At 30.8% G+C, this 55,283-nt stretch overlaps 4 protein-coding genes and 1 pseudogene across 5 annotated transcripts in view; 1 reads left to right on the top strand and 4 right to left on the bottom strand.

Moving 5' to 3' along the window:
* LOC116850446 (protein yellow-like) overlaps window positions 1–2,573 on the bottom strand; it is a 24,050-nt gene extending 21,477 nt beyond the window's left edge. Inside the window, exon 1 of the mRNA XM_032828751.1 lies at window positions 2,528–2,573. The gene's annotated coding sequence lies outside the window, so the exon portion shown is untranslated. The remainder of the gene's footprint in view (window positions 1–2,527) is intronic.
* A 2,956-nt stretch (window positions 2,574–5,529) lies between these two features.
* Window positions 5,530–14,418, bottom strand: LOC116850447 (protein yellow-like). Its single transcript, XM_032828752.1, has 6 exons — window positions 13,755–14,418; window positions 11,121–11,338; window positions 10,177–10,352; window positions 8,062–8,534; window positions 7,362–7,605; window positions 5,530–6,924 (listed from the first exon to the last, which is right to left on the bottom strand). Exons 2-6 carry the CDS (start codon window positions 11,329–11,331, stop codon window positions 6,718–6,720), a joined length of 1,311 nt encoding a protein of 436 aa, XP_032684643.1. The 5' UTR covers window positions 11,332–11,338; window positions 13,755–14,418; the 3' UTR covers window positions 5,530–6,717.
* Window positions 14,419–20,145: 5,727 nt separating this feature from the next.
* On the bottom strand, window positions 20,146–37,209 carry LOC116850450. Its single transcript, XM_032828760.1, has 9 exons — window positions 36,884–37,209; window positions 34,645–34,900; window positions 33,245–33,864; window positions 30,838–30,842; window positions 24,004–24,497; window positions 22,456–22,558; window positions 22,090–22,178; window positions 21,075–21,367; window positions 20,146–20,437 (listed from the first exon to the last, which is right to left on the bottom strand). Exons 1-9 carry the CDS (start codon window positions 37,105–37,107, stop codon window positions 20,185–20,187), a joined length of 2,337 nt encoding a protein of 778 aa, XP_032684651.1. The 5' UTR covers window positions 37,108–37,209; the 3' UTR covers window positions 20,146–20,184.
* A 1,204-nt stretch (window positions 37,210–38,413) lies between these two features.
* LOC116850448 (major royal jelly protein 1) lies at window positions 38,414–43,004 on the top strand. 2 transcript variants are annotated; one of them, XM_032828753.1, is made up of 4 exons: window positions 38,414–38,659; window positions 40,070–40,578; window positions 40,890–41,304; window positions 41,498–43,004. In XM_032828753.1, exons 2-4 carry the CDS (start codon window positions 40,084–40,086, stop codon window positions 41,722–41,724), a joined length of 1,137 nt encoding a protein of 378 aa, XP_032684644.1. In that variant the 5' UTR covers window positions 38,414–38,659; window positions 40,070–40,083; the 3' UTR covers window positions 41,725–43,004. The 2 variants fall into 2 exon arrangements, with proteins under 2 accessions (XP_032684644.1, XP_032684645.1); XM_032828754.1 differs by lacking the exon at window positions 38,414–38,659 and adding an exon at window positions 38,772–38,790.
* Window positions 43,005–47,720: 4,716 nt separating this feature from the next.
* LOC116850467 overlaps window positions 47,721–55,283 on the bottom strand; it is a 13,335-nt pseudogene continuing 5,772 nt past the window's right edge.

Below are 55,283 nucleotides of genomic sequence, written 5' to 3'. Positions count from 1 at the left end.
TAAAAAAAAGAAAATTGTAATACAAAATAATCCGTATATAATAATTATATTAAAAAATTATTCTTACAACAAACTGTACTTTTCTACTATAAAATTAATGATATCAGGAAATTGGCGCCAAGTGACTATGATTAATTATAACATATCATTTTAACTAATCACTTTATTTATTATTAGACTTCGCTATGTACCTATTTTTTATATATATTACATTATTCTGTGTCAGGTATATATTTAAACGAGTTTGTTACCATTATTCGTGATCCATTAGTAAATGTATTATAACTTGTCCCTATTACTCATTATAACAGCGTTACTTCTTAAATCTGTATCGTATTCCAAATTCCAAACTTGTATTTGAAATGACCAAGTACACGGAAAAAGAAAAATAAAATTATTTAGATTCTTAAAAAAACTTGGTACGCCCGAATGATATCAAGATGCATTAAAGCATTCTAAAACATATTTCATTTCACAGTAAGATTATAGAATACTTGTAACATTGAAATAGTTATTGCAATCCGGGGGCGCCAAGTTTTTTTTTATGAATCTGAATAATTTTATTTTTCTTTTTCCGTGTACTTGGTCATTTCAAACACAAGTTTGGAATTTGGAATACGATACAGATTTAGGAAGTAACGCTGTTATAATGAGTAATAGGGACAAGTTACATTTACTAATAAATTACTAATGGAATAATGGTAACAAACTTTTAAACATATACCTAACACAGAATAATGTAATATATATAAAAAATAGGTACATAATAAAGTCTAATAATAAATAAAGTGATTAGAAAAATGATATGTTATAATTAATCATAGTCACTTGGCGCCAATTTCTTGATATCATTAATTTTAGTAGAAGAGTACAGTTTGTTGTAGGAATAATTTTTTAATATAATTGTTTGTACGGATTATATTGTATTACAATTTTCTTTTTTTTTACGGAGCGCAGAAACTAGGTGCTTTTTTTACCTTTTTTTAAAAGGTAAGTTTTTGGGGATATCACCTATTTTTGTACAAGAGCTACATTGAACATAATCTTGTAGTACATTGATAAAACAATTTTCTTTCTTTATTCCAATATGACTATATATTTTTTAATCTTTATTTATATTTAAAATATATATTTTTCTTATTCTTCTTTAGAATGTGTCCAATTTAATGCAAATTGAAATAAAATATGTATGTCAGTTATTGCAAAAAAGTATGAATATTAATAAAAAAAGCAATTTATTAATTACTGATTTGATGAAATAATTGTACAAATAGAATTATAAAACATCTACTCAACACGCACGAAACAGTTGCTATGTCGGTTTGGAGATATTTTTTGTGAGTGAAATGAATGGAGAAGACGATGAAGCTTTCGTAAATACAGAAAAAATTATTTAATATTTTAGTAATAGTAGTATACACTTCGATAAAACGAACACAGTATGTTAACTCTTACCTTGTAGAAAAATACTACTGGCAGTGATAAATTATTGTCAATCAATAATTTATCAATAGCCAATTTATTCATCACAGTCAATAATCATCATATTTTCCTATAAAAGTTAACATTAAAAGTTAACTGTAAAGGTTATAAAAATTTCTAATATTTTATTACAATGTATACTATCATTATTTTTAAAATATAAGTGCATGTTATAATTACATGAATTTATAAATATTAAAAATAATGGCAGTATATATTGACGGTATATACTTTAATGAAATATTTGAAATTCTTATAAAGTTTGCAGTAATGTTAATCTTTAATAAGAAAATATGATTTTTGACTACGATAAATAAATTGGCTATTGATAAATTACTAATTGATAATAATTTATCACTACTAATATTTTTCTACACAGTAAGAGTTAACATACTGTGTTTGTTTCATTAAAGTAGATATTTTACTATTACCATGAAGTCTGCTAAGTATGTGCAATCATGGACAATAAGGTCCAGTTATTAAAAATATCACTGAACGACTCAATAAGAGAATTAATTTGGGAAAGATAAGTGCTTTCATTGGGTCATTTGGCGACGTATTGAAACTTATTTATGAACACCAATAGGCAACCTTATTTTTTAGAGAAAGAAATAAGAACTCACAAACGAAGATATTAATCAAAAAATAGGAAAAAGGGCAATTCGAGTTCAAACACAGGACTAATAGTGCTATGTACCATATGGGTAAAAAACCTTCTTTGTGTTAGGAAATCGTGTAATATTTATTGAACATGAATAATCAGTATAAATAATCAGACGTTTCGGCTCAATTATGAACCCTCTTCAGTGATAATAAAAACTCAAGGATTATAATATGAACGCATTACAATTAATTAAAGACCTGATTAAAATGACATGAATGTTAATCGCAATATTAAAGCTGATAAGACCGTTACAGAAATAATATTAAGTAGTCAAATTAATATTAAGAAGTAGCCGTCATAACTATAAAAAAATCATAAAATAAAATAAAAGTAAGTAAAATTGAAATATAATAAATAATTAAAACAGGCAATATAAAATACCTTTGTTGAGCTCAGCTAAAAGTAAAACGATCCTGTCAACGATAACATCGCCACGTCTAAGAAATACAAATAATTACAGATTTATATAACCGAACATTAACATTGCGGCAACGACTCGTGGAAGAGAAGGAAACCAAAACAAAGTTTATTTTCATAACAAACCGCAGTAGCTGCTACCCAAATATTCAGTGTCCTTTTGTGAGTTAAGACCATGCTTCTGAAATTTGATGAAAATCATTTCTGAAATCAGGCGTTTCAAGTAAAAACGTTCCTCATGTAAAACTTTGGCATGATCCCAATCGAAATCATGGTTCTTCTTCAAACGGTGTTCCTGAATGGCCGTTAACTCCATCGTAGAACTCCTAGGAATTCTCCTATGTTCGGCAATACGTGTAGAGAGTCTTCTACTAGTTTGACCAACATATGACGCCTCACAACCACTACATTGCAACCTATATACAACGTTATTATGGAAACCAAGAGGGACGGCAACATGTCTTTATGTACACGAATTAATCCTGATAATTTATTAGTGCAAGAATAACCAATATTTGTCCAATTATTTCTAAAAAGCTTTGCCAGTCTTTTCGAAACCGAACCACAAAATGGCATGGTAAAATATTTTTTATCATACCCAGAAGCTGTCATATTTGTTTTAACTGTCTCTGAACGTTGTCCACCATTCACAATAAGAAATCTTAGTCTACGTTTTATAACTTTAAAAATTAGGTCAAAAGGATAATTATTATTAATTAGCATCAAAATGATAAAATCTAAATTTTTCTTATGGAAAGAAGGATGACTAAGATAAAACATCCTATCAACCAAGCCAATAATTGTGCCGATCTTGTGTTGAATAGGATGGAAAGACAAATAGTTAAGGTATCGACCAGAAAACGTTGGTTTATGATACCAGTCAAAAATAATTGTATTATTACGTATTAAAAGAGTGGTGTCTAAAAAGTTAATACAGTCATCTCCTATCTCCATTGTGAACTGTAGCCGCGGATGAAACGAATTAAAAATGCGTGAAGTTAAGTTATTATATTTGTGTGTGCATGTAATTATAATTCAATTGGAAAATTTGAACTAATTCTAAATTCAGATCAGAATGTCTTACGTAAGACGTTTCGAATAACAACTATCGATACAGGTTTAAGACTGGTTATTTTTCCGCTCTGCCGCTTGCACCCTGATACAGACTTGTCTGTTCACTGTATTCGTTTCTAATTTTTTAATCTACGAGTTGTTTGCAATGCATTACTTACAAAAGTTATTAGGATCTTATGTTTAGAAAGTATCGAAACTTTTGCCTGTTGCATCATAAATGTTACTTTTGGTAGGTATAAATTACTATGTTATACAAATAATAGTACTCTCTTAAAATAAATCAGTGAAACATCACTGAAAACAATGAATATACACTGATTTGCAGTTATAAGTATTTGCACTGAAAGTGCTCAGTGCTATACTTATAACTGACTATACTTATCAGTGACTATTCACTGATTCACTTTAAGAGAGTAAGGAACATATTACATGAATATATTACATAAATAGAAATGATCCAACACTGGTTGGCGCAAAACTTAAAAAGAGAACATTAAAAAGATATTATTTCTTATCCCACAATCGGTGGTGAAAATCATGTTTTTCCATAGTTTTTGTAATCTATAGCTTATTATACAATTTTGTATTAAAAAAATATACTTTGCATTAAAAAATATTTATGTTAAAAATATTGTACAAAAAATATAGCATAAACAATCTCTTCATATATTATGAACAATTCTTAATATATTGGGATGTTAATTAATAAGATTCAAGGGTGAAACATGTTCATAACTATATTTAAGAACATACAAAAATCTTTTTAATTACTAGAAATTGATATATTAATTCGTGGACAATTTATATATAACGTATTGTTCGTATTTTGTTTATCAAGCACTTTTATAGAAACTTTTCTATGGCATTATGTACTATGTATCATTGTATTTGAGAGAAATAATAATCCAGTTGGGATCTTCTCTCCCGGACTCTTCAAACGTCAGAATGCGTTTCAGTGTTATTATGGTTCAGTGATTTGTTACTGTCTTTAATTATGAGCATGCATAAATGCATGCATGCATGTATGCAGATGCAGATATGAAAAGATTTAAAAGTGAAGTCACCGTTTTGTATAAATAGCAATCATTTATGTCTAGTGGAGGATTTTTTAGCAGTCAATAAAGAACTTCCCAAAAATGTCGTTCAGTGATGGATGATTTATAACATGCAGTAACTCTTCTTTTTTTTAAGAACACATGCAACTCTCTCTTGGTGAAAACATAGGAATAAATAAGCTGACATATATGCGCGTAAATCAATATATTATCAGATTAATCGTACAATTTTTTATCTTAGAGTTAAATTGCGATTTACAATGCTCATATTTTTTTTATTTATACAGATCGACAAGATTAAAAACATAGTGGTTATGATTAACTTCTAATACTAATGCTTAAATTTTGAAAAATTTTTGCATAAAAATGAATTTTACAAGCATAAGTAGAAGATTTAAATTATACTTTTGTATACTTTATTCCTACCAATAGTTTATATTAAAAGTTTATATTAAACTTTTGTATACTTTATTTCTATCAAAGACAAATTAATATGACTTTATTGACACATAATAATGCATTATTCAAATTATTCAGTTTTAAATAAATATGCTAATTTTAGTTTCTGATATATTTCTTTAATTATCCAGTCAATTGTGCTACGAAAAGAATGTTTTTAAGCGATGTACTGAACCTATTTCTCCACTTTAAGTGGTATGTCAATAAAGTTTTGCGGTTTGATTCGTTCTAATAACAAAATGAATTTTGTAGACTTTCTCAATTATCTCATTCTGTTAAGAATTGTAATTCTTGTCTTCTAAAGAATTGTAATTGTTTAAAATTGCTTCTTACGTTATATCAAGAAGAATATGTCTAGAAGAATATTTCTAAGCAAAATTATATCTGGCTATATATTTATTCAAGGATTAGGCATCTTCTCTCATTGGAATTTCACAATTAAATATTAGCTGATTCACTCAGATTTTTTTCTTTTTAAACACTATTTGTTTGTAATTGTTTGAAAAAAGAAATTATGTCGCTATAAAATACAGTGGATAAGTTTCTGCCCCGTTATAAGTATTAATAGGGACCGCATATATTACTCTCTTACGATTATCGTAATCTACAGTTAAATACTTTCCGGCACATACGAGATTTCCGACTTTGTTTCGTCGTACACACAAGTGTACGTAGAGAACGGTCAAATAAATATATTAATATAAATATATTATTTTAGTAATAGTAACGCATGGATTATTATAAGGATCTACACGATATACATTGAGAAAAAATACTTGAAAATTTATTTGTGAGATATTAAGTTTATTTTTATAAAATAAAGTTTATCTCTGCGAATAGATTTTATACTTTACAAATAAATTTTCAACTAGTTTTTTCTCAGTGTATACACACAAAATGAGGCACAAGATAAAAAATGCACGCGCATTTTGACGCTCGTTATCCGATATTTATAACAAGAGTAACGAAATATTTATATTATATTAGAGAAAATAATGGTAAATAAACTGCTCTTTTACCTAACGCTAGTAGTTTTTCTCAGCACATTGAGGAAAAATAGTTGCAAATTTATTTGTGAAATATAAAGTTTATTTCTGCGAGATAAAGTTTATTTCTGTGAGGTAAAGTTTATTTCCCTGAATAAACTTTATATTCCACAAATAAATTTTCAAATATTCTTTTGTCTCAGTGCATGTACTACAGCAACAGGAGATTAAAAACTATGGGTTAGCAACACGAGCAACATTGGCTCTTCAAACCAATACATTGGGCAAGATCTTAGGAATATTAAGCGGATTCTATGTTTTTTGCGGCTGTCATCAATAGAGACAAGGTACATGTAGTATCGCGCGTTCCTCAATCATGATCGACGAAGACAGTGTAATTGGCTGGTCTGAGATTGTAGAACGATCTCGTAACCCAGGAAAAAGGAAAAGGTCTAGTGAAGAATCTTGAGAAATGCAACATGGGTTGGCGCTCCGCGAAGGAATTCGGATATTTTCGCCATTGGATGGACGACAGTATCTGGAAGCGCGGACTGTCGAACTCCTCGCGGTGCCACAATCTTCATTTGACGAACTGGAGCGATTCGTAAGCACTATTTTGCAAAAACCTGGGTTGGGCGCTGCATTTGGTGCCGCGGATCAATTCGTCTACGTAGCCGGCTTGTATTCGGAAATTGGTCTCGTTCTTATGCAAGGAGTCGGTCATGAACTTATTGAACGACGACGTGAGGATCCATAACTCTTCACGGTTATTATTTGGTATGATAATCTGTAATCAGACGAATCAGAACATTAATCCTTTATGCTGGAGAAGAGCAATTGAAAGTTTCTTAAAAAGCACAAAATGTTTCGGGTCAAAGTTATTCAGTTCCAAGGCAACACACGATTATAATATTGTTAGAACTTTGATGTATTTTTTCTCTCATATTCAATTTTCAAGGTCTTTCTCAAAATCAATACTTTAGTTGTTTTTGATCGATTGTATTCGTGAAGATGGCAATAAAAGAGTGGTTTTCAAAACAACAAGAATAACAGCGGTTTGTTAATCTGTCAATCTCAGATTTAGAGCTAATTAGATGTTTCGCGTAAACTTTTAAGAGATTGATAAATAAATTTAGGAGATTAGAAAAAATTGTAATAAACCAGAAGGACATTTATTTGAAATGTACGAAAAGTATCGTTATACTTTTATTAAGATTGTTATACCTTTATTCCAGACGGAAACTGTAAAGTTTCAGGATTGACGACGACTATTTCAGTATTGGTGCCACCGTATTCGGGATATTTTATACTGTTCCAACATCCAATTGCTAAATCTGACAAAAGACCGAAAAAGAGAATTCCATTTTGATCCATGGCTTGTGCGACCGACTGCGATGATCTCTCCATAGCGAAAGAACGGAACGACCTTGGCTCAGACTCAGAATCATCTCGAAAGAGGCTATAATTTCTGTGTAATAGTAATTGGATGTTTCATTATATGGTGCGATTTTTTTACATTGATTAGAACATTTGACGATACAATAAATCTTAATACGATTAATATAATACGGTCAAAGATGTGAGAAGAATGAATTGTATATATATAAATCAAGAAAAGAGAATTTATACACTAAAAATATCCACTATTTTACGTATTATTTTACTATTTTACTTTTGTTTTATTTAAAATTTGAACAAAAAGAATATTAGAAATAAGACATCTTATAAAAATCCGAAGCATGAAGTATAATAGAATTATTTTATATTGTTTTATAAATATATATATCTGACAAATAGAATTACGTAGAACACAGATCAAGCAGATTTTAAATATGTGAGGTATTTCGAATGCAGAAACCGGCCAACACGCATGTTCAATTAACTCTTTGCACGTGCGTGAGTAAACTTTAGTTCGTTTTCTTACCTGATGACGGAAGTGGGCACCCAACTTTCGACTCTGCTGGCCATGGAATGGAAATATAAGATCCTGTCACCGTTCTCCTTTACGGGGCTTAGGGCGAGACCTATAATCCCGTCCATGAGATCGTACGTATGCCCACTTATATGATATGTTCCGTGAGGTGGGTAAGGGAAGAACAGTTTGTTGTTAATCTTCCAGGAATGGGAGTTTTGATGATCGTAGACGATCAATGCAAATCCGGTTACATCGGCGATGTAGACGAACGTGTCGCGACATTTGTCTCCCACTCCACTGTCACGAATATCGACCGTGAGCGCGACAAACAATGAATCGTCCTTGAACTGTTCCTTGGGGAATTTGTATCGGGTCAAGAGTTTGTTTGTCTGCAGCGAGAACGACAGCAGTTGAGGACGACAGAGTTGTCGGTTACCGAGCTTGCCTGTATCGAGGACCCATAATCTTTCGCAAGAGTCCACCTATGATCATAATTTTACTTATATTCTTCACTATACTCCAGCGTTTATTTCTTAGTGAAAACGTATGTGCTATATTGAATGTATATCGTTATGATTCGAGAAAAATCTATTCACCGATTGTCGCGATTTGAGATATTACTTATAATTGTGTCCTACATACAATATTTCAAACATAATCTATAATAAATAAATTTCTCGTATTACACGCTATTTGCACTAAGAAACAAATGAAATTTTATCTCATGAATAGATATTATTATATATCATTAAATTATCATTATATCATTAAATTATATATAATTAAATTATCATTAAATTATCATTAAATTATCATTAGGTTCTAAAAAGAAATTCCAAAAAGAAGGAAAGGAAAGATGGAGAGATAGAGTTAGAATATCATTAAATATTCTAATAATTCTTTATGTGTCGTTGTCTTTCTCTCTCTCTCTCTCTCTCTCTCTTTCTTTCTATCGATTTAACACGTGTCGTTGCGCAGGTATTTAATATGATACTTAAATGTGCACAATAACACGTGCTGATTCGATATGTGTTGGAAGGTAAGCACGGAAATATATTCATGTCATAAAAATGATGATATGATAAGTACAACATATATTCCGTGTCTCATTATACGTGACTAGAGTTGTATTACAGTTCATGATAAATTCGAAATGTCCATCATTGGTTGAAAACAGGCAACGACACGTCGGATCGTTGCCTGTTCAATCACAGTCCGAAAATATCAAAGCTATCAACTTGTGTGGTTTTACAAAATTACATTTAAAGTATGTTGGTAAAACGTCTCTTCATTTTCAATTGTAAGTGCATAAACAACAGACTTTAAATGTCCCTACAGATAAAAACCTGAAGAATTGAGATCGGAAAAATCTTTGCTGTGACTTGATATATTAGTAGACTTTACTAATTAAAAATTTTATTTTATACATCGTTTTTGCCATAAATAAATAAATGAGAAAATAAATATTAATTAATTAATTTATTTATGGTAACATGAAACGGTAACTTATGCAACACGAAACGTGTTAAATAATAATTGTGTTTCGTAAAAAAAGAAAAAAATAAAAAAACACTACTGTATGCAAAATAGTTGTGTCAAATACTAATAATTACTGTAATTTATATCGCGTCATGTGTAAGAGGTTCCTTGTGTAAACTACATGATCGGATCATTATCTATGTTTCTGGAATAATAATGAAGGCGTTATTTCCATATTGTGTTGTATCATCACGTGATATGTGTTTGTTCCTTTCTTTAAGTGAGTAAATTACGTGGAAGTAATTTCCAATAATGAGACAATCAGCGAAATTTTTAGCTCTAAGGCTTATAGTAGATCCGGTTGTAATAAATAGAAAAGAAATAAAGTTTTAGATTCGATGTTAATTTTAAATTCGATGCAACTCACTTGGTTATACAATTCTTATTAATTTTTTCTATAATACACTAAAAAAAATACTTTAAAATTTATTTGTGGTATATAGAGTATTTATAGAAATAAACTTTATATCTTCTATAAGTAAATTTTCAAATATTTCTTATCAGTGTATTATCGAATACTAAATACAAAAATACAGTTTTAAATTTTGATTTACTTTACCAACTCGAAGGTAACTTGTTCATTACCTGTATTCTGAAAACGCTGGTGATCGCATCGCAATTCCCCAATTTGTTCCATTCCCAATTTGGATACGGTGCAATTAGATGTTGTCCATCTTCGGCATTATTCGTGACGTAGCCAAGGGTGACTGGTATTCCGTTTTGAAATCTTGGTATCGTGATGAAGACTGTCGATCCTTTAGCTATTCATTAAAATAGCTATTAAATGTTAGATAAGATGACTTCAAACTATCTAACTCTCCATTCTGCGCGAGACTATTTTTATTACTAAAAGATCTTGAATAACAAATCTTTGAACAAATGACTCGCTATGAATTTTATGCATTTTTATTAAAAAACTACAAGTTACAAATTTCGTATAAATTTGAATAATTTATGAGATAAAAAATTTGAATAATTATGAGATAAAAAAATAAAATTGAATTTGGCGGTTGAAAATACTATGGGAATATATGACTTTTCCACGTACTACACTTGTGAAGCAGAAATGATAACTTCTTAATATTCTTCTTTTTGAAAGAATATTTAGGAACGTTTATGCGTAAATCCTGATTGTTGGTTAGTAAATTATCTCGCGTCTCTATAATGGGTCATGTGATAACACGAATTACTGTATCGTGATTGATTATGCAATCGCGTAAATTTTTTCATTACAAGTTACAATTACACGAAAATCCTCGAATAAATTATTAAGTTCGCTTCGTCACATAAAAGGACAATGATTATCAAGCGGTAATAGTTATACTCAAATAAAACGATGATCAAATCAAGATTTGATTATAAAAATATAAAATGTTGGAGTAATCGACAAAATAAAACATAAATAGCAAAATAAGATAAAGATATTGAAATATTTTGGTCGGCAATTGTCCATAGTAATTGAGTATAAGATATTTGTTACAATGACTGGAAGATTCGAGTGTTCTTGTGATATTAAAACTGTTTAAAACCTTTAAAATAAAAATCCATGTCAATTGGTATCGAAGCTCCATCAATAAAACGACCGTCTCGTATGGCAGTTTCTTTTTCATGCTCGCTCAGAAAGGCGAACTTCATGGTCTTCCAGGAATACAGGACCCTTAATTTATCAATACTGGCGCACACCCCAAGAATGAGGAACGGTATGATAATCCGCAATAACCGGTCTGCTCCAAGTTCCATCGTGAATCTGTAAACGAGTTATACAATCCTCTGATATGCACGAAGGAATAATAAATGAATAATTTTGTGGTAATTCATAAATAACATTTACCGAGAGAATAAAAATCATTAAATGCATATATATTTTAATAAGTATTAATGCATTTTTCTTTTTCAAAATATTAAACATATCATTTACCATCTTAACTTAAGTGCAATTAAGTAATCTTTTACTGCAGTTAAAAACCTGTTTTGGTACGTTTTAATTCGTAGTTAATTAAATGTTTACATGTTTCGAAATACATAAATGGTACATCTTTGCACTTTTAACATTAGATGTAATCAAGAATTAAATGTCAAGTATCGAACGTATTTATATGGGTTCGTTGTACGAATGAGAGTAACGAATTAGTTAGAGCTTACTTTCTAATTTTATACTTTTATAACTAATTTTATAACTTTCACCAGCAAAAATTACATAAGGAAATTACTTGAAAATTGCTGTTGATATAGATGTAAAAGAATTTGGATTTTTGTGCTTATTGTATTTTAAGTTTTGTGCAAATATTCGTTAACAATGGCTTGCTTTCAAATTTACATTCAACTTCGTCTGATGTTGATATTTCTACATGTATATACCATTAATGAACTAATTATATGCTTAATACAACTTGATATTTTTTTTTATATTATTTTTTATATTATTATTTAATACAACTTAATCATTATTATCTGCATATTTCCGTAATATAATTGTCGTTACTCTCATCGAATTAAAACTGAAACTGCTTAAATCCATTATGATTCTTACAGCAATTATTTATAGATTCGACAAATTATATTCAGCAAATAGTAATTAGTACTCTTAGCAAATCTTTTTGCTATCCATATAATAACGAAAAGATTTTGCTAGCAGAAAATTTGCTGCAAAATTATGCCAGCAAATTATATTTCTCCGTGTAGTTGCCAAATTATTAGTGCTGTTACTTGAATCCGTGTCATACTGTTATTTGGATATCCGAATACAATATATGTCTACACATAGAATCTGTTTCACAGATATTATCTGGATATTTAGATACTTCATGCCATGAGTAGTGCAGATAATACTATTCGTATTATTTGAATATCCAGGTAATATAGATATTCGAATACATTCAATTGTGTATAACTAGCGTTAAACTCTTCGACGACTTTATCGATTTTAATGATTTATAACAATTAGTTACAAGTGATATTTTTTGTTGGATTTCCCTTTAGGTATCGGAAAGTTGTATTTTGAAGTTATTTTTGTTTTTTCTTTTTTTTATTTGTTTTTGTCGATCATGACATGATGTATCATATCAATAAAGATATATATATATATATATATATATATATATATATATATATATTTATATTTATATCGCTATATTATATATCAAAATATATTTATTTATATATATACATATATATATATATATATATATATATATATATATGAATATATATAACAAATATATCACAATATATTTATAAATAGTTAGTAAAACAAAATTCTCGTTATTATATGAGGTATTAAGTGTTGTGAAATTCCACGTAGTTCGTTGCCGCAACAAAAATAATTCGACAATAACATTTGAATTAATAATCGTCGAAACATAAAATAAACATTAATTCGATTCATGCTACCACTTTAATATTTCGTATACATATAGATCTTATATAAATATGTGCTTTGTTTTATCATGTTAGCAGGAAACATAACCATGCATATATAGAAATCTTTCTGCAAATTTTTTATATATTTTTGAGCTTCTAAATTCAGTTGTAAAGGTACAGAAATGTTTCTTGAAATTTTGAGAGAGAAATCTTTCAAACAACTAGTTTTATATTTGCAACGCGATCTTTATCTTTCAAATAGTTCTATCCGTATTATTATATAAATATCCGAATATTCATTTTTAAACCATTCAGGAGAATACCCGGATATTCCAAAATATCCAGAGTACGAATAGACGATGACGTCACTATTTGAACATATCCAAATAATGATTTATCCGGATATCTGCAACTTGACTTTGTATATAACTTCATCACAATAGTAAGTGTCATCTCTGATATTGTAACATCACATATATGTAATTGCGCATAACGCATTTTCAAATGAAAAAATCTCTTTGTTTCCCGTAAAGAAGTTCATAATTCATAATATGAAAACGATGAAAATATCGTTATAATGCATATTTCGTTTATATTACTTAATACTTATTTAAAGAATGTATCAACTTTCTTTGACAGTTTTTTTATTATAGAAATTTATGCAAGGAGGATAATCTCCCTTAGAAAATATGACAATGTACAATATTTTCTTTACGTCGAATCTTCAAACATGTTTACGAACTATTTAACTATATCGATCGACTTCAATGTTGATTATTTTTTTGATAACGAAATGACCTTACCTGTAGTTGCGAATTTGATGATGATACCTCTGTACTTATCAATCGTCAATCACGACACAGCGCGATGACATGAACGATGATGTTACGGTTTTTCACGTTATTATGTTTCTCTGCAAATTCGTTGAAAGTGTACTGACTTGCGACGATGCCCTTCTTACTCGTTCTTTCGTAAATAGGAGTATCGTTAAAGAGATAGCCGGCTTTTTTCTTTCCTTTCCTGGTACTTTCACTGTCGCGAAAAGAAAAGACAGGATGCAGTTATGCTCGCTAGCGTTAACGATTAATATACAAAGCTGGCCTCTTTTCTCTATTCTTGTTTAATCAGCTGTCAGACGTCACAATGCCAATCGTTTAATATTCAGGGGAACAAATGTTTTTCTTCGTGTTTTTCTCTTTCACTAGTCACCTGACGTCACGTGTTTGCTTCTCTCGTTATTGTATTTTCCTCTTTCAAGAACACCAGCGATATTTTCAATATGTATCGGTGACAAATTAGACGGGTTGAGAATGCATTTCTTGATAATAGTAAACGGCAAGTCGATATGAATTAATTTAGGAAGATGGAAAGTGGCTCTTATGATCAAGCTCCTAGCTGGAAGGCGACTGAGGAACGACTGCGGGATCTCTGAAAGGTGACGCGTAACTTTACACAACATGCCCGAACATCTCCGCTCCACTAGAATGAAACTGTCGAAGAGAGGTGGATACTTTGCCGGAGCACCATGTGTCTGATAAGATTATTGTTCTGGGTCACGATATCCGAATGATATTTGTTTCTGCAATATATCATTGACGAGAAAATTGCGGGATTGGTGACGTCTCGAGAAAAGTGTTACAGCAGCCGAAGTAATCATGCTGCACGCATGATTACATACCGCTCTATATTATCTAGCTCTTTCTCTTTCTCCCTCTTGTTGTCCTTCTTGTATAACATGTAAATTTTTATTATAGTAGTAAACTTATTTTTTTATTTATAATGTTTAATATAAGTAGAAGCGAAATAAAATTAATTGCGAAAGAGTATATAAAAAAAATCGTTGATTAAAAGCGTAAACACAATATATGAATAATTATTATATGAAATACATTTCAAAATTTAATTTTTTAATATATTTTAATTTTCAAATTATATTCAGTTTAATTCTAAGTTTAACGAAGTTTTGGTTAATTTTTAATTTTTGAACGCTTCTTGTTCCAAATATTTTCTGCGAAAAATTAAATTTTGCTTAATTTTTAATTTTTGAATGTTTTTTGTTCCAAATATTTTCTGCAAAAATTGATCGTGATCAACAATAATGATTATAAAGTAACGAATATTGGTGTTTTATTTGTATTTTCAACAAAGCATTTCGTTTTTGCTTTATTATTGTTTCGTTTTATCACTTGCCTCATCTGGCATTTTGAGCAGGTTTAAACAGAAAGAACGACGAGGCGAATGCTGATGTCATCCGCAAGCAATGGACACTACTATTCTGCATAAATGTATTTTTCTAGTAATATGACTTTGTCGAATGTATATTCTTCTACGTGTAACTGATAGACAAAAATGCGCATATGCACACATATTGTAAATATATACAATCATAAATGCAGTTTGCGTGTCGGGCTTTTTCGAGTCAACGCATTAGTCATTATGGGAGATTCTAATGCGTAATAACTCGTGGCGATTGCACTCCGATAAAGTGGAAGGATGATCTTTCATTTCATTATCAGCAGGAACAAATGACGTATGGGAATAATCGATGACTACTAATATACTTTATCAGACATATTAATAGTTTGTATTGTACTGTAGTTACGGACATTATATATATATAATATGAGAAAGAAAGGATACAATACTCAAAATTAATATTTGTATTGGATTCGGCAATACAAGCAAATAATGCATATACGAGATATACATGTGCACATATTTAATTAAAAATTTACAACAAGAAACAATTAAAAAATTGTTTCTCAAATATTAATATTTACATCGTACAGTAAGTATTTTTGTAAATTAATTTTTATTTCTTTAATATTTAATTTTAATTTTCCACAATTATATTCTACACAAATATAAAGTTTAATATGGTCCTCTAACTGTTTCAAGTAGCGAATATTAGCGAATATATATCTGTGCGAATATGATTTAATATTAAATATTAATATATAAAAGCACAATTGTCGAATATTTTATTAATATTACTTAAAAATATATTCTACTAAAGGAGATAAAAACACAATTACTGCGTTATCGTAGGAAGAATTAACTTCTCGTTTACGAAATCGATCGCGCAATCAATACTTTCCTTTCCTTTTAAAAATGTTGCGTTTTATATTTATAATATGAAATTATTTGCAACGTGAGCTAAGAATACCTCTAGACTTCGAAGGCAGACGTAACCACACATTTGATCACCGTTGATTTTATGGACCATAACGACCATAACGACTTGACGTTGCGGAGTGGCGAGATATACCGTTTCAGATGACCCATTTTTCTTTTTAAAACCTCGAACGATTGAAAATTTTTAAGTAAGGATATAATCTATATGTTTAAACTAAGAACTTATAATCTACTGTATTATTATTATTAAATTACAGAACAAATTTCTCTTATTACGTATTTATTATTATAAATCGTAAACTTATAACTGTGACAGATATTAATCTATATTTAATCTACTGTTGCTGGAAATTGTTATAACATCGATATATATATGTAACTTTGTTGTAATGGCACCAGCAGTATCATATTTGGGATGAATTTAGTTACATATTAGAACATTTTTTGTAATTTAAGGTAGTACTAGCGCAACAGTACTATCAAAAAGTTCAGTCCTACAGTAGAAAGAAAAAGTTCTTCCTTGGTTACGTGCGTATCCAATTCATTTTGACTGAAACTGTCCCTACCACACACACACACAGACACACACACACATATAAACAGTGGCGCATCCCAACGAACGCATACTAACCATACGCTGTTGCCACACTTCATGCCTCAACTCTTCGTACTTACAATAATACTATACATTGGGACATTTAGACATTGATATCTTTAAAACTATGTAGTCAAAAATTATGATATTTTTGTATTATAGCAGTACATTAGTCTTGAATATTACTGTAATTTTTCATAAAATTGTTGGATGTAGTTTGATCACCAAAATTAGAAATATTTTATCGGAAGCCATTTTTGTAATGTAATACACGTTAAAAGTGCTAACTTGGACTTTCGTTATCTCAGTTTTCGCATCAGTCAATCTATTTCTAATTACACCAACAATTAGATAATATTTAAATCTATATATAATGTAAATTTCAACGAATTCTTGGATAATTTGTTTTGTGCATGTACTACCTTAATTACTAATTTTAAATTATAGAAATTTTTTGTAATTGTGAACTTTTACGAATGTAAAATATTGTGGATGTAAAATTCATTTTTCTCAGATTGCACAAATTGTAAGACAATGCGAATGTCATTATTACGTACAGAAGAATCTGCAAACCCGGCAATATTGAATTAAACCTACACGGAAAAAACAATATGGTTGATTCACACAGAAATCTGGTTGTGCCAACCAGATTCAATAGTAAAATACGGAACAACTATTTATGTGGTTGCTGTAACCAAAGAGCAATGGCTGTTACTTATGTTGCAACAGTGATAATACATGGTTAATACAAACGTGGTTCATTACGCGGCAACTACAAATGTATGTTTATACATTCAGAACCAGTTTTCACATGTATATATCTTTAGTTGTGCGCGTAGTGAATTGTTTTTGTTTTCTAACATCGCTGCTTTGCAATATAGCATTGATTAATGCAACTATATCGATATTTAGCTTGTCTATGCAAAATGATCTCCTTACTAATTTCTGGTTGCTACAATCAGATCACGCGCAACTTCATTGATGTAGTTGACACACTAAAGTAAGTAAGCCAAATCAACCATATATATAACTATCATACAAAGATATGTAGAATGATGCAGCTATTTGCTTACAACTAAATATTTTTTTGTTAGGTGCACTACATCTCTTTTTTTCTGTGTAGTTATTGGACGCAATCAAACAGCTCGTGAATAAAAAATAGTTCTTAATGAACATTATTGGAAGTTAGAGTTAATGTTTACATTTACAGTCAGCTCTAAATGATTTCCGAGTAACCTTGATGTTGACCTTGACCCTCAAGGTGGTCAATGCTATTAACCTTTATCGGCGCTCATTGTTTGTTAAAAAGTTGTTAACAAAAGAAGTTGCATAAAATAAATGTTATTTGTAGACACCCACATATATATATATATATATATATATATATATATATATATATATGTATATATATACAAAAACATGGAATTTGTAGGCTAGGAAGGTGCCAGCCATACGTACGTACGTATACACATACACACATTGCTCGCCTGCATGCGCGCTCGCCCGCCCGCTTGGGCGGGCTTGCGGTGTGTGCGTGTGTTTCTATTATATTTGAAGTTTTATAAATACATACTTTTTTTCACTCTTTTGTAAAAAATTCTCACTCTTTAGTTTAAGTACAACAGACGTGCCTCGCCGCGGTGCGGGGCATAGCCCTCCAGTTACACGGCTAGAGACAGGCATCTTTTTTATTAATACCTCTGAAACTATAAGCAACCGCCATATATCCGTGTTTATATTATTAAGAAAAAGTGTGTATTTATAAAACTTTAAATATAATACGAGCACCTTCATACACCGCGAGCCCGCCCGGGTGGGTGGGCGAGCGCGCGTACAGGCGAACAGTGTGTGTGTATGTTACTTTTTTTTATTAATATTTTGGAAACTATAGAAGATGCGTAAATATTTCCGTATTTCCATATATACTGTGTGCAAAAATTACGTTCAACTTCTAACTTCAACTTTTTTTGTTAATAACTTTTTAACAAACAATGAGCGCCGATAAAGGTCAATAACATTGATTTCCTTGAGAATCAAGGTCAACATCAAGGTTACTCGGAAATCATTTGGAACTGGCTGTGTAAAGGTAAACATTTACCGAAGTTAGTATAAAATTCCTCTACTATAAATTATTCCTGAAAAAATATCCAGTAGTAAAGAAAACAATATTACAAAAAATTGGAATTATTATATAGAGTGACGCAACTCACATATACACATAGAACGTATTTTGCAAACAACCGCATAAAATTTTGAGTTATTAATTAAAAAAGTTTGATGCATAACTATGCACAATCGTTCGACAATCTTTTATAATCAGCAGCTCAAAAATTTATGTGCTTATTTACCAAATGGTACACGGAAAAAAAAGTTAGGTTGAATTAACCAAGTATCTGGTCGAATATGAACGATCCAGAAATTCCAATTGAAGTAACCCGAATTCTGTTTAAGTTAAAAAATCTTGTTAACTTAAACAGAATTCAGATTACTTCAATCGGAATTTCTGGATCGTTCATATTCGACCAGATATTTTGTTAATTCAACCAATCCTTTTTTCCGTGTAGAGGATTTTTTTTTGTTCAGTTTGACTTAATGCACAAGTGCATAATGGGATATTGTATTTACCATACTTTGTACCATATATATATATATATATATATCGCGCGATTCACATTTATCAATCTTCTTTAACTAATAATTCAAAATTTGACGTGAATCTTATAAAATGCAAATGATAAACTGTAAGTAGTAAAGTAATAGAAGATTTTTATATAAAGGTGGTTTTCTATGATAACTTTGCATTCTCAAACTATATAATTCGTGTAATACCATGATATATTATATTACACGATAGCTATAGTATATGTCGCATAAAATTACTTTAAAAATTAAAGAAACTCTAAATTGTGTTCTGGTTGATGAGTTCTATCTGCACATTCGAGTTATGTCAGACATCCTGCATATTCTGACCTTATATAAGGTCAGACGTCTGAAAGACGTCTTAAAAATGTCTCTCAGTCATCAGAATATAAGGCGTCCTTATGACTTTAAGACGTCTTTAGAACGTCTTATGTCCCCGATTTTAGACATTGTGTTGTATGGAATGTATTATAAACATAAATTTTAAAAGAAAGTGACATGTCCGACTAATGACATTTTTTTACTTTTGACAAACTTATCTCTTTGATAAACTTATTTCTGATAAACAAATACAATGTTATTAAAAGGGAAAAATAAGTCCTTATCTTTTGCAAACGAGGAACGGAAAGTTTTAAATTCCTGTAGTTTCTGGCTGCAATATAGTTCAAAATTTATACATCGTATGTGTTATACAATATAGATAATTATGTAATTATATTAAAAAAGATAATAATTATATAAGATCCTCTTTCAGAGAAATAAGTTTCATCGATAACTTTTTTATCAATATTTTTATTTTCCGTTTTCTATTGTAAATGCTTTTATGTTTATAACTTTATTTACTATTGCATCAAAATTCTTTTTTAGTATATTAAAGTATCATTATAGAAATATAATGGATAATATGGATTAATATGTTGAACAAGAGGCGTTGCAGCTAGTATCTGATTGTTCATTTTAATTCTCATAATGCGAATATTATTTTGACGAGTATCGACTTGTTTCAGGAAGAACTTATGGAATCTCGACGACATTACCCAAAAATTACCGTTGTCGCGTTCCGCCCATCTGATCTCAGCAGTAAATTGCAATTCTTCTGGGCTATAAACGATTATCCTGAAAAAAGACAGTAGAAGAGATAACAATTGCGATCATGCGATATTATAATTATATATAAAATAATAATTTATAACTATATAGTCTGTATATAATATACCATGACATATGTTATACACACTATACTATACGATTATATAACTATATTATATACTATGTAATTATATAACTAAATATGTTCTATAAAAGTGTTTTGCAATCATAATTTATACCTCATTCCTACACTCCCCCTTATATTTCAGAAATTATTGTATAAAATTAAACATAAAATACTTTTAATACTCAGTTTTTTTTAACGACTTTTCTATTATAGTAAAATTAGTCACGAACATGCAAAATAAGTGCGTGAATGTATTTGTTAACGTAGATCTATTAACTAACTTTATCAAAAATATAGATATGGTTTAAGTGACAGACGCAATTTATATATGCGATAAAATTATTTTGATATTGGCATGAACCTGCTGCTTAGTTTTTACGATAGTAAAAATTGACATCGTCGTGTGCGCGTGTGCAGCGCAGCACTTTTAACTTTGTGCTGCTTATTATGTCAATATGTAGTCACAAATTTGAGAATAAGTTAATATTTAAAATTAATATTAAATATGTTAATATTAAAAATGTTCTGTCAGGATACCTCTGTTGATTTGTTTGCGGTTGCCACGATGCGATCGCAGTCTCAGTAAAGGGGGAGAAAAAGATTGAATCATCTTGAGGATCCACTGCCAGTGCTAGACCTTGACTCGACTTTCTACCAACTAAGGTCACAGGTAACTGTTCACCCAAAGACAGCGGTCCGGCTTGTAATGCTGACGTAGGCACGCTGAAGATACGATCAGTCGCCAGAGGTTGATAATACACGGTTCCAAGCTTTGGCGAAAACGTTATGCCCACCACACCATCCAGGAACTCGAAGGTGTCGCTTCCGATCTAAAGAAATGTCTGTTTAACTTTACTTGAAATGTATATGTATCAAGAAAAATCTAAGATAGGGATTTTTTGTACATGTAACATTACAAAATTAATATTTCTCAAAAATAAACACGAAATTAATACAATTAGACGAAATTAATACAATTAGACAGTTAGATGACCCGCTGGATTATATTATTATTTACTTTATAATTAATTTTATATAATCCATATAATGCCATGATATATATTGTACTATATGTATATTGTACTATATGATAACTATATGTACTATATGATAACTATATGTTGCATAAAATTTTTTTACAAACCAAAGGAATTCTAGATTGTGTTTTGAATGCATATATTATAGAGTCAGTAATTTTTAAATAGTTGGTAGTGCTTCGACATTGGTCACATAATCATCTTTCATATGTCATGTACATATGCCGATACAATAACCCTAATACATGAAGTTAACTTAATATACAATTTTAGAGTTCTCTATAAGAAATACACTATGCGCTCTAAGAAAATATAACTATATTTTATAAGGTTGTTATATCTGTTTGTATATTTGGCGTGAACTTTTTTCGTGTATCTTCAAGCATCAGTCAGAATCTAATATTTCAAGCGTATCATTCTAATATTGTCAGTAATGTTATCAAGTTACCTTAATTTTTATTATTTATTATAAATTTATTGTACTCATTCTACATTATATAAATAAGTAAACCCACTTTATACGTTGCTTGATCCGGATGAGGGAACATCGATGCGTGCAGTAATCGCCAACTTCTATCAGTAGCACCATCGAAAACGAGGATTCCTAAAAATATATCATCACGTTTTTTATCTTCATCACAGATATTTAAAAAATATATAATTCTTAAAGATGCCTAAAGCTTTTTGTAAGCTACATATATAGCATGGTCAATGGAAATAAATTTAGAATCAATATAACGAAATATAAAAAATATATGAATATCAAGAAAATGAGTAAAGTCGGCTCTATATTAAAGATTTATCTTAATCAAACTTGAAGTACAATAATTTTTAGTTATACTAATAATTAAATGAAGATAAAGAAGTGTAGTAAACGTTACCTGGGCCGGCGGTATCAGTCATATAAAGAAATACATCATTACATGTTTTTGCTGCAACTTCATCGATGACGATATTAGTCAACAAAGTATTCGGTCTTAAAACCTAAAAAATATATACAATAATAATTATTTAGGTCAAATATTTTTTTGCATAATTCTACACAGAGGTAATATGAATGTAACTTGTTTTCTCTCTAGGACAAATATGTAATATATCAATATACAATTATTTTACTCTCATTAACCTTTAGCTACATAAAGCAACCGGTTTCTATTACTATAATTATAAATAAAAATAATCCATATTGACTATTCACTAATCGTTTCGTTTTTTACAATATGCTTTTTCATAACCAATTTAGGATAAACTCGGATAAGATGGCCATACTTTTTTAAAATGCAAAAAAAAGAAATACATTTCTTATTATTATTTCTTAATAGCGTTTGGCATATTATTTCACTGAAGCTTACAGTACCATCAGAGTTAAAAGGAAAATACTTCTCATTGAAATTATTTATATATAAATATATAAAAATATCAAAACATGAGCATTGGTCATCTTACCTAAATTTTTCAGATAAGATGGCCATAACATTAATAGATAGCCCATATATATTTTATGTTCAAGTTTCTGTACCTATTATTTTATAAAATAATGAAAAAAGCATAATTTGACATATTTATTTTAGTATAAGATATTTATTGCATATTATTTGTGAAAAATATAATACATATATAAAATAGAAATTTCTATTACAAAACTTAAATTCTAAATGCAATCTTTTGATCGAAACATATTGCACATAAGATTTAATTATTGTAATCCCTTATAGAAATATCATACTAAGAATTATTGATAATTACTTATTATCCAGTATTTTTAATACTGAAAATAAGTAATTATCAATGATTCTTAGTATGATATTTCTATAAGGGATAGTAAAGGTAATTTTTGAAATATAACGACTTTCGTTTTATAAATGTTCATTGAATGATAATGGATCAAATATGAGTGAAAGACGGCCAGTATTTTTAACAAATAGTGAAAACAAAAATAAAAATGCATGTTATAATTTACGTACCTACTTTACGTATCTAACGTTAATTGCGATAGCTTAACTATAATTTATTCGACGTTATAGCTGTTTTAGTGGACATATGAGAAATTTTACAGATAGTCGAAAATAAAAATATAGTGTAATATTCATAATCTTGCTATTTCGAAAAATATACGCATATACATTACAATAAATATCGATTATCTTTGCGATTGATTACACAAACGCAATGTTTTTCAATTATTACAGAAATTACGGTCTATTGCTATCTTTTTCGGCCATAATAATTTATGGCCATAATAACCGAGTTTACCCTATAATAACGCACCTATTAGATGCGAACAGTGTTTAACTTTCAACTAGTGTTTATTATTTGTGAACTTTGTCCAAAAATTTGTGGACTTTGTCATTTTAATTTAAAATTAAAATTATTCCCGTTACAAACGTGCAATTTGTAATTTTCTATTATAAGAAAAATACCTCACTTACCTCACGTGGAAAAGTAACGTGACGCACCACCTGGTCGGTTTTCATATCGAAGACTACGACTTTCGGTGGACAAACGGGCATAAAATCATCAATAGACGTCATGACGCCAGCATCAACGACCCACAATCTGTTGCATCGATCCAGTCTGGTTCTATATACTGAAATTAACTTGGTGCAGTTAATTTCGCCTTTTCCGGCACCATGCCAATCCCACGAAGGGTATGCCTGAAGTTGCGGACTACTTTCTAGAGGTACGTTCCTCGGGAAGAAACTTAAGGTAGCAGGCACCCCCGCGCGCAATCTGGGTGTGCTGACAAAAACTCTGTCCCAATCTATTTCGATGCCGGTCATCACCACATTTTCTGGCCGATACTGATCGTGAAAATCACGATCGTATGGCAATGCGAAATCAAGTAACGGCCATTGCGCTAAGGTTTCCAACTTTCCCGCCCACCTCTCGGCGTATAGTGGTGGTAAAATAATCGCAAAAAGCGCTACGTACCTAATTAATAAATAGGCAAAAACATTTAAATCTTAGATTGACGTAAAAAAGATGTCGTGTTTGTCAAATAAAATAAAAAACAAAATCTTTCAATTTCGAAAAATTAATAATTGAATAATAAATGAATTAACAACATTGATTCTACTTTTTGTTAAAAATATACTTAATTAACAAAAGGAAAAATGTTTTGTAGTTCTCGCGCGTTAAAGAGAACTTCAAATTGGAATTTAGATATTTCTATTTAAAAAAAGGCCACACACACAATGTGATTATATGTATTTAAAAAATTTTTTTTCATCGAGATGCTTGAGAAACATGTATTTTGATTTTTCCTTCTGTATTTTTTTGTTATCTAATAAGGACTTTCTATTTTCCTTTTGACATTCAAAATATTTGAAATTTAATAGATAAATTAAAAATTATTAGATTTGGTTTCCGGGTTTGAGCTGCGTGGATTCTTTGTCTGATTCCGACATTTCGCAAACATTTCAGTCTGCTTCATCAGGGAGGAACGATCCGATGTGGGGTGTTCCTCCCTGATGAAGTGGACTGAAATGTTCGGAATTAGACAAAGAAAAATTCACGCGGCTCAAACCCGGAAACCAAATCTAATATTCATGGACACTGCAAAAGCCTCAAATATTAAATAAAAAATTGTTTGCACTAATCTAATAAGTTTATTCAAAAGATATTTAAAAGTATTTAAACGTTAAATGATAATAGAAGAAAAAATCAAAGAAAATGTTCTTTGAAACATTTGGATGAAAAAGAATAAGAAAAAAATAAATGTAATTATATTCTGAGACTTAAAAAAAACAGAGAAATGTCTAAATTCTTTATTTAAAGTTCTCATTAACACGTGAGAATTACAAAACTTTCGCGTTCCGTCAATTAAATTTAAAAATTTCTAACGAAATCATTTAAAGAACGAACATTTCATGTGTGAAAGATGGCAGCCTGCACAATTTTATTTGACAAATATTGTTTCCTGGTGATTTAATTGAAAATCACTTTTGAAAATTGCGCTATTTGTTGATTAATTAATTTTCTCTATATTCAACGATTAATTATAATTATCAACTAACTGTATACCATAGATTACTTATTGATCACTCACCTCATGGTTAAAGACTCGTCAATTGAAGTGCAAATCAAAGCTTCACCACTGTTCGAAGTAAGTTTAAAGAGCGAGTGGTAAATATCGAATATATACCGGAGGTGTGTACCACGAGTTTTCCTGACTGAACACCGACTGATCCAATTTACCAGTACCGACTTAAGAGACTGGAGACCACACTCGAACGTATTGTGTAACGAAACACGTACGTACTTTTACTTGTACGCACATTCGCTTTATCCAAAGGCGGCACACCTACATCTCCGCCTCGTCAAACGGGCCAATCGAAGACTATAGAATTTAACGTGAACTTTAACCAGTTTCGTGCAAATCCTTCCTCGTTGAAAAACGAAGAGAGTGGTTTATGATTGGCTACTTAACATTCATGCCCTCGTGCGTATTTTTCTGTTTTCTTTTTAGTCATGCGAGTTGAAACTTAGTAATTTCATCAGAATGAAGGGAAATCGTATGATGGGAAATCGATAGCGACGAAAATGTCTTGTGAATGTTCGGCGTTACAATAATTGGCAAAACTATCTGATGTTTTTTCGAATTAGTAAGGATATAATTATAATTAATGTGTTTGATTTTTTTTAGTTATATTCCTACAATATATATATATATATATATATATATATATATATATATATATATATATATTGGACAAGATAGAATATTTTCGTTTGAAATATTACAAATATTGTTAAATTTTTTCCACAAAAAATCTTATCCTTTTTCAATTAATTATGATTTATATATAAAAAAAATTGGGAGATTGGACTACTGGAATTATTTTATAATTTATACACAAATGCAATTGTCATAATGTAATATTAAATCTCGAGAAAAAAGATTCCCGCGCATGCAACTTTTTGTTAAAAAATGTCAAATTCTCGATGTATATTTTGAATCGACAACTTTCGACATTGAAATGACATCAAAATGCCGTTTTTACGGCGAATCATTTCTAGTTGTATTTCTTGAAGTATGTATACTGAGAGAGAAAATATCTAAAAGTTAATAAATATTTATTTGATAACAGTATATTTATTTAAATCTAAATTCTTTTATTTTAATAGAGTAAATAATTGCTTTCATGAAAAATTAAGATTTCCTTAAAGTTTTAAGGAAATATATAATTTATTATTTGAAAAATATTTTATATTAGTATAGCTAAATTTGCAATTAATACTCATAAAATTAATATTTAGTAGTTCTTATATATTTCTTCTCTCAGTATATTCGATTATAATCATCCAAGCATTTCTAATGATCAGTTATATTCCATAAAGTTTATAAAACTTGGTAATGTTGAAAGAGAAGTTCGACTGAAATTATAACAAAATATTAGTTTTAAGTATTTATCGTATTTATCGATGCAAATATGCATGAGACGTAACGCAACCTGCTATATGTACACGCATGCAGAAAGTTTTATATTCCTTCACATACGTTCGACATTTAGTACAACTCGTTAACACATAGGTTTGAAATTACACGTTTGCAGATGTTACAAAAGTAACTTACATATTAAATTTAAAGAGCAAATTATTTCTCAATGATTTATCAATTAAATTTCTTATCTTGTAATATCTTGTTCTTTAAATAATAGATAATACTACAGATCACGCTAAATATTTAATATGTTTATTGAATATGTTTATTTAGTTACAAATGTGAATAACCTGATTAATAAATATTTAGGCTTATATGACATAAATTCTTACCATAAAGATTATATAAAAATAGTAACAAACGACACTTGTTCGGAATACAGAATTATAACCGTTACGTAGACGTCCTTGGCTCGACTACTATCGATCGAAAGTGCCCGGAACTAAAGACCGCGCCCATTATTGCAGATACTTTTGATTTGGACATGTATTGGTGTAACTATATAGAGACATGCTGAACGATCTTAATCTCATGATTATTGTATCATAATTTTTTCTGTCTAACACATTTATTTCGTTCGTTCCATTAAGCTGTTCCTTTATTAAAATAAAAATATGGTAATCTAAAGGAATATCTCGGACATTTTATTACAAGAATAACAATTCCAAGTTAGCTGATTAGCATTTTCATATTTGATTAATTAAATTGGAAAGTTGGATTCCCTCTTTAATTATATAGAACAGCGTAGGTTACAAAAAATAGGGATATAAAAGCAAATTTAATTCATAGTTATTAAAATAAATTCCTCTCTCTTTTAGTTAGTTTGAGGCGCTCTCGACATTCTCGCTTATGTAGAGAGATCCAGATAATTAAAATTAATGTAATGTTATGTTTTTGGACATACAATTATTAATTTTATAAATTTATTACTAAATTATAGCAACAAAAAGATCTTTCACACATATAATGCTTTTATAAAATATACTATCTAAATAATTCAACTTTCATGAAACCTCAAGGAATCTGAGACAACCTAAAATATACAGAAATAATTGGAATAAATTTAACGATATAGTAAATTTAACGAATAATGTATTCTTTCAAAAATGTTTCTTTTATATCTAGCAGACTTTCTACAATTGAAAAAAATTGGAAATATTCGAAACTTATTTACCAATCAGGACATGTTTTTATTTGTATTGTTTTGGTTAGTTTATATAGTATGTGCGTTGTACGCTTAAATTCCGAGATACCAACCTTTACAACTAACCAATAAATCACTTTCTCTCCCGGAACAGAACTCTTGTTCTATACTTGTGCATACCGACCTAGCCTCCTTGTACTTCGTAAGACCTTCGTATTTCGCGTATTAAATACTTTAATTCGAGCTACTGTATATTTGGCATATTTTACAAGGATAGATTTATGATTTATTAAGACTTGATCTAACCATGGCACAAATTCCTCCATATCGTTAGAAAAGATTTTCTCGCACAATTGCGATACACGTTTCATATACAATACATCTTTTATGTACAGATATGTTTTTTACACTTCATGTATTTGATATCATGAAGATATCATGAAGATATCTCTAAGATATATATATATATATATATATATATATATATATATATATATATATATAATAAAAGATAAATTAATTAACCTCTTAACAAAAATTATAATATAATTATATTAAGAAATGATATTTGGTATGAAAAAGAGCTGCATAGGAAGTAAAATAAAATAGAAATAAAAAAATATATTTTTTTAAAATAAGAAAAGTTAATATTAGTTAGTTTAATTAGCCGCAAGGTAAAAGAAATTTTAAAAGAGGTGGTTAAGAAAAATTCTTTTTAGATATATAAATAAATAAAAAGAAAAAGGCCAGTGTTCTCGAGTGTTTGTGAATTGTAACAATTTACGTAAATCTTCGGACACTAAAATTTAAATTTCGTTATCGATATTTACATACAGACGCCTGCAAGTTAGACTCTTATTGCTCTTTTTGTTTTTATTTAATCGGCATGTTTATATTTACGTTCACGCGTCCGCGAATGTGTATGTCTGTTTATAGTCTGTTTATAGTCCTAGTTTATAGTCCTAGTTACATTATCTATGTAATTGAGTAATCTAATTAAAAAGTCATTCGATTTTTTACCGATAAAATGCATAATTTATAAAATAGAGCAATGGGATACAGTCTGGTATTGAATTATTGCGAATCGAATTCAAACTCGAATTAGAGATCGCATTAATCGTTGCTCAACACCACGTACAGAATAACACGATAAACACCATAGCGTGATCACAATTGTCCTCCATTCCCACGACAAAGCGGAAGCGGTTCACTATCGTTGGTCGACTATTGCAATGAGGCGACTCGATCCATTGACCTGTGAAGCCGCAAATTATTGTCCTATCGTATGGGTAAGAGCGAATGTTCATAGAAAATATTTTTGCACGCAGGTAATAGCAGGATTGGGAAGTTGCTTCTATTAAAGCTACTTTTCTATTAGCGGAAAATGCTGTCACCGCTACAAGCCACCTTTGTTTCAGTAACGACTTAGTATCGGCGTTATTATAACATTTTTTCGTTAATAACAATAATAGCGATAATACAATTACATTTTTTAGTTAATGATTACATAATCTCGTTACTTTTATCATGACTTTGCACATGTAGAACACATATATATCTCAGTAAACATCAACTAACAGTACGTAATATTAATGTTATAATTTTCCATTCAACAAGTGCTTCTGTTACATAGCACTCACGTTGTATATTTATATTGTGGAGTAGAAAATTATGACATTTTTATATTATGTTACCGATAATTTGTATTTACTGGGATGGAATATATGGCAATAAAAAAAAGAGGATCCTTAAATTTAATACAAACGGAAATTGTAATGATTTGTCGCTTCTTGAGAAATGACAGCGGTTTACTAGTTTTAATAGGTAACGAGTTATTTTTAAATGGCAACTTTCTCAATCCTGAATAATAGTTACATAGCATTATCGCTCCACATACCGTATAAGGTATACAAAAAAAAAAAAGAAATGAGAAAGATTCCATTACTAACTTTAAATAAAATTTATCCTGATAATAACCAGTGAATCACATAGAGAATAGTGTACAGAAGGAGATGATAATAATTACAACTTCATATATAATATTTCTTATATATAATTACTTCCTAGTTGAATAATTATATTTTTTGGACATTTATCTCTTGTATAATAGAAACATATATTTTTAAAAGATTTGATATTGTAATATGTCTTTGACCAAGATTTCTTTGCTAACTCGAAGCGCTTTACGCAATCGATCGACTAATGATTTACGCCTACGCTTTCAATTTCGCTTGCTTAAGGCTGTCTGGCATGTTTTCCGCGACACCATAATTCTAAATCAAATGTTAATATAGGCAACACGCTCATAGACATTAAACGGTTTATTCAATTGTAAGACATTATAAGTTATTACATCAAATAAATATATTAATCATCAAAAATCGTCAAGCTCGATTGGTCGACTGGAATGAAAACTTGTTGGCAACTTGAAGGAGCAAAAGGGCGTATTTTTGATAAAATAATTTAAATGACAATTCGTATTAGTCACCGCAATATTTTTTTGCGTAAAAAACGTTTTTGGTATTTTAAATAACATTCAATTTTAATTTAAATATATATAATTTTGTATCAATACGCATGCATTCGCTGCCAGCTGTTTTGCACGATCAGCATCATCACAGATAATTTTAGTTAAAGTAAAAATAATATATCATATAGGATAACTCTCCATATTACTGTGTCTGTTCCTGTTAGTGTGCCTTTGCATTTAAATAAACCATAAAAAACTAGCACAAATAGAAAGAAAAAATATTTTTGTGTTTAATACTTTAACTTAATAAAAAAAAAATACTTTATCTATTTATTTGTAATAATTTTTTATGAATTATTTAAACAGAAAGACACATTAATAGAATAGGCATAATAATATGGACAATTTTATCCTAGCTAAATTATAACATTAAAATAAACAGGACGTCGTGTATGGTTAGCCACCATTGATGGGTGATAGCAAAATGATACAAATGTATTATGTTTAATATACAAGATAATATATAATGCATTCAGAAAACAAGACGATATGAATAGAAAAAGTTCATTATCGGCCACTATCTGTCGTATGGCATGAATCAAAAGTGCGATATTGGCCATATTGGTTTCAGAATATCTTCTCTAATCACAAAGCGATTATTCGAACAAGCAATTTGAAGAAATTATGTTTCCAGTGAAAACGAATGGATTTTATACAAAAGAAAATTTATATGTGCGTATTGTCATCATGTAGCAAGTTACTATCGTATTTAAACAAGGGGATAATATAAGAAATATTATGACAAAAAAAAATACAATTCTATTTAGAAAGGATTTTGACAAAAATGCAGTGGAAAGTGCTCCAACATTTTTGTAAAAATCACGACGTTTCATATCCCATTTATATTTAAAACCGCTTTGATTTGTGTGTGTTCGTGAAAAAGACGTCCGTATTTAACACTATTTAATGTCTCGATAATAAGAAAGTTCTATCGTTTATAAGTGTATTTAATAATTTATATGAATTTCTTCTATATAATAATAGTAATATTTTTTAGTATTTTTAGTACTTTGCGAAAGTATAAGTGTCAGTTTAAATTAATCACGACGCGTTGACAGCGGCATTATAACACGACATGACGAGACATTTCAATATACAAATGAAACTCCATCACGTGATCACTTCCAACGCGCTGATCGGTGCATATAGGAAGTATTAACACGAAATATTGCACGGTAGTGAGCACGGAAATCATGCACGCTAGTCTGTCGCGTTCGGTGCACGAAGGTGTCTGGCATGCGTCGAAACACGCACATTACGAATTAGCATACACAACCAATCATACAGAAAATCGTGCACCGTGTGTGTGTGGCGACTGAATATTGATTGACGATAAGCGGCGCGGGGTATTGGTGAAACGCTGACTCGGTCAACACCGATTTACGTGGCGCCGAACGCGTTAAAGAATGTAGTGTTATCACTTTTTGTTTGGTAATATTTTGCGAATATATCTTATTTCAAATTTAAACTATTATAATTGAAATGTTGTGAAAGACGAAATTACTTCTGGTTGCACTTACTCTTACCAAATGCAATAAGTTCGCCACGCTCTATTATCCAGACTTCAGATCACGCGGAGAATTAAAATAGTAAAAAAAGTTATCTACTCCGTAATTAAATACAATTGAACTTTCGTTTCGTATTGAATGTCATGTAAGACCAGGAAGATAATCCGATCTTGAATATCGATTTTCATCGAGAATCCAGCGTATCATTTACGCTTTATGTATATTGACGCAAATGTATCGCTTTCAAGACAATCAACGTGCTAACTGGATATTTATTGTGAAATACCACCTATTAATTAGATACGAAGATATGAAAGGGAAATCATTGCTGAGAAATTCTCGGATTAATAATCAATAGCTTTGTGTTCTCGTTGGAGCATTAATTGTAAGCGACTGTAAGCGATGGTTACGAAAGAAAAGTATGTAGAATTTTAATACAGCGAAAACATCGATTCCCAAAAAGTGACATGTGACTTGTGATGAATTGTCTGGGAGCAGTTGATAATTTCGAGAAGATTTACTGACTAAATACAACGGAGAGAATTAATATAAAGTGATTCAACTTCCGACGTAAAATTTATATTGAAGAGATGAATCTAAAGAGTGCTCAAAGACGAAATTAATAGAACGAAAACAACATATGTTTATTTCTTCATCGAGAAAGAGAGAGAAAAAATATCAGCGATTGACATTTCTATTTGACCGTTCGTTGCCAGATGTTGCGTAATCAATATTGAAAGGGAATCGCAATCTATCTCGGTGAGCTCGCATTTGACTGCTACGGATGCAAACGTAGAAATAATCCATATAATATATTTACAACAGTGGAGATGCAACGATTAGCTTAAGGCACATCACGACGTGTCTGTAGCGCAAAAAAAGTTGCCCAATTTGTCGGATTAGCACCAGTCTCGATGCGAAATTGAGAAACCATCTGTCACATCTGCGTGTGCTGTGCTGTCAATACTCGTACGTCGACAATAACATATACACGACTCTCCTCATTAATTGCATTCATGGTCGGTGAAGCGAGAACACCTTCTACATGAGATTCAACGCGTGATTGGCCCCACAACCAACGGTGCCCTGCATGTAATCGGCAAAATTGCTCTCCAACACGCGCATTTGTCCTCTCTTGTAATCAGCCATCACGTGTGTGGCCAGGTTGCATTCGTGGCTCTTATAAACGGGCTGGAAACTGGCAGGCACAAACGGAGTGATGCTATCCCACCTGTAGACATCGGCCTCGCCTTCGTATCGGAAAAAGAGCGCGATGCCATTGTCTGTGCCCAGGATGATCATTCGCCTGGGTTTTGGCCCGAGATCGTGTATCTTGCCATGAGCAGATCCGCTCCGAAGATGGTCCGTTCGAATGGAGAACAGCCGGCTGCCGCCCAAATATGTGAAGATCAGGCAAGTGCTACCATCTTGACGACGTATTAGGGCGAGATAAAGTACATCTCGGCGGGAGCAATTCGTGGTTATGGCTTGTGGAAGAACGACGCGATATCCTCGACTGGAAGTCACATCGTACACCAGAATCGCTCTTGTGGCTGCGTCAGACACATAGATGAAGACTCGGCCGTCCGGATTGTAGTCTGCGACGACGTATTGCAACCGAGATGAGGCACTCGTCAGGTCGGATAGATCGACGCTTTTCATCATCTAGAAGAGAAGTATTCGCTACGTTGCTTTATTATGTGTCAATTATTATTTATTATTATATATTAAGAAAAGAAACACATTTGAAAATTTATTTGCGGGATAAAAGTTCATCTTGCAGAAATAAATTTTATTTTATAGAAATAAACTTTATACCTTATGAATAAATTTTCATACATTTTTTCTCGTGTATACGCGTTTTATTATCGCATAATTGAGAGGTTGATTTCGTTAGCACGAATATTTGAGAAATAATAAATATGACATTAATCGAACAAATACTCTCTATTTTTTTTTGAAATTGAAAGATCAATACAAATTTATATCATATATGATGTTTATAGATCTTCTGCAATAGAACTTTTTGCGCACAATCAACAGCGACTTGGTTGTTATTAGTTCTTTTATTTATTTCTTAATTATGTTTATGACTTGAAAGGAAAAGAGCCAATGTCGGTTTCTTCAATTTTCATTTGTGGGAATTTTAGAGTATGTGAATATTTCAGAATTTTTAAATATTCTTATATTGCAATACTGATTCAATTATTACATAATGTGAGGAAAAAATCCGTTTTAATAGAATTTTTCGCAGCTATTCGTCACGCTATAAAGAACATAGTTGAATTTCACGTATGTATGTTATGAAACATTTGTGCGAAAGGAAAAAAGAAAGGCGATGCGAATTGGTAACACAACGTGCGCATAGATACATTTTAAACTTGTTTTATATTACATTTCATATTATCATTTCATATTACAAATTATACAAATGGATTATCTCACCTTGCCGGTTTTTACGTTCAGGGCGACAACCTTTGGCGGACATTTACGTATGGGTTCTTCGAGAGAGTTTACGATACCCGAATCCAGCACCCACAGAATATCCTGAGGATCCAAATAAAGGTCCACAACATTTTGCAAGGCGGAGCATGTTCCCTCTTCTTGAAACGACCAGCAAGGGTAAGGGAAAAGATTGGCCTGGCAGTTTTTATCTTTCAAAGATACCTTGGCTAAAGTTACTGGTACGCCAACTTTAAACCTGGATATATGTTTTAAACACATATTAGTATCCTTGTCGAATCTAAAAACGTCGTCTTTACTTCGCAGTTTTTATACAAACGACAAGTGAAATAAGATCCCCATAGCAATTCAAATGTACATTTATGTAAAAGCTTAATTATTTTTTGGTAATTAAAACGCTTTATAATTAATACGTTAGCGTAATTATCTATGTGAATGGTGTACTTATGTTTATATAACACATAGTTTTGCACTTGCACTCTCATGAATAAGTGAAAATCGTTCACGAGCAGCATAGTGGAATTAATCACGTGATTTAGTAATCGAGAAATGTATGCGTGTGTGTGCAATTAACTATATTAACAATAAATATGCAACACGTTTTTATAAGTACATTAATTATATAAAACATTATATTATGTAAAACAATCATGTATAAATAGTTTAATATCAAACAGCGCTTGATTATTTAAGTGGCAAAAGAAAATGCTATTGTGCTCGTAAATATATCTGAACGATTTGTTAACCACTCTTGAAAGGAATGATTTAAATGTGTGTAACACGGTTTACTTATTACATACATTAACTTTGCACGATCTTTGATAAGATATAACGATACAGGTGCATGACGTTAGCCTTGCGGGTCTATACGGTAGACCTGTGCAAATAGATCAAATGTATACGTGAACACTTCCATAGAAGTCCGTAAAGACTTGATTAGAAAGTGTTGCAGATAATTTAATCTATCTAATTTATCTGTGTCTAACTTGGCCCCTATCGATGAAATCTAGTAGTGGCGGACAAAGAAAAATGACGTTATGATGATGAGGCATAAATACTGCCGCTTTTATGTTTCAATGTCACCTTAGTACGTCATTATTATCAGAAGAATAACTGAAAAATGCCATCGAATGGACAACTTGCTCTGCTTGGGATATGGGACACGCTTAGAACATTATAACTGTACATTATAATGTAAGGTTCGCAACCTTACATTATAATATACAGTTATAATGTCCTAAGCATGTCTCATATCCCAAGTAGAGCAAGTTGTCCATTCGATGGCATTTTTCAGTAATTTTTCTGATAATAATGACGTACTAAGGTGGCATTGAAACGTAAAAGCGGCCGTACTTGTGCCTCATTATCATAACATCATTTTTTTAATCGTAATATTAGGAAATTCTAATCAATTACTACTGACCTACGCTTGAGCGGTTTAAACAAAAGACAATGGCTGCGCTCAGCGGAGCGATGCGTTCAGTAATCAGAAATTTGCAAATCTGATTGGTTTATGTGTATGTTCAGATCTGGCCAAGGTCTAAAATTACACACCAACTGGATAGAAAATTGCTTAGTAGCTTACATAAATAAACACACACACACACACACACACACACACACACACACACACACACACACACACACACGTCTCATTCTACTGAAAGCAGCCATTACTTTTTTTGAAACGTCCCAACTGACAGTTTAACTTTTCTTAAGTCCATAATCATCAGCAATTTACAAACTCACGTTTAACTTAACTTGATCACGTTTAACTTAACGTTTAATTAACTTGATCATTTCTACGATAGATACTTCATATATCGGCCGTTCTTCACGTAACACGATTCATAACAAACGTGCTTTTTCTGTACTGACCTCTAATTTTATTTTATTCGAAGTAAATCTAACTAGATTGGTGGATCTAACAAAGAATGTAGTTGCTCTTTTATCCTGACGCGGATCAAAAAGGAAAACGCAATCTCGTCAAGCCAGTCAGTTTGAAAGTATGCCTATATAAGGATCTACTCCTTTATATAGAAATTTCTTCTCAACATCACGATAGAGAGACATGTATAATACAATTTATATACAATACAATCTCAAGTGATGTTGTTTCTTCCGAGTCCTTTTTTGACAAATCTTACTTTGTTGCTTGAATATGTCTATAGGTGTGAAATAAATTTACAAAGTGGAATTTATACGCAAAATATGCTCATACCTAGGTAAAGCCAGGATAGCATCGTCTTTGTAAATCACAGCTCTAGTGGCGAGGACATTCTTCGAAATGTAACGACCACTGTTCTTGAACATGCTCTTCGTGGTCGGGCAAGGCCACTCGAAAGGCCCACCAGTCCATACAATATTTCTGTCGTACTTCGTAAAATCGTGACCTCCGACGAGAGCGACGGCGACAATAAATGTCACCGCCAGTGAAGAAAGCATCTTTGCTGCTTTTTATATGAATTTCCCCTACCTTTGGAGAAGACCACGTCTCTTTTCCCAGTCGAATTGATTCGAATAAACTGGAAGATTATTCGGATTGCGCCAGTTTTATAATCCTGTCATATCAAGGCAACGTTGCGAAATGTCTCGGTTGGAAAAATATTTTTTGTCGTAATGTACAACAGGGGGTTTGACACGAGGTTTCTTTTTATCGTTCCTGATCGATCTGATGCGAACAATTTCGTATAAATTCGTATAAATTTTAAATGTGAATTGAATGTAGATTAAGTGTAGAGCAGATAGAAAATGCTATTACGCTATGGTTATAATCTTTAATATTAATCAACGTTTATAAAAAAAATTGATTCATTGAGGAAAAATGACCTTACACGAACTATATATCAACTATATTTCAATTTACATTATTTTTTCCGAAAAAGACATAAAGAAGAAAGTTAGATGTAAAATAATCTTTTTCTGTAAGTAATAAAAACTATTTTTTTTGTAGGTAAGCAAAGATAGTTGTGGATAAAATATAGAACATTTAATACATTTTAACCCTAAAACAAACATTTTTTAAAAATTTTAAAAGAGTTATTCTCTTTTATAATAATAATATTAATCATAATCTTAGTTGTAATTATAAAAATAGAATCAAAGAAACAATTTATAGTATGATAATTAAGTATAAATTATAAAACTAAGTATAAAGTACAAAATAAATACTATAAAATAAATACTGTACAAAATAAATACTATAAAATAAATAGTGAAAACTATGATACTATAAAAATACTCTTGATAACTACATTCTTTCATATTTTTAGTCTACTAATAATAGTGAAAATTATATAAAAAAAATGCTATATTTATACGAATATAAACATTTTGAGAAATTTTATTATGTATAGAACAAGAATACAAAGTATAATGATTCTGTTTTTCTAAATACTTTGATTTTCCTAATATAATGACAGAGTTATATTTAAAGATAAAGAAATTGAAGATAATAAATATGCAATAATAATAATAATTGCAATAATAAAAAATAGACTGGAAAAGATCGAAGGGAAATACAATAAAACAAAATAAAATAAAATAAAATAAAATAAAATAAAATTAAAGGGTTATATATACAAGATTATATAACTATACAAGATTAAAATAGGAAGTAAGAAAGGAGTATATATATTCTGTAGAGAAAGGAGCGGAAATCTCCGATATGATAAATTCAGTGAAATATTTCCTGTTTTATTGGATTTATTTCCTGGTGGAATTCCGCTTATTAATACCATTCGTATCTTCCTGGGTTTGTCATTATTTATTAACAATAATCGAGAATGCATATACCACGAGATATTTCCTCCTTACATATTCGGTCAAGTCTGAGTAAAAGAGTCGTTGCAAAATACTGAGTAAGGAGGTAGTAAAAGTATGCGATAAAATTGTAAACAGTCTCTTTCAGTGTATAATCAACGCATATAAGTATAAAAACGTATAAAAGATACCCACATTTTCAGATTATTGTCCAACTGATTGTACGAGAAATCTTGTGAGTTTTTATATTTGTAACAGACATTGTTGTTATACATAGAGTATATTAATTTGGCGTTATTTATCTCTTTATTAAATACAACTCTTTATTAAATACCATTTTTGTTAATTTCGTATTTGTACATATATGTGAGTATACATATATATAAAATTTACTAAAAAATCACAGAAATTTTTGTGCGTGTATGTGGACACGTGTATACTTATTTAAATCCGTTTTTAGTTAAATCCGTAGCTTTTTAACAGCTCAAATAGTCTAATGTACATCTTTCTTCCGCTGTAAAAATTTCTGTAAATCTGAATCGTGTACATTTAACACTTTTGTGACATTTTACTTGTTACTTGTTACTTCTTACTTAACTTTTATATTATTGCTGACAATGCATCAATCATGTGGTTCCAGCTACTACGCGTATTATAAACTTTGGCAATTATTTTTTTAACCTATTAACCCAAATGTGCTGAAATTTTACATTGATTTGAGCCATTTATTTTACTACGGAAATGAGATCTGTTGTTTATAAAAAGTTCCTACCAATTTTGATGTCACTTTATCGAATAACGTTGAGAAAATTAAAAAAAATTGCAATTTATGCAAAATTTTTTCAAGATAGAATAAAAAACGCAAACGTTTTTAGGGTTAATTTTTTCTTTTTCCGTTATTTTCTCCATAAAAGCGTATTAGTATCGCTCGGGAAAGTGTCTAAAACGTGTTCCCGATACTTTAATTTAAAAAATATGCCATGAGTATTTTTTCAACAAACATGGCGGTATCAAAATGGCGATCTGAAGCGTTTAATTCGAATTTTTATTTATATTTGATTATTAATGGAAATATATATTTGGTTATTAATGGAAATTATTTTAGGATCAATATTACTACAAAATTACATAGTAACTTACATAGTAATTACATAGTAAAACAATTTCGATAACCAAATATAAAGGAAAATTTGAATTAAATGTTTCAAATCGACCGCCATTTTGGTATCGTTATGTTTGTTGACAAAAAATCCATGGCATATTTTTTAAGTTAAAATATCGGGAATACGTTTTAGACATTTTCTCGAGCGATACTAACACGTTTTTATGAAGAAAATAGCAGAAGAAGAAAAAATTAGTCTTAAAAACATGCGTTTATAAATATTATTTTGCAAAAATTTTGCATAAATTGCGATTTTTTAAAAACTTTCTCAACATTATTTGACAGAGCGACATCGAAATTGGTAGGAATGGTACTCTTTATAAACAACAGACCTTATTTCCGTAGTAAGATGGCTCAAATCAACATAAAATTTGAGCACATTTGGGCATTAATAGGTTAAATAACGAAAGGTTTTTCTCTCTTTTGTAGAAATGACACGTTAGAAGTAATCTTATTGACAAATTTTATCATGTACTTATGTAGAAGGCGAGCGCAGGATGAGGCGAATCCCAATGAACGCCCTATGGATGGCGATCTTGGCGAGTGGCTTGTCGATAATTGTATGCGACAAGCAAGTACTACCAGAGCTGTTGTTCATCTTATCAGGGCAAAGCTTAGACTGGCCATGTCAGAGCACGAAAAATATCTACGAGACGAGTGGACGTTACATCGCCAGGAATGTTATTTCCACGAGGATGCAGATCTATAAGGAGGACGCTATTATAGCGATGCCGCGATACAAGCCCGGCGTGCCATTCACCTTAGGTGTTATGTCCTTGAAGACGAAGGATTGCACGCCGAAAGTGACACCTTTCCCATGCTGGGCGATTCAGGAGGAAGGTAATTGTCAAGCCTTGCAAAGCGTGGTGGACATAGATTTAGATATTCAGGACATTCTGTGGGTGCTGGATGTTGGAGTCGTCAATACTTTAGAGCAACCGGTGCGAAGATGTCCCCCGAAAGTTGTCGGTATCAACGTGAAATCCGGAAAGGTATGGGAATAAATTTAGTATTACAAACAATGGAAAAAGTTAAATAGTAACTGTAGACAAATTTCCAATTTGTGACTGCACCACTGTAACACTTGGACGATCATTAATATTTTTAGAGAATATTCTTAAAGAGACAACATTTTCAGGATTAAATTATTCTTTTTGTGACATATTGAGTAGTAAGTTAAGTTGATATTCACAAATTATAAATCTAAAATTTTGCGAAGAAATATAATTTATTCTAATGTCAGTGATACTTATCGTTTAAAGGAAATATGTATACGTGCCCTCAAAAAGATAATATTTCGTAGGTCGTGAGAGTGATCGATTTGAGCTCCCTGGTGAACCCGTTGTCCCGTTTGCAATATCTAGCAGTCGATTATGCGGAAGACGGTCAGGTGTACGTGTACGTGAGCGATGCCGCCGCCAGATCCATAATCGTATACAATGTTACCGCGGATAAGGGATATCGAGTGGTTCTCCCATCAGCTGTTACCGCCGGTGTCGAGAGAAGAGACGTTCTCTATTTGGCACTGGTGAAAAAAAGCTGCGGCACATCGATTCTGTACTTTACCTATTTAGGATCCAATAAACTCTTTGCGATCAAGGCCGTGAACTTGAGGAAAGGATACACTAATGGTGCTGTCGTAGCTGTTGGACCAAAACAGAACAAGATAGTCCTTCTCGGAACTGATAACGGTTACGCGATCTTCTTCCGAGTTAAAGGTAATTTTGTATTTTATATAAATGATTCAAGCGTGATTTGAATGTCGATGTAAATTTTATATTAGATATTTTGTTAAACTTAGTTCTCATAACATTTAATTGATTTATCTTTATTTATCTTAATCTTAGATTTATCTTTATTTATCTTAATCTCGACACACATAATCAACACGAATGAATTGCTCAATTTCAGGTGAGTCGGATGTCTACATGTGGAACACCGAGACATCGTTCAATCCTGAGAACTTCCTTCTAGTAGAGAGAGGCAGCGATTGTCGACTACCGACACAAGTTATTCCTGGTTACAAGAAACTTATGTGGGTGATCGAGAGCAACTTCCAGGATTATATACAGAACACCGTTAGTTGCCCGGGTGCGTCCGTGGCCATTCATCCCTTGGTTAAGACATGCGAAGAATAAAATTTCATCGATCGAGCCACTTTCTTCTCCTGTGACTTAGACTTCGTTGTCATATTATTTACACAATTTGATGTTGAGTAAAAGGAAATCGACGATTTCAACAAGTTCAAAATTCGATGCACAAATGCACTCACAGCGATCCCTGGGTCTCTTTGCAACAGTGAAAATATAGCAATTAGCGTAGAAGGTACATCTTCCATTTACAAAATCGAAATCGAAAACTCGGCAAAATTATATTGATTTTAACTCAATTTTCTGTAGGAATTATACGCAAATCAATGTCATTTCAATTTTTTATCAAAATAGAAGATAATAATTGTTCTCTGTGTGAAATTACAATAATTGTTTTCTGTAATTATCTTTAAACATTAGAAAGGTAGAAAAATGAAAAGTTTCATCGATCTGAAAACTTTTTCTTGATTTTGTCGCTGATCTAGTCATATAATCAATAGAGTTCTGAGTTTTTATTTTCTTAGATAACTGCTCTAATCTATGAATGTTGTCTCTATTAATGTAATATATTTAAAGAGCTTCTTTTCAGTAGTGTAAGTAATTAGTGAATATAATTCCGTCATAATTAGTGTAATTGCAATTGGCTAAAAACACTTTTATAAAAGTCATTTTACGCGATCCAAAGTCGCGCCACCGGACAAGTTGACCAGTGCCAGAGTTAATTGTATTATTGATACCGAAATCCAAAATGAAATTCATCGAAACCCAATTTTCGACACTGATTTGTAAAATTTATAATCTGTTTGAAATTTACATTTTATCTGTTTGGTGATCATCTGTTTGATAATCTACAGTTCATATCATGATAAATAGAAATAAACGAGGGAAAAACGAAGACGTAATTTAAGTGTTAATGTATCGTTGTAACCTCTTAATTCCTGTTATGTAAGTCGATTCAAATGACTAATAAACGTCAGCTTATGTAAATGTATACGAAAACAATACGAAAACACGTGCTAACTTATGTAACCTGACATATGGAGACGCGCAATACATCCGTTTGTGGTAAATGCAGAATTCCTTAGAGTTTTTTTATCTTTTCAATGTTAATCCTTTGTTTAATTTGCGAATTAAAATATGAAAATTTTGCGAATTAAAATATGAAAATGCCCACAGCCTGCAAGTAATTTAGGACTAAGCACTAAGAATTTTTGAAAGATTAAACTTGAGAAAAGAGAATGGATGAAAACTGTAAATATAGAAAATTGTGTTTTCCAAAAAATATCTCGAGTAGATTTAATATTAATAAAATTGTACTTTGAAGTTTATTTAGAAACCTATTATGTACCAGAATACGGCAAGAAATATTCAAGTTGTTAAAGACCTTGCCGTTCCAATTAAAATATGTCCACAGGTAAAATTGTACATATCCTGATTTAGTAATATTATGTATATATTAATTGCACTTATATTATAAATGGAGATTTTTTTAACTTGATCATAATATAGAAATATTAAATATCATATTGTTATTTTTGGTCTTGTTGAAAGCGCCGCCGCGATCTCCTGATTTACTAATATTATGTATATATTAATTACACTTATATAATAAATGGAGGTTTTTTTTAACTTGATCATAATATAGAAATATTAAATATCATATTGTTATTTTTGGTCTTGTTGAAAGCGCCGCCGCGATCTGCAGTTTTTTCCACATGATTTTTGATTCGCAAGTATATTCTCAAAGCGTTGGAGTTTGCCGTGCACTTTTTGTTAAATCGTTAAACACCGTTAAAACGATCGTAATCGCATGTACAGTGAGGTGAAGTAAAGTGAAGTGAATAAAAAAAGAGACGTGAGACATCGACTGGTTGCTGTAGAGACTAGACGACGTTCAGCAGAATAACACATAGGTCCCATCTCGTGGGCTTGGACGAAGTTGGATATCACAAAAAAGCAAGTTAAACGCTATTACTATTTAAACGCTCATGAAGCATCATATTACGTAATGTTTGTAATGTTAATGAAATAAATTGCACTAATTGCTGATGAGAGAAGTCATCTTGCGAGGTTTATATATTTTGATGGTATGGAATTACTTAACAAAGATTCAAGGACCAATAGATGCGCAATAGTACACATTTGTATCTAAGAAATACGTGATAAAATAAATATAGGATATTATATATATAATTAGATAGCATATGGACGTCCAGTGGACGTTCAAGTTTGGATATTGGGATATCCATAAGACGTCCGAATAAAGCCTAACAGACGTCTGGTAGACGTTCATAGGCTGTTCATAGGATGTTTTTTACTTATTTTGGACGTCCTTGGAATATTAAAAAAGGACTTACACTGGACATTATTTTTAGTATCCTGTATTGTAGTGTATTTGGTTCAATTTTCTAACAAAAACTATTCGTAAATGTCACAGAGATAATGTCGTATACGATAGAATACTATTCACATTTGTGAATTCACGAACCAAAATCCATATTCAAAACGAAAGAAAATGATAGAATGATAGAATTTTATTCTATCGTTCACTATCAATTTATTTTACTAAGGTAATGTTCATTTATATCAACTGTATATGGTATATGTAACCAATAGATTATTATTTATACATATTGTTATTTATTTTTTATGTGCTTGCATTTCAAGTATTTGGCTCTTAGAAATAAACCTTATAAAACTTGTCCTATCATTTCTTACTCACGTGCATTGCATCGTTGCAATTATCCAATTAGTAGGATGATGTTCAAAGATATGTTAATGAGAATATTGACCCAGATAGCACAGAGATGAATAGAATTTCTTATAGAGAATTCATTTTAAAGAATACCTAAATAATTAGAAAAATGAATATCTGAAGAATTCCTGAAAAATTATCCGAGCCTAATTTATTCTAAAGTATTCTTTGGAACTTTATTATAATAAATATTTCGCGAATCGTTATTTCGGATATTCTGAGAATTTGTGAGAAATTACTATTATTAACTAATTTTATTTATATTTTATGGTTACATAAAACAGATACGCCATCGCTTATAATAAGCGTTGATTATATGTTTATATATAAATTTAATTATATGTAATATAATATGTTTATATATAAATTTAATTAATTTATTGGGAGTGTGAATAAGTTCTCGCCGTTTTTTGTGAAAATAAAAAAAATAATAAAAAAACAAGTCAATTAAAGTATTGCCCATCGCTGGAGACTACTTTTTCCCATCTTTCTGGCAGCATTTGAATTCCACGTCGAAAAAACGACACTTCTTTTGCGGCTATCCACAAATCGATCCATTATTTCGTTTTTTCATACGAAGTGAAGTGCTGCTCAGCCAGACCGTTAGTCATCGATCGAAATAAATAGTAATCAGAAGGCGCAATGTCTGGAGAGTACGGCGGGTGGGGTAGGGCTTCCCATTTCAGCGTTTCCAGGTATGTTTTGACCGGTGACACGACATGCGGCCGAGCGTTATCATGCAGCAAAATCACCTTATCGTGTCTTTGCTCATATTGCGGCCGTTTTTCTTTCAATGCTCGGCTCAAACGCATCAATTGTCGTCGATAGAGATCTCCTGTGATGGTTTGGTTGGGTTGGAGCAGCTCGTAATACACTACCCCCAGCTGATCCCACCAAATGCAGAGCATGAGCTTGGAACCGTGGATATTCCGCTTTGGCGTTGATGGCTACTGCTTCGCCGGGCTTAACCCACGATTTTTTACGCTTGGGATTACTGTAGTATATCCACTTTTCATCATCAGTCACAATACGATGTAAGAAATCTTTCCTTTTTTGTCGTTGAAGCAGCTGTTCACACGTGACAAGACGCCGTTCGACGTCTCTCGGCTTCAGTTCGTATGGCACCCAAGATCCTTCCTTTTGTATCATTCCTAATGCTGTCAGACGTTTCGAAACTGTTGTTCGATCAACTCCTAATGATTTTGCAACATCGGATTGCGTCTGACATGGATCTTCAGCAAGTAATGTTTCCAATTCTTCGTCTTGAAACTTTTTTGGTGCACCACTGCGTTCTCTATCTTGAACATCAAAATCACCATTTTTAAATCGGTTAAACCAATCTCTGCATGTTCTTTCCGACAGAGCATGATCACCATAGGTTTCTACAAGAATTCTGTGTGCTTCAACTGCAGATTTCTTCTGAATAAAGTAGTGCAGTAAAATTCCCCGCAAAAACGGTTTATTTGGCACGAAATTTGACATGTTTTACGCTACGAAAAGAAAATGTTCTTTATAGGTTAATGGAAAGGGAGCGGTGCACTTGGACACGGTGCATTTGAACACAGCCAATCACAGCACCGTATGATTAGAGACATTTGTAGGGTCCCTTGGAACAGCGACTTGTGATTGGACTGTGTCCAATTGCCCCGTGTCCAACTGATATACACCCTAATGGAAAGACACGCACTGATTTTAAACATAGGTTATAGAACTTCAATATAGATGTGTCATCATCTTGAATTATACACACAAAATTTTTATACTGCCATCTGATGGTGAAACGGCGAGAACTTATTCACACTCCCTATAATTAAATCTTATATAATAAGATAGATTTTTCTTTTTTTTTTTAGTAGTACTATTTTATTACTCAAAGTTTATAGTCTTTTATGACTTTATTCAATAACAGTTAACAATAAAGAATTTTTACTATAAAAATTTAAAGATAACGAAATGGAATGTGTGGGATTTTGTAGACCTTATCTCATTAGCTAAGAGTTAAATTAACAATAAAAGTACAAAAAATATAATTTTTATTGAAATTAAATTATTTTATTAAATCATATTATCAGAAAATTATATTACTGTGTTAATTACAACATATATAGACAAAATATAAAACGTTTATATGTAAAATGTTTATATCGATCGATAAAGTAGTGTCGTGTTTAAATCAACAGATTCATGATCGAAAGGTGCCTCGCGGATCCAAGTTTGAGTTTCCATCAATGCCAGTGACAATTTTTAAATGTGATGATTGGAATCAAGTAATCTAAAATTTTAAAGTAAAAACAGCAAATAGAATTTTATTCTATCGTCCTTTATCAACTTTTTTTACCAACCCTTATAGAAATATCATACTAAGAATCATTGATAATTACTTATTTTCAGTATTAAAAATACTGGACAATAAGTAATTGTCAATGATTCTTAGTATGATATTTCTATAAGGGAAGGTAGATAAAAATCTGTCACATTTTTTGCTTATTGAACAGCTGATTAAAAATGATTTTTCAAAAACGTATTATAGACGTCTTTAAATGGCGTTATTATCACATCAAAATTGTTCACGTTTTTTAAACGTCAGTTATTGGTTACATGACGTCTAGGACTAGTAATCATCATTTATTGACGTGAAAATGACGTGACGTTGCTGCATGGGGATAGAATGATATATAGCGTTGATAGCGCGCATTCTCAACATATAGTCAAATTTAATATTTAAGACATTTATCCAAGATCGGATATCTTATGGACATCCAAATTATGGATATTAACGAATGTCCAAAATCGGATATCTTATGGATTGCATGTCAATGGATGTGCAGACGTAAAATAGATATAAAATGGATGTCCATAGGACATCTTGTGCTATCTGGGTATACATACAATATCTTAAAAGAGAGAAATATATATATACAGGGTGGACCATTTTAATCCATCCAGTCGAATATGTCGAAAACCAAGCACGGGAGAGAAAAATTTTTCAGACAAAAGTTGTTTGGTTTCGAGGGGACCATAAGATGGTACCATTGCTTTGACCTTGAAGAATTATTTGAAAGTCACATGAAAGTCTCCTCAATTTTTTTAAACGGCATCCCCTATTTTTTATTACATATTCTTCTAGCTGACCTCGAGAGACCTATGATTATTTTCGAAAAATTTTCGATCGACTGTGTTCCGATCGAAACTCTTACTATGATTATTGCGAAATTTATTAAATTAATTACATTTAATAATAATAGTCTCGTATAAAAATTGTGCGCTGAAAATACAATTGTTGCGTTAATTACGATGTGAAGGGACGCTCCGGGATTCTGACTGTCCTGAATTTATGTTTGACTCTTTCCGAAACAATTGGCTTTATTGTGTCAGAACAATCGAAATTCACCAGATCCTATATATATTTGTGTATATCCATTATATAATCTATTATGCATGGAATGTATTTATTTTGTATCAAGCCCTGTTGAAAATTTCCAGGTGGATTCCCACAGCAATCGATAGGAATCTATACAGGAAATTTAAAATCCATAAGGATCCATATAGGAATCCAAAATCCATGTAGAAAATCAAAATCCATATAGGCATCTACCTGGAAATTCGAAATCCATATAGGAATCTATGTGGAAAATCAAAATCCATATAGTAATCCATATAGAAAATAAAAATCCATGTGAGTATATATGTGATGTTTAAAAATCCATATGGATAACCATATGGATTTCATACGAGTCTTATTTTCATTGCAAAATGTTTATAAACAAATTAGAGTTGCTAAGGCGATTTCAAACTATGCCTTCGTGAATAACGATAATGAGTAATTTGATATCAGGAAAGGGTCGTAATCAAAAACAAAAATACTTGTATTTTTTCTTTTTTAATTTACAATAGTAGAAACAATTTTTTATAAACAAATTATATAAAATATTGAGATTTTGCAAAACAAATGACAGCAATCGATTCTACTAAAAAAAATAACAAACTTTTGTTTTTGTACATTTTTTTATCCAAACCTTATTTTCATTGCAAAATGGCTACAAACTAGAGTTACAAAAAAAGTTCCGGACCGGAAGTTATTTTGCAATGAAAATAAAGCTCGGATAAAACCATGTAGATTCCTATAAAGATTTTTATTTCCTATATGAATTCTTATATGAATTTTCATATATAAATTTTTACGAATTCATAAGTAACCCACCTGGAAATCTTCAACAAGGACCTCATTTAATTATCAATATTAGAAGCGTCTCCCCAGATAGCACCCAATATTTATGATAAATTTTTATAAATATTTATTTCGAATTATTTTTTAAAAATATTATATATAAATATTTTATAAATATTTTTTATATACATAAAGGAGAAAGTATCAAAATCTTTTTATTCAAAATATTATTAAAATATATATTAAATATATTTTATATAATATTAATAATAAACAAAAAATAAATATTTGCAGTGATATTTTATAAATATTTCTATAAATATTATACATAAAAAAATAAATGTAACTATTTATACAATAATTATTAAATGAATAAAAAAATAAGAAAATCGAAATTTAAATTGGTAATATATATGTCTAGGTATAGCTTCCGGAATGTATATATATATATGGTAATATATATATATATATATATATATATATATGCTGAAAAAAAATTCTTTAAATTAAAAAAATATATTTTATTAAATATAATGTATTAACTTAAAGAAATATTTGTTAGATTTTAGAAAATATATAATAAATATAAAGTAATATTTTTTAAATTTGTAAAATGAGCTATAAAATTATGAATTTCTAGATAAAAAAAATGATTTCTTTGATTTAAAACATCTATATATAAGTATAAGCAAATGTTTTCCTTACAAGAAGAAAATTAGTTTTTTTAAATGTAAAAATTGTGTTTAAATAAATATTTGCTTGTTTTATATGTAAGTGAAATACAAATAAATTATTTTATTATTAATATAAATTTAAATAAATTATTTTCTAATATTAAAAATATCTTTTTTGTATTTTAAGTTAAAGTTCCTTTTATTATCAAAAAACAATTTATTTAAATTTACAAAATGTTTAATTTATAATTTACTTACTTTTAAAACAAGTAGATATTTTTACATACTTATAAAATGTAAAAAGTATATAAATATACTTTTTACATATTTTTTAAACATACTTTTTACATATAAAAGGATCTATATATTCTCTTCTTTTAAATAAATCATTTGTTTTCGTACATTGGTATACCATATGTATACAATATAAAGCTCTTTCAGTGAAAGTGACAGTGGTACGGTAGGTAAGGTAAAGGATTCAAGAAGCAGAAATATTATATTTGAATCCTATGTGATAAGGAAGTTTTTCGAGCTACAATTTACATTAAATTATGTAGCGTGTAAAACAATAAAATGGGAAATTTAACGAAAATTCAGGAAAAGAAAAGATGCATATAAATGTATATATTGTAATAAATAAATTTATAATATTTATATTAAAAAAAAAATATTTGATCTATTAAATCTAAGGTCGCAAAAATATTTATAAAATATTTTGGTAAATAATTATAAAATAATCAAATAAATTTTATAAATATTTTGTAAATTTTTTATAAATATTTTGTGCTGTCCAGGTAACTACATGGAATTTTACATGGGATTCCTGTAAAAACCATGTGGGAATCCGTATGGTTTTCCATGGATTTTTGGCTCAAATTACTAGAGGAAACCATATGAATTCCGATATGGATTCTGTATGGATTTCCCATATGGATTCCTTCCTGGTTTTTTTCAACAGAGAGCTTGAGTGACTTTCCACCTAAAAGATAAATCAATAAACAGTTTAGTCACTAGAGATAGAAAAATAAAAATTTATATTAAATAATTTACACTTATAGGAAACTTGGTGTCCCATCGCACGCTGGCTCTATCTAAAGTCAAAAAATAATGCAGACCGTCTTTCAAATCGCAGAACAGACCAATAGAAAAGCCGAGTTTCTTTTCAAGTCATGTCACTGTTACATTCTATACGCTCTAGAATAATATCACGTAGAATAATTTATGGAAAGTACCTTTTCTATGTATAATTATTTACGTTTTTAGAAGACAGATTTTACTGACGCGGACGCGTGTAAGTTCTCCATCTCAATTGTATTTTCATGACGATAAAACTTAAATAGAAACTGTGCGTAGACGCACGTAATAATTTTTTTAAATTATCTTTTTTTTTAAAATTAGATAATGAGAAACAGATGTTTTTCAGAGAGAATATAGAAATAAAGTTAGAGCTTAAGACGTACATGCGAGGGCACTATCTGAAATACCCGGCCGGTTCTAATAATTTCCAGATTTATACTAACAGACCGTGCATGTCATGCTTTGTCATATATAAAATCGAATTTTTCCGAGAAATAGCAAGGTCGGTGAAATACACGCGAGGGATTTCAGGTCCATGTGTCATCTTCAGTTTCCACCACTTGCCTTGACCTACAATCGGTTTGTCATGAATACATATAGGAAGATGAAATAATATTTTCTAATATCATATTCTTTTCATAAATATATATTAATTATCCAAATAATAAACCACGATTATTTTGTCACCAGCATCCGCGATATATCCACGAAATCCCCATTGATTTTCAAACGGGTCAATTACTCCTTATAGAAAAGTATTACTGGCTGTAATAAATTGGCCAGTAATAAATAGTAATTTTATTACTCGTACGAGTAATAAAATTATTGAACGAAAATAATTATCATTGGCCAAATAATCACTTATCAGTATTAAATTTCTATAAGGGACGAGAGCTATTAAATGCTTTGGTGGTACATTGATCAGTTTGGTAGACGATACCTTCGAACATAGTTTTGAATAAATTTATAATCTGTTGTCAAATTTCGGCTTAACCCAAAATAAAGTTCATCATAAACTTGTATGTATTCCCCCTGTCTTATAAAGGATGTTCACCTTATCCGAGATAGCCAAATCTGCGCGAGCAGATTTTGCGCAGAGTCTGACAACAGTGTCTATTTACAGAATGGCAACAGATTGCACACAGGAACCGTCTTACCAGTCTCTGACGACAGATTGGTGACAGATTGCGCGCAGAGCCTGCTGACAAACTAACGCAGAATGCGCGCAGAACCTGTCGACAGACTTTGACGGCAGATTGCGCGTAGATTATGTCGTTAAATAGGCTATTTAATTCTACCAAGTGCCATATGTACGCTTTTAAATGAGATAGTTTCACATACATACGGTGTAAAACTCCGAGAGGAGACAAAATAATTATATTGTGACAAAATAATTATATTGTGACAAAATAATTATATTGTGTAATAATTGTACACATGTACACAATAAAGAACAATTTCTACTTTTTAAAATTGTATTATACATTTCTTATAAAAAAGCAACAATAATAGAGAACGAGTACAGGTATAGAATAGTACAACAGTTAAATAGCTAGTTTAAATGGCCATTTAAAAGCGTACATATATGTAATCTCTGGTAAAAATTTTTCTCATAATTTTTCATACAATTTCTTATAATTTCTTATAATTCATATCAATAATTTATAAATAATTATGTGAAATTATGAGAAATTCTTCAGATTTTCTATTTTCACAAATTTTTTTCCGAAAACATGAAATATGAAATCTTATCATTTTTCGGAACGATTCTATAAGAAAATATGAAATATTTTTCAAATTTTCTACTATTTTCATACATTTTATCTCGAAAACTTGATATATGAAATTATAAAATTTCTCAGAACGATTCTATGAGAAATTATGAGAAAATTTTCACATTTAGTCTCATTTTTTCCCAAAAACATGAAATATAGAATTTCATAATTTCTCAGAACGATTCTATGAAAAATTATGAAAATTTTTTCAGATTTGTCACATTGTTTCACGACAACATAAAATAAGAAAGTTTATAATTTCTCATAATTTCTCAGTACCATCGCAAGAGAAATTATGAGATGTTCTTCATATTTTCTAATATTTTTTCACACAAAAGCATGAAATAAGAAATTTCATAATTTCTCGCAATGATCACATAAGAAATTATATGAAATTTTTTAGATTTTCTTCTCACATTTTTCCTTGAGAGTCTCTCGAAGTCTCCGCTTGGAGTTTTACAGAGTTTTCATGTGAAACTATCCCATTTAATAGCGTACAAGTGATTGAATTAAATAGCCTATTCACAAAACGACAGAGTCGAATATATAAGATGTAGTAAAAAAAAATCCATTATTTTTCCAATAGATGGCTTTAGTAATATGTATCTCGCGTTGTATAAGTGCGATCGGTTTACGCTAGATGGCGTTAGAAAGATAAGATTTCGTACTAAAAAAACTTCTGAGACAGTTTTGTAATTGTTTGACTCAGTATTGTTTGAGCGCGCGTCAAAGATGGACATCAGCAAAGAGAAAACACATCATATTTTACAGTTTTTGTTCGATAAAGGCGAAAACGCAAGCCAGGCGGCTGAAAATGTGAATAGTGTTTATGGTCCTGATACTGTAACAGCCAATCACACGCAATTTTGGTTTCGTCGATTCCGTTCCGGTAATTTTGATGTCAAAGATGCACCACGCTCTGGAAGGCCAATTGTCGAAAATGTCGATAAAATAATGGAAATCGTCGAGTCCGACCGTCATGTAAGCACTGTTTCGATTGCCCAGGAGCTAAACATTGCACAAAAAACCGTTTGGAACCACTTGAATAAGGCTGGATACAAAAAGAAGCTCGATGTATGGGTGCCACACGAGTTAACGCAAAAAAACCTCATGGACCGAATTTCCATCTGCGAATCGCTGCTGAATCGCAACAAAATCGACCCATTTCTGCAGCGGATGGTGACTGGTGATGAAAAGTGGGTCACTTACGACAACGTCAAGCGAAAACGGTCGTGGTCGAAACGCGGTGAGCCGGCGCAAACGGTGGCCAAGCCAGGATTGACGGTCAGGAAGGCTTTGCTGTGTGTTTGGTGGGATTGGCAGGGAATCATCCACTATGAGCTGCTCCCTTACGGCCAAACTCTTAATTCGGACCTGTACTGTCAACAATTGGACCGTCTGAAGGAATCAATCGCCCAGAAGCGGCCAGCTTTGGCCAATAGGAGAGGAATTGTGTTCCATCAGGACAACGCCAGGCCACACACATCGATAGTGACTCGCCAGAAGCTCCGGGAGCTTGGTTGGGAGGTTCTTATGCATCCACCTTATAGTCCGGACCTGGCACCAAGTGATTACCACCTGTTCTAGGACGAAAGATTTTGCTGGTGAAAAATTCGCCTCAAGAGAAGCTTGTGAAAATCGACTGTCCCAGTTTTTTGCCAATAGGAACAAGGGTTTTTATGAGAGATGCATAATGGAATTACTTTTAAAATGGCAACAAGTTATCGAACAAAACGGTGCATATTTGACCTAAATCGGATCATTCTAACTATGCTAAATAAAGCCTTCAATTTCATGCAAAAATAATGAATTTCTTTTTACTACACCTTATATTACAAATATATTGACGTAAGGTGTCCCATATTATTATTTTTTTTTAATACCATTATGTCATTCAATCTGAATAATTTAACCGTCATGCAATAAGTATTGAAGGCAGCAGCACCGAATAAAATATTTGTCCTGCTATTTAAATAACTTTTACAGAATTTTTGTGATGATTTATTTGAAAATATAACATGTTTCGATAAAATTCAACCAGGTTAGGAAAGTTATTTTTTAAAAGTAACTAGTTACAGTTACAGTTCACTTTGCTGAAAATGTGTTACAAGTTACTGGCTATGAAAAATAACTGATTACAGTTATTCAAAAAGTAACGAGTCGTTACTTTTAAATTACTTTCTTGAAATGATTGTAAATTATTATTGTAAATACAAAAATCTTACATTTTAAGCTTTACTAAAATGTAAGAACTGAATTTTATAATTATATAATTATATAATTTTATAATTTTATAATATCTATCACATTAATTATTCAATCCATTTGACAAATTTCAAATCTTAATATAATAAAACTACTTAATATAATAAAAATTTAATGATAGAGGTAAAAGAATTTAATCACATGCTCCATAAATACGTTGATAAAATTCCCAGATAGCACAGAAAATTTAAAGAGAATTCAGTCGTATGTCATCAATTCTGAGTTCATTTTTAAATGCAAAAAGAATTCAATTAAAAAATTGGAAAAAAGGCAATTCGAGTTCAAACACAGGACTAATAGTACTATGTACCATATGGGTAAAACCTTCCTTGTGTTAGGAAATCGTGTAATATTTATTGAACATGAATAATCAATATAAATAATTAGACGTTTGGCTCAATCATGAACCCTCTTCAGTGATAATAAAAACTTAAGGATTACAATACGAACGCATTACAATTGATTAAAGACCTGATTAAAATGACATGAATGTTAATCGCAATATTAAAGCAGACAAGACCATTATCGAAATAATATTAAGTATTCAAATTAATATTAAGAAGTAACCGTCATAACTATAAAAAATCATAAAATAAAATAAAATAAAAATAAGTAAAATTGAAATATAATAAATAATTAAAACAGACAATATATATATACAGGGTGTCCCGAAGTCCCATGATGACCCTTGGTGAGAACGTAGAACGGATTGAGGTGAGCAAGAAAGTCCTGTGCCGTTTTGCGATATTCGCAATAGTTTTTGAGAAATTAATTATTTTGTCTCAACAAATCAGCGTACAGAAAGCGGCAGCGGAAAGAAAGATGCCTTCGGCCGACGTGCGACCGTGACACTCGCGAATCGTATCTCGCCGCATCCCTCCGCCCATAGCTAC

The sequence above is a fragment of the Odontomachus brunneus genome, unplaced genomic scaffold (genome assembly GCF_010583005.1).
Source record: "Odontomachus brunneus isolate Ranch 3 - 2012 unplaced genomic scaffold, Obru_v1 Obru_scaffold_146, whole genome shotgun sequence".
NCBI lineage: Eukaryota > Metazoa > Arthropoda > Insecta > Hymenoptera > Formicidae > Odontomachus > Odontomachus brunneus.
The sequence above is the reverse complement of the archived record's forward strand: the minus strand, read 5'-3'. Positions and strand labels throughout refer to the sequence as shown.

Excerpts from the sequence above, each read along its gene's own strand:
- LOC116850450 (XM_032828760.1), bottom strand. The coding sequence starts at position 37,107 with ATGCTTTCTTCACTGGCGGTGACATTTATTGTCGCCGTCGCTCTCGTC. Across the intron at positions 21,368-22,089 it reads CGGATCAAGCAACGTATAAA|ATCGGAAGCGACACCTTCGA; the intron begins GTGGGTTTACTT and ends ACATTTCTTTAG. Across the intron at positions 20,438-21,074 it reads CCGCAAACAAATCAACAGAG|GATAATCGTTTATAGCCCAG; the intron begins GTATCCTGACAG and ends GTCTTTTTTCAG.
- LOC116850448 (XM_032828753.1), top strand. The coding sequence starts at position 40,084 with ATGAGGCGAATCCCAATGAACGCCCTATGGATGGCGATCTTGGCGAGT. Across the intron at positions 40,579-40,889 it reads TCAACGTGAAATCCGGAAAG|GTCGTGAGAGTGATCGATTT; the intron begins GTATGGGAATAA and ends AATATTTCGTAG. Across the intron at positions 41,305-41,497 it reads GATCTTCTTCCGAGTTAAAG|GTGAGTCGGATGTCTACATG; the intron begins GTAATTTTGTAT and ends GCTCAATTTCAG.
- LOC116850447 (XM_032828752.1), bottom strand. The coding sequence starts at position 11,331 with ATGGAACTTGGAGCAGACCGGTTATTGCGGATTATCATACCGTTCCTC. Across the intron at positions 10,353-11,120 it reads CATGGATTTTTATTTTAAAG|CTAAAGGATCGACAGTCTTC; the intron begins GTTTTAAACAGT and ends TTTAATGAATAG. Across the intron at positions 6,925-7,361 it reads AGTTTCCGTCTGGAATAAAG|ATTATCATACCAAATAATAA; the intron begins GTATAACAATCT and ends GTCTGATTACAG.